This window comes from Peromyscus californicus, unplaced genomic scaffold, assembly GCF_007827085.1.
Source record: "Peromyscus californicus insignis strain IS unplaced genomic scaffold, ASM782708v3 Scaffold_8__1_contigs__length_139910024, whole genome shotgun sequence".
In the NCBI taxonomy this organism is placed as follows: Eukaryota; Metazoa; Chordata; class Mammalia; order Rodentia; family Cricetidae; genus Peromyscus; species Peromyscus californicus.
In genome coordinates, this window is record NW_026294606.1 from 37,276,978 (window position 1) to 37,349,066 (window position 72,089).

At 38.7% G+C, this 72,089-nt stretch overlaps 1 long non-coding RNA gene across 2 annotated transcripts; it reads left to right on the forward strand.

Annotated features, from left to right (window-relative positions):
- Positions 1-2,160: 2,160 nt before the first annotated feature.
- LOC128104390 (uncharacterized) lies at positions 2,161-48,299 on the forward strand. 2 transcript variants are annotated; one of them, XR_008215982.1, is made up of 6 exons: positions 2,161-2,346; positions 10,552-10,627; positions 31,657-33,918; positions 39,891-39,954; positions 41,525-41,715; positions 47,588-48,299. It is a non-coding gene; the product is annotated as an uncharacterized LOC128104390 (long non-coding RNA). The 2 variants fall into 2 exon arrangements; XR_008215983.1 differs by lacking the exon at positions 39,891-39,954.
- Positions 48,300-72,089: the final 23,790 nt, after the last annotated feature.

The following is a 72,089-nucleotide window of genomic DNA, read 5'->3' on the forward strand; positions in this document are numbered from 1 at the left end:
TGGGTGAACAACTTTTCAGAGTGAAGTTGGTTTTTGAATATTTACCATGGTTTTTACTAACTCTCATTCGTATGGATGTTCTAATGATTAGAACATACAGAATATAAAATTTTTGAAACACAGAGTTTATATGCTATGTGTTAGCTCTCACTTTCTTGTCTTCATTCCAAAAGTTTAACAATGTGTTGGTTGATAAGTGCTAAGGCAAGTTTTTCACCAACTGACTGTTTTGGCAGCTCTATGAAACGGCTTCTAAATAACAAATATTGATCTTTGGTAAAATTACTTTAGATTTGTCCTCTGTCCCCTTGGCCTTAATAACTGCTTATGTCATGGAAAGCTAGTCATTATATAATATTCAAAAAACCAAATTCTGTCCATAAAGACAAATTCTGAAAGGGAGAAATATGATGGTACTCTAAAAGAATGTATAGCTAAAATAGGGACATCTGTAACTTCATTTCCCATTTATGTGACCAAATCCCTGAGAAAAAGCAGTTTTAGGAAGGAAAGATTTCTTTGGGCCTATCATTTCGGAGTTAGGGCTCGGCTCTGTCCTGGAAGAGATGCCCAGGTAAGGAAAGCAGGTCAGAGCTGTGGTAGAAGAGTGTGAGTCTGCCTGTTCATGTCTCTACAGAGTAAGAAGAGACAGCTAGTCAGCTAGGCTGTAAAGCTCAAGGCTTATCCACCAGGTCTATGCTGCCTCCCCTTCTTCTTCTAGTTAGACCAACTGTCTGAAGGCTCGATGACCTCTCTAAGCCACACCATCATCAGAGGACCAGGGATGAAACCTGTGAGTCTGTATAGGACACTTACATCTAAATCGTAATAGAAATTTTCAGACTTGAAAAAGAATGGGTGAACTAGAGAAACACAAAGATAGAGAAAAAGTGGCCAAAAGGCAGTTGTGGCTTGGAGTGAAGAAAAGCAGTCATTGCCAGCCAGTATTGGAGTAAGGAGAGAACTTGGGGCATAAATACCCTGGCTTCACTCTGTTCCTGCCAGAGGCTCCCAAAGCCTCAGATCAATAAGTGACTAGCATGTTTCACACAGAGAAATAATCTGGAGGTGGAAGTAGGCATCACTAGTAAGAGTGAGGTGTACATGTGTTATTTTATGCATGAGTGTATGGGGGGGTTGCCTATGCCATGACACACATGTTGAAGTCAGAGTATAATGGAAATCAGTGGAAGAGTACATTTTGTATGAATCAGTTATCTTTTATGAAGCATGAATCTATTTAGTCTTAACAATAAAAATCTGGACTCAGATATCAGGGTTAAAGATGAAAGATCAGAGAAGCAGAGTAGCCAGCCACAAGAGACTTCTTACCTCTATGAAATCTCAGACCGAACGGGCCAGATCCTGTCTCTATGAATCCTCAGACTGAATGCGGGAGATCCTATGTCTACCTCCTGGTGCTGGAATTAAAGGTAGGGGCCTCCCATGTGCTGGGATCAAAGGTGTCAGCCTTCTACGTGCTGGGGTTAAAGGCTTGCACCACCACCACCACCAGGCTCTGTTTCTCCTTTAGACTGGTTCAGTCTCCTGTAGACCAGGGTGACCTTGAACTCCTGATCTTCCTGCTTCCTCCTCCCACATGCTGGAATTAAAGGTGTATGCTACCACTGCCTAGCCTCTATGGTTAACTAGTGGCTAGCTCCACCCTCTGAACTCCAGGCAAGCTTTATTTGTCAGAACACAAACAAAATATCATACAACACTTTTACTATTTGTGTTCTGGGTTAGAGCTCAGGTCATCATGCTTAGCAGTAGCTGAGCCATCCCATCTTGCTAACCATTAAGTGATAATTCTATAAGAATATAGGGTCAGAAGAGTGGTATTATCATACAATTATCATACAATTTTCAACGTCTTTTTGTACACTGATAGGATATCTGAGAAATTATTTAATTGGCCTAATATTCAGGCTCAGTTCTTTGGAGGGAAGGAAAGATGACTTTAAGCTGAAATCAGATGTGAGTGGGTTAAAAATTTCAGCTGCCTTTTGGTGAATTCTCAGTGAACAAGCCATCTATTATTCACCTTAATCCAGCTCTCCTGGCACTGGGAGTTACCATGGGAACTCTAGTTTAGCCTTTTGAACAATAAGGGCCTTGGAATGGATCTATTTTGCTGTGAGGGCAGGGAGTGGGTGTTCCACCAGATAAAAGCTATCAGAAATTAATGAAATTGGTTTAGTTCTTACCTGTCTGCAGATCTGTAGTGTTTTGCCCATGGTGGACTTGGGAGATAGCCAATTTGGAAGTAGTGGCCTGAGCATGTTTCTGTCTTTTGTTTCACAGGAGAAGCTAAGTGCCTTGGATTCCATGCCTAACGAGATGGTAAGAAGCAGTTCATGTTTTCAAATGAATGGAGAGAAAAATCTGAAATCTGTAATGAGTGAGCTGACAGTGTAGGAAGGCTCATTTGCAGGATGTAACCTGGATGAACAGAGAAAATAAATTCTCTATGAGTCTCAAGAGGAAGAAAGATAGTAATTCAGCAAAACCTATACAGCATATCCCAGATGTCCCTTCTCTGTCAGCTAGAAATATGTGGAGTCCTAATGGGAGGAAACCACTAACACTCATTTTGATAAAGATTGGTAATTTTTGGCAAATGCAAGAATTTTGTATCATTTATAGGTAATATTAAATTAAATGCTATTTCTTTATAATTAAATTTATCTTCAGAGAACCTTAAGAGAACAAAGCCTTAGATTTTTACTAATGTAATTACTATACTATCACTCCTAAACTGTCAAGAAATTAACTGTCATAGAAAGGGGAAGGACATTATTATTCTAGGATATATACTCCTTGGGTATCTCACATTAAAAACTTCCAAGTGGAAGGTCACTTGTCCAAATATGCCAGCATGGTCTTGATAGGTTATACTTAGCAGAAAGAAAGGAAATGAAAGTTGTAGCCTGGCACTCCCTAGGCACCATTTATGACACATGTCTTCTCTACTAGCTTCCTATGGTACAATGACATAACCCATTGTCAATAATATCCTTTCTGATGTAGACAGTAAAGGGACATATTTTTATCAATGTATTAGTATGCTTTGACACAAACAGCATTGCTGATGGTCAGTTACCTCCTTTGTAAATGGCCTGTTCAGTTGTTGATAATACTGTTGTGGCAAACAGCAGGCACTTTCCTTGCACACATAAAGGCTGGAGACCTGCCAATAAGGAGCAAATCCATTTTAAAACCTTAAGAGATGAGCCTTGAGCCAGTAGGTGGAAACCCAATACACCTGTAGATTTGATGAGATGATGGGAAGAGTAGCTATTTTGTTAATGAGTTGTGTTCTTATGCCACAGTAGCTCCTCCCTTCAAGGCTTCACTGCTAAGCCTGTCCTCCCTCTAAGTTCTAACTGAAAGCACATTAGGTTTTCTCTTTCTCCTCCTATCTCCCTTTTCTAGGCATCAGCTAAGATCATAAGCACACCAGCCATGTTCTCTAGGTACTCTCTTCCTCTCTGGAGACCCTCAAACCATGCAGCTGCTCATAGACTTCCATTGCTCAATTTGTTTCTTATCACACAGAAAGTGTTACCTATTCTCGCCATCATTTCCCTTCTGCTAACTCCAATAAAATTGTTCCAGAGTTTTCTTCTGGGTTTGCTTTTAAATTCTTCTATGTTCAAGACCAAGAACCCACGAAAGGGGACTTGAGTCCCCTGATGATGGTATTTTAAAAATGTAAGAGTTTTCTTCATTTTGTCTAAAAGTCAACCAATGTTTTTTAGTTCTGTTTAAATAAACTCAAAGCCAACCACAATGGCTGAGCAGGCCCAGATGACCTCTGCCTCCATTTGTTAATGTATGTGTTCATAGCCTGGATGTCCTTCCTGTAGTCAGTTGAAGGGCAAACTTCTTTGGGAAGTGGCTTTATTCTCAGCACTAAAGCAGCACAAGGAAATACAGGCAAAAAAGTAAAAGGAAAGAAAGCAATGAAACCACCAAAAAATAAAAATTAAAAATCAAATTCCATTCCTCACTAACCCTAGGAGGAGATCTGTACCTCTGAATCCAAGCTTGCTTCCTGACTTTTTTTTTAGTTTTCTCTATAACCCCAAGACAAACACGACTGGGGTTTTTAGATTACTGTGCTTAAAATACTGGAAATTTCTCTGATTCCCATCATCCATGAGATATGTATGTTCAAATGACTTTAGACATAAGATGGAATCTGCATCCATCAGACAGACACACTGTGAAGTGGACAAATACTTGCATGATTTACCACTCAGCCAGTCAATACCAATGACTGTTACTAAAGGGCTTCTTGAATTAACACATTTTCTCTTCCTGCCAAGCATGGTCATTTCTGTGCTTTGTGAAGTGAAAGAACAATAAGAAGTATTTATTTTCATACATTTGTATAGTATTGCTTTTCATGATGTTTATTTACATGGAGTAATTGTGTCAAACATATCGGCACATGCATGGCCTATGAAACAGTGGTGTATTGTAATTTAAACTAATGAGTTGTTCTGTTTTCCTGCATGACTGCCATCTGTGGGTGATACAAATCAGTTGCTAAATATGAATTACTGTTTGTGATCTAAACTATTATGACTTTTTTTTTTAAAAAATACTATGGCATTCTAGGTCATCTTTAAGAGTAATCAGAGTAGGCAAGCAGTCAAACAGGAAAGAGTCCTCCATTTACCAAGACCTCAAGATCTTTACAAGCCTTCTACTACTTAAGTCATCACCATAACCTTTAGGTTAAACTCTGCCTTGATGGTCCAATGCAGCATGTGTAGGTGGTCAATGATTTAATACTTTATATTCCAATAAGAATCAGAATATAGATGTAAAAAGTATGTTTTAAGAAAGCACCTAAGAAATGTATGTTGATCAAAGTGAAGTAGGACTCTGATAATATTTTGAAGTAGGTCTAAGAGTGACCTCTGATAGGAGTATATCTCAACAGAGAAGAACCTGGCTCTGAGAGTATATACTGGGTGCGATTTTAAAGCATTTTAAGTCACATAGAGTGTAGACACTCTCTGAATTGCATAGTTGTCAAACATTAATTGAATGTATCAGCTCAACAAACCAAAGTGCTAGGCACAACATGGAGACAACAGGTACTTCAGACAAAAATTATGTATATACATGCAAAAACAATACACTCTGAATAAACACTTTCTGTGTTTGTCACTTCACTTATTGAGAGCAAATACCTGACAAGCAGCAACTTGACAGAGGGGAGATGGAAGTTGGTTCATGGTTTGAGGCAGTCATGGCTGAGAAAAAAGGATGTCAGGAGTGTCTACCCAATGTGGCTAGCAGCTTTTGCATGTATGGGCCAATTGAGAAGCAAAGAGGAATGCTAGCATTTGGTTCACTTTCTTATTTGCCCATTTGATGGTGCCACCAACATTCATAGTAGGTCTTCCTACCTCAGTTAAGTCTCTCTGGGAAGCCCTCCCAGATATGTGTAAACAGATGTGTCCTAAGTGATTTCAAAACCTTCATGATCATATTGCCCCTGAAGCCGAACCATTACACTTTCTTTCATAGTTTTTCTTATTCCTGTGTTCTAAGAGTTGAAAATAAATATTCCATTTTAACTGACATCACCAACTCTCTGTGTAATGATATACAAATAGGTTTTCCAGTATGCAAACTTACTTATATCTTTAAAAGTGTTAATAACATATTGTTCATGTTATCTAATTTACTGCACATAATATAGTTTCATATTTTAAAATCAATAAGGCCATTCATTAACAAGAATTTCTAAGATAGTTAAAAGAATATTCATAAAATGCTTCATATTCTTTTTAATTTCATAAATAAGAGATGTTAAACATATGTAAATATTTCCATTGGATGAATATTTAAATTGAGAGCCATTTTTAAGTTATTGTTTACTGAGAACAAAAATTATAATCAGACTTAGAAAACTTCATCTCACTGAAATTAAAAATACCTCCTAATATATGTATTATATTTCATGACTCTTATTGAATAACATGATTTGATACATGGAAGCTTGTGGCATCTATATTATTTTCATAAGATATACTATAAAATACTATTTAAAAAATTTACATGCAAAATATAAACCACAGTCATATTTTTAAAACCTGCTGAAATAAAAATCAGTTCTTATTGTTGAGAGAGGACTCTCATGACCTTCAGATTTCCTATTTCATTTGATTGTATTTTCAGTGCATTTCACAATCTTCCTGACATGCAGTTATTTTAGAGAGAATTAATTCTTAAGTTTCATCTTCATTGCGGGGGGCCTGGGTCCTTATTCCTTTCATCTCATGCACAGCATTTCCCCATAGTCACTTGGGTGATAATGAACTATTTAAGCAATTCTGAATGTAGAGAATAGGCACCAGTTGGATGGTCATTTATTTGGAGTGAGGAAAATGATCTTATAATGTTAGTGATTATGTTAATTACTTCAAAGGGATGGATTGAACATACGGGTAGACAAAATGGGATGTGATAAGTGTATTGTGTTGCTAAGACACACCAGTGGCAGCCATGAATGGTTTAGAAAAATAAGCACTAGAAAAATCAGCTAATTGAAGATATATAGGGCATTTCAGATTAAAATTTGATTTATTTATATCATGTCTTTATCTTTATTATTTTCTGAGATTGTCCTGATAACAACAGCTTATGTGCAATTATGTTAGCTCTTCCGCATCAAGACTTAAATAAATTGTTGCCCTTAATATTACCTAGATGAGGCAAGCATCTCCATCCCTGGGAGAAAACCTGAGCATCTCTAGGTCATCTCGTGTCTATAATAGTTTTGGGAAGCCCAAAGGCTGCATATAAATAAGCATATTTGAAAGCCTGTGGCAGGACGGTGCATAATGTTTAGGTAATGACTAAAATGTAGTGAACAGAATTCTCAATTCAATCTGGCTGACAAATGAGAAAAATGAACATAGCTAATTTAAACATGGTCTGGTAAAGGAGAAAAAAATCACTTACTGCTACCCTTCTTAAAATGGATTGTGGTATTTAATTATTATTACCCTTACTCTGAATTAATTAAGTGACTATGACTTTTCTAGATACTCTGAAATAATGACAGTGATGTCGCACAGTGCCAGAGGTTGACAATCTAGTTAAACTGCCAGGAAATCAAACACATGTCAAGTACTCCCAGCAAGAGCAAGGCAGTTGGCTTGCAAAAGAAAGAAGGAAATTACAGGAGACCCTCTATGGCCAATAGCAGGGGACAGAATATTGGGGGACTTCTCCCTCATTATATTTGATGGCTATGTATATGGAGTTATTTTCAAATATCAAGCAAACTTTCATTGTTTATTTTCTTTCCTCCTTAACTGGAGAAGGATCTTATAATACAAGATGTTTTCTTCAGCCCCCATTCCCCAAATGCTAATATGTTTTCTTCATGAGTAGGAAAAAATGTGAATATTATCTTTAATAAATGGTTTTAGTGAAAAAAATATTAAAAGTGCTTAACAGGACTGGAGTGACGAATTAGTAGGAAAGTGCTTGCCACACAAATGAAGGCCTGAGTATAGATCTCCAGAACCCACATGTTCTAGGCATTGGAGCACGTAACCAGTGCTCCTATTGTCAGATGGAGGGTGGGGACTGAAGAATCCTCTGGAGCTTAAGGGTCAGCTAGCATTGTGTAAACTTTAGTGAACAAAAATACTCTGTCTCCAACATGAGTGAAGGCTAGCAACACTTGAGGACACTGAGGTTGCCTGTAACATCCAAAGTTTACATGCAAGGGCACACGCACACGTGCGCGCGCGCACACACACACACACACAATTTTTAACATAAGTGCTTATACTATTTAAAAAAACTTAATTTAACTTGAAATCCAACCAATACTATTTTTCTGTATTTTAAATAAATGTCACATAAATGGTAGTCATTCATTCCATAAAAATCAGTTGATATGCTGACTGCCCTGATTTAGTTATTATACATTCTGTACTTATATCAAAATACCATGTTGTGCTATATAAATAAATATAATTTTTGTGTGTAAATTAAAATAAGGCAGTTGAATGTTGTGTTAGTCAAGGTTATTTAAAGGAAGAGAACTAATACTATGAATACATTATATATATACATATATACATACATACATATATATACATACATACATACATACATATATATATATACATATATACATATATACATATATACATATACATATATATATATATATATATATATATATATATATATGGAGAGAGGTGGGAGTTTATTGGATTGGATGGCTAACAAGATGCAATCACAGTATAAAAATTGAAAAGACCAAGAATCTGGTAATTGTCCAGTCTATGAGGCTGGATATCTCAGCACCCCAAATCTGGCACTGGAGACCCAGAGGATACTTGGAGAGCTACTGGTCTTCAGTTTATGTTGGAGTCCTGAAGAATTGGAAGTTAATACAGGCCACAGCCACAGGATAGACTTACTAGTGAGAATGAGGGCAAGCAGGCAGAAAGAAGGTTCTTCCTTCCATGTCATTTTATTTGGGCTGCCACCAGAAGGTATGGCCCACATTTGGAGTGGGTCTTCCTTCTTTAAAAAAAGTAAGATAATCTCCCAGGAAAGCCTTTCATCTTGGTTTCTGGTGATTATAGATGCACTCAAATTGACAACTAAGATAAGCTATCACAGATGTCAAGTGGCATAAAGTGCTGGCTGTCTATCTCCCAATTTCCTTCTATTCATACTTAAGGAAATTTCTTAGTTTTCCCAAATGTCTAACGACAAAGACAGGAACTACATATGTTTTCTGCCTTGCCCTATAACTTAGGGTGCCATGTGAGTAGGTTCTTGTCATGGTCAGAAGAACTGAATACCTCTGGAGAGGTCTGAGACCTTGACTTGCCTTCCCATTTACTCTGTGGTAAAGCTTTCAGTTTAGATCCATTTACCTCTAGTCAGTGTGTCAGAGAGAAATAAGCCTCAATCCTATTAAAGCCTTGCATTAGAGATCTCAGTTATAGCAACTTAGCCTGTTCATTAAACAATATAGCCTCTCTTGACAGGTATAACACTAATAGCAAAATTGCATTTTTAAAAGTTTTTATAACCTTCATTTTTCTTATGGGAACATATTAGAGCCTATAAATTCCAAGTACCTGCACATCCATCCTCCTGGGGAACTGTTTTTAGGAAGACATTGAATCTCAATCATACTGGTATTATTTAGACAGCATCGTTCCTTCAAGTTACGGATGCTGCCTTTGCATGCCAACACCCCCCACCTCCCTATTCTCTGCTGCATTGCTGGTGAAACCCTCTTTCCACTAATATTTGTGCTTTATAGTCCTCACACCTCACCTGTGAGAAACTATAGGCAAACAGTTCACATGAACTCTTAGTTTGCTGAGAATTTCATAGCTGCTTATGATGATATCTGCCTTTAATGGGAGGAAAAAGAATTCAGAAAATCTCAGAGCATAAAGGCACTTGCTGCCAAGCCTGACAACTGAGTTCAGTCTCCGGACCAACTGCGAAAGGAGAGAAGAGCCTCTTGAAAACAATACTCTGACCTCCACATATGCAGCTTAACAAGCTCTCCTGACAAAAATTAATAAATACATTCAGTAAGACATAAGTTTTTAAAATAATGGTGGTATCAGTATTCTGCACTAGAATAGCAGAGTTTTTTTTCTGTTTAGGAAATCTTATATATGTTCTAAAAATGATGACTTTTACAAGATTCCTCGAATCTAAATAATTTTTCGGCATATCTGTCTTTTACTGTTGACATCCCTTAATTAGCTACCACTCTTTTCCCCAAACTAAGTGATCTGTGTAATTGTAATACTATATGCATGCTTACACTACTACAATATAAATTGCAATTAGAACCCTTTTAATTTCTATCACTGTAGGATTTACTTTAATGTTAAAGGGGTTCCTTTAAGTAAAATAATTCAAAAGAAGATGTAGCTTTTCTTTTTTCTTATTTCTTTCAAAGAAATATTTTTGTAAGTTTGACACTTAAGAGTCATAAAGGACACTTTGTATTGATAGAATTCTCCTTCTTCAAATGTTCACCCAGCCAGTCTGAACAGTCAAGTAAGAATGCCCCAAGTCAGTACTTTCCAGGTACGGAAACTCTATTCTTCAAAGGAATCAGACTATCTCCTTGTTCCCACACTTCCACTCTTTAAATTTTTACCATTTTCTTTTACCCCACTCACGCAAGGTTTAGAAGAATGGAATCTTTGGTATGCATGCCCCCTCTTTTTTTTGGTTTTTTGAGACAGGGTTTCTCTGTGTAGTTTTGGTGCCTGTCCTGGATCTCGCTCTGTAGACTAGGCTGGCCTTGAACTCACAGAGATCCACTTGGCTCTGCCTTCCGAGTGCTGGGATTAAAGGCATGTGCAACTGCTGTCCAGCCCACATGACTTTAAAATTTTTTTTTCATTTATTTTATGTGCTGACCACAGTTTCCCCTCCCTCTTCTCCTCTCATTCTCCCCCTCCTAAATATCCCCCTTGCCATCCACTTATCCAGTCCTCCTCTGTCTCCACTCAGAAAGAAGAATGACTCCCATGGGTGTCAACAAAGCATGTCACATCAATTTGAGGCAGTACCAAGCTTTTCCACCTGGGTATGTATGTCTTTATCTTATTCAGAATATAAATGAACAGAATAGGTTTTCTGTTTCGGCACACTGCACTCCTGTACACAGATATGAGGGTTTCTGGGTGGTGTATATTCCAGTAGAGTTATTCTTTGCTATTCCTTGTAGGAAACATTACATGTAACAGCATTTTTGCTTGTCCATAACTGTTTCATTCTCTGTAGCTGTTTCATTCAGCAAAGAAATCACATACCTTACTCTGAGTTCATTGCATTACATGCTATGGTTGATCATGTTACTGCCTTGTCACTTTTAATAGTTCATAAGCAAGATTCTGTGCTTCACATAATCAGCACGTGTCTGTGCTCACAAACTCCACAGTAATTTTTTGATGCTGAATTCACTTTGTGCCCAGTTTTCTGATTCTGCTTCCTTTTCCTGTTTCCCTTGTCTACCTCATCAACTGTAACCCAGTGATCACATATTTTCTAAAAGGGAGAAACTATAGAGAAGCATGCTTCATCATGTCAGATCCAAGCACCTAAGAATATTGCTAAGGAAAAAAAAAACATGTAAAACAAAAAAAATAAAATGAAGTCCTTTTGTTTCTGATTCTTTTTACATATATTTAAAGAAAAACAAAAACAAAACCAAAAACAACAACAAAACTCTAACAACCTGGAACTGGTGGTTTGTTTGACTTGGTGGTTAAGGTACTTGTTGCTCTTCTAGAGGACTAGTGTTCAGTTTCCAGCATCCATGTGAGGTAACTCATAACCACTTGTAATTCCAGCTCTTGGGATCTAAATTCTTATCTGGAATCTACAGTCTTCTCCACACATATGACCTATTCACATACACAAACAGACATACACATGCACATAAATAAAGATAAATCTTAAAATTATCTGACAGGCATATTCTGTCTTGTGGGAAAAAGTAACTAAGGGATACATTTTATAACTTCCAGGAAATGAAGACCAATCAAATGAGAGAAGAGCATCACCACCAGTTTCACAATACTGAAAGATTAGAGGGCCTCCAGCCTCTGTTCAGGTGGCCTAAATCTATAGTAATGGACAGCCATTTGCTTTCTCATTGCTTCCTGAGGTGTCTTTTAAATATCTTCTTGTACTCCTTCAGTCCATATCACGGTTGCTTGTTAAATAAAAGGACTAAGGATTTTTACTTTATATTTGCCTTAATGGATCAATGGTTGTGTGACTGAAAATTGTCAATCTACTTTTGACATGTTTAAATGAAAATGGTTGACCAGAAGTCTCATCTCAGTCTTAAAGTCCATTAACTTGGAATGTGTAATTTCATTTACATATAGAATAAAGTCTAGATAGATTAATTACATGGTCTGTGCCTAGCCTGCTTGGCAACTGACATAAGGCTTGGTGTGCAGTATCTGAGCTTGATATGTAATACTTCTATATCTCTACCCAAGATTTAAACTGTGTAAAATTTGAAATTCATGATGTATTCCTTAATGCTACTCCATACACACATGCTTAAACCCTGGAGATAAATTAAAAGCTTGCTGCTAGGATTGGTGAAATAGCTCAGTTAGTAAAGTACTTGCCTTACATACACAACAACCTGTTTAATTCCTGGAACCCACATAAAAAGCGATGTAGGGTAGTATACACTTATAATCACAGTGCTAATGAAAAAGAGTCCACGGGATCTCTAGGACTCCCTAGCCAGCATACATAGCCTTCTCTTCTAAGTAAGCTCTAGGCCAGTGAGAGACCCGGTCTCTCAAGAAACAATACAAAACAAAAATGCTAATGACAGATTTCTTTTGGGCCATCAACCAGCTCCCAAATCATGACACTGAGATTTATTATAAGTTTTGAATGCTTGGCCTAGATTAGGCTCATTTCTGGCTTCCTCTTTGAATTTAAATTAACCTCTTTCTCCTTATCTACCTTTTGCTTTGGGGCTTTTTTACTTGTTTTTACTTCTGTACATCTTACTTTCACTACTTCTCATGTCTGGCTATCTGGTGACTGCCTGGCTTCTTGCCCCAGGTATGTCCTTTGTTTTCTCCTATTTTTTCTCTCCTTCCTCTTCTCTCAAGCTTAGATTTCTCCTCCTATTTATTCTCTCTGCCCAGCAGCCCTGCCTATCCTTTCTCTGAATAACTATTGGCCATTCAGCTCTTTATTAGACCAGTCAGGTGCATTAGGCAGGCAAAGTGAAGCAAATGTCTTTACATAATTAAACACACATCATTATATCATTAAACAAATGCAGCATAAACAAATGTAAAGCACTTTTATACAGTTAAAGTAATATTCTGCATCATAGACAAATGTAACAAATCTTTGGCCAGTTAAAATAATTTCTACGATATTTTCCCCTTTTTGTTTAAATGAAAAGAAAAGGTTTTAACTTTAAGATAGTAAAACCATATACATCAAGAACAATTATCAATTAAGGATTGCATTTACAATGTCCAATATACTTGTATTTGGAAAATTCAGAGAAAATACTCCATTATTAATCCTATCTTGATGACGCTCAAGTCTTATACCTAATATACATTCTATCATAACTAAAGAAACTATAACTATCTAGCCTTCAACTTCCTCAAAACCCTGGAAGGATATGTTACCTGAGTAAACAAAGTGCAGTGCAAGCCACTTCTAAAATTATAGAAATGACAGACATCTGGCTTCCTGAAGAGTCACCCAAGATTCCTCTGCAATGGTGGAGCATCCATCTTCACCTACAGGCCCGGAATATCTGGCAGACTCTTCTATGAAGCAGGAATTTTGAAGGACTAGACTACCTTGTCTTGGCAAATTTGGCAGTCACTTTTCTCTGTGTCTTGCTTGTCCAGTTTGTACAGCTTACTGTCAGCAGTCAAGGCAAGAACAGTTTCTTGCCTAAATGACTAGTTTTGCCACAGTGAAAGCAAACTCCACATGGAGTTTTTTCAGTACTCATCATCTTCTCTAAAGTAAGTTGGTGCTGCCAGAAGCAGGTGTGTCTCACTGTTATGAAAAGCCACCAGTTGTTAAACATCTTGAAGGCCATATTCTGTAGGTCTCTGAAGAATTTGAAGACCATCAATCTATCTAAATATATCTGTTTAACCTTGAAAATATACCTATTATGACTACAAGTTTGATTATTATAGATAACTATTAATCTGCATTTCTTATTTATACATTAATTTTTTAAATGAGCTACATGAACACAATACCCCAGACAAGAGTAGAAACCTACATTCTTTATAATAAAAATAATTTTAAATTTGTGTTGATATATCAAAATCCATACCAATGTAAAATATTTGAGGATAATAGTTGTCTTTTCATCCTATATTTTATATCCCACTTAAACTATTACAAACATCCATAACCTACCAATGGCCAAAAACCTCCCACCCTTGGGAATATGGGCATTGTGTTGTCTAGACTACTTCCTGTTGCCTGTGGACAAAGGCATCTTTTTAGGGAACCTGAGGAATTTTAAATAATGGTCAATTCCTGGGAAAACCAGTTATAACATTTTTTTTGTCCAGTCTTTGTACAATGGGAAAGTGCAAGGCTTATCTGCAGTTCCGGCGAAAATAGTTTGTGAGGCTGGACCATCCCAGCCAGCTGCCTTGAAGATATTCTAGATGCAGAACTCTGAGGAAACTGCCCTAGAGGTACTCTGAGAGGCTGAATCACCCAGGCTACCTATTTTCATTGGTGTCTGGTCTCCTTGCCCTGAAAGCACACAAACTTTCAAAGGTAACATACATTTCTTCATTATCATGAGTATGGACTACGTATTGTACACAAGCCAGTCAATAATTACCTTTCATTTTATGTTTGAGTGGGTAAAATATGTCACCTGTTTTGTAGTTTTTCTAAGTTTATTTCTTTATATCTGTAGCCAAGATTTTCAGGAGGTCTTCCCCCTGAAACCTGGTATCTATCAATCTTGAATGAATCCACAGCCTTTCAATGCCTGTGGAAACAAAAGCATAACCTCATCCCCAAAGCAATATATGTTTTTTACTTCCATTTTAAAGTTAAGGCAGTCCTAAAGTATATAGGTTGTTTTAATTTAATGGTCTCATTCACAGTCCCATGTCTCCCAGGAGCTGCCATTTGCTTATCAGCAATCAAAAAATTCAAAGACAACACCATACCATACAGGATCTAGACTCCCTGTGTATTTCCCATCTTCATGTGGCTTAGTCTTTTTTTTATTATTTATATACTGTTTACTTTTTTCTATAACTGTCTGTATCTATTTTCTTTTGTTTCTTAAGCCTATGCACACTTTTAAACACATTGTAACCTGTTTAAAAGGTTGTTTTTCCTATCTGAACCTACTTTACTATATATCTCTAGCCTTTTCTGTCTATATGGGCAAATTCTTAAACTGCTAAGCTACCACTGGGTCCTCCTCCTCGGCTTTGCTGTTGCCTGCATTCTCTCCTCAGGTCTATGAGAGCTGAGACTTAAGCTCACAGTCCTATTTGGGAGGTGCATTTGACCAGGGACTTCATTCAACCACACCAGCTCTAGAAGTTGGTGCCCTGAATGGTGGCAGACTTTTTTAGCTTTTTGTTTCTACTTAACACACCAGCTGCTCAAAGGACTCACTGTAAGTTATTTTTCTTCTCTCTTTCTTCCTCTCTCTCTCTCTCTCTCTCTCTCTCTCTCTCTCTCTCTCTCTCTCCCTCTCTCCCTCTCTCCCTCTCTCCCTTTCTCCCCCCTCTTTCTCTTTCTCTCTTTCTCTCTTAGGCCCTATGTAGAAATTCAGTCACCACATAGGAATGCCAAAATGTACCAAGCTTTTTCTTTTGGGCCCACCAACCAGCTTCCAAATAATGACACTGAGACTTATTATTAGTTCTGAAAACTCAGCCTTGCTTAGACTTCTTTCTGACTAACTTTTTAAAGTTAAACTAACTTGTTTTTTTACCTATATTTTGCCTTAGGGCTTTTTACTTTTCTTTCTGTCTGTATGTTTCACTTTCACTGCTTCTCATGTCTGTCTGTCTGTCTGTCTGGTATCTGTCTGTCTGTCCGGTATCTGCCAGGCTTCTTGCCCCAGGCATGCCCCTTATTTTCTCCTATCTTCTCTCATTCTCTTCTCTCAAGTCTGGATTTCTCCTATTTATTCTCTGTGCCCATCAGCCCTGTCTAGCCTTTCTCTGCCTAGCTATTGGACATTCAGCTCTTTATTGGACCAATCAACATGAAACAAATGCAACACATCTTTACATAATTAAACACACATCCTTACATCATTAAACAAATGCTGCATAAACAAATGTAACATATCTTTACATAGTTAAAGTAATATTCCACAGCAGTGGATGGTGCCTGAGAAGAAATAGCACCTGAAATTCTCCTCTGCTTTTTACAGGAATGCACACATACACATGTATACACACACACACACACACACACACACACACACAGAGTTTAATTAAGACTAGTTTAAAGCAACTAGATTTTGACAAAAATAACAGAGAATAGGATATGTATCCCAAAGCAACAACCATTGATTTAACAACATTTTTATTTGTCATTTCCTTTTCTGCCATTGATAGATGATTCCCATAAAATAACTTCTACACAGAATTTGGAATTTGGACAACTCATAATCACTCAGTTATCTCTGAGAACTATCACAAGCATCAGAGATAATACTTAAGCGGTTTATTTGTCATCACAGTGGATATTTATATAGCAAATTTTCTTATGGGGTCAAGGAACATATCTTTTTGAGATGATGGGGGAAAATATTATATCCACACATGGACCAAAGTACTTAATATGATTTTGAAGATAACTTGTTTATTGCCTGGAACAGTATAGTTAGAGCTAGGTGGCTGAGAAAGATATTTTTAGTCCTGAGAATTAACTTGAGGAGGGACAGAAAGTGCAATGACTAGAATATGATCTTTACTTGCTGTCTGTTAAATAAAAGCTAAGTGAATAAAAGTGTAGTTATGCTTCAAATTAACTAGACTACATCTCAAGTTTGAGACATTTAAAATGTACCCACAAGTCTTTGAGAGTATGCAGTTGTAGCTGTACATATTTTCCTTGTGGCACAATATGGGCCACAAGAACTAATAATCTTTCATTTCTAAAATAGAAATATATTGATGCATAAATATATCACTGGTACTAAAGCAGTCTGCAGGGTATCATTTTTCTCATAATAGGAAATGGCAGACGTAGGCAATGATATTTTCCCAGTATGAAACGGAACGGAATGATCTTTTGCAATTACAATGCATAGACTCTACTGGTCCTGGTGCAGGAAGCATAACAATTTACATATTTTAATTTAGAGGTTAGAGACCCCTGTCAAAGCAACAGCTTGGACCAGGTCAGCAAGAAGAAATCGAGAAGAGAGAAATAATTGAAAAGGCAGTTCCCAACAAAATGAAATTTGTCTCGTTGTCACTTAAGGTTGTCTTCTTGTCTTTCTGTGGGAGCAAGGTCATCTTAAGAATGAAGGGAGGGTAGAGCATGGTAGATCGCTAAGGACCAAAGGATAATTTTTCTTTAATAACAGTGGCAATTGCAATATATATTTATGAGGGGGAGAGGAAAAAAATGCATATAGCTTCCCAGTTAAGAGCTGGCAGGTGACCTTTGAGGGGAAAGCTTGCAGGCATATTCAGGCAGATCTAAAGTTTGTCTTCAAAGACAAACAGGTTACATAGGCGATGAAGTACTTAATGAAATAATTCAGTGTGACATATTGATATTGAAGGCTGCAAGGCAGAAAAGGATTTGTGACAAAATTAAGAAATGTCTCTCTTGAATCAGTTCCCCCAATTCCTTTCTCTGGGGTCTGAAATAAGGCTGGCACAAGCAATGGGCCCTGTTTTGTTTCTCTTCCTGAGTCTTTTCCAAAGTGTAGATGCTAATGTGAAGTTCAACACCCGTAGTCAAAGGAAAATCTCACTAGAATATAGTCCAGAGAGAATTGAGGTATGAAATGTTTACTTGACTATGTTTGGAAAGGGTTTAATCTCTCCAATGTCATGTGTTTTCACTTAGAATATATACTAGTGAAAAATCCCCAGTACAATAGGGAAGCTGGGAATTAGGTCTGCTCAATGTTGGTCTGAGATAGAGACTTTGGAGGACAGCTCCAACTATTATCATGGCATAAGCAGGGCAGCCAAACTTTAACTCTGAGGATAAAGTTTGTCACAGTATCTGGGACTATAAAAAAGCCTTTCCTTGAGAAAATGAAGATAAGTATTTCCTGTTCATGAAAATGATGTCATCTTCTACAGGAGAAGGAAAGAAAAATAACCCCAAAACAGCTCTATTCAGTGGTTAGAAATTTAATTTCTGTCCTAACACATTTCTGGAGGAATCCACTTTCTGTGTCAGTGATTCTCAGCTGGTGGGAAGTCAGCCAAGTTTCCAGAAAGTCATATAGGGAAAATGAAATGTGTACAAGTGACTCTCATCCTCCAACATTTTGGACCAAGGTGACATCTTAAATCACCAGGTCCATTGGATATGTTTGGATGTGATGTGTTCTTCAAAGTTCATGTACTTACGGTTTGGTCAGCAGGGTAGCAATGTGACAAGTGACAGAATCTGTAAGAGTTGAGGCAAGAGACTTGATTGACAACAGTAACAGTCCTCAACTCTCACAAGTTTGGTCACTTGATACTGAAGTTTCTGGGCAGGCTGAGGTAATAGGATCCTCAGCTCTTAAAGCCTTCATGGCATTCTGCAACTCTTCCAGCTACCAGGGCTGAGAATTCTGGCTCTTTGCAGCTTCTGTCCATCTTCAGCCCCAGCTCTCCATCCACTCGAAGTCCACTGACCACTTTTGTTCTTACCCTGACTGCTCTCTTAAATGAGTCAGCTGCTTTTTCCTTCAGCTGGCCACCTTGCTGCTTTTGCAGCATGGCCTGGTGACTGCTCAGTCGCGGCTGCTGTGCCTACACTGCCTTTGCATTTTTTGCTTCTTTCTTCTTGTTAGCAGCTCAGCCTATTCTGCTAAAATTAGGCAAAAGAAATCACTCAAGAGAAACCATTTAAAAAATACTTTCATTAATTCTTTGAGAATTAATTACATGAACATATTCACCCCTCTCCAATTCCACCCAAATTCAGCCTCAAGTGGATACCCACCCAACTCTGAGTCCTCTCATTTCTTTTTCCCGTGGAGGTCAATTTGTGTTGCATTGCACTACTCTTAGTCTTGGACTGTGGTTGAAGGTGAAGTTTTTTGCATACATCCCTTCCTGCATAGTGGGCTTTTGTCTGGCTTGAGTTGAATGGGTGTGTCCATGCTCCCTTGGTTGCTGCAAGTTTTTATGCACAACTGCCCTGTTGTGTCTAGTAAACACTGTTTCCTTGAAATCATCTTTCACTTATGTTCTTGCAATATTCTTACTCTTCTTCCACAAAGATGTCTGAACCTTTAGTGAAGGAGTGTGATATGTGCATCCTACTTAGGACTGATAATGCCCCAGTATTTAATACTCAACATAGTGGCCAGTTAAGAGTCTGTGTATTAATTGCCATCTACTGTAAGAAGAAGCTTTCTCACTAGAGTTTTAAGAGATGCACTGATTTATCAGTAGGGCAATAATTGTCCAATTAGCAGAATAATGTAGTAGTAATACATTTCTCCCCCTAGGGCTTATGACCAATTTAGCAATATGTTCTTTGCCCTGTTAACAGTGTCAGGTACAGGTTCCGTCTCATGGAGCAGGCCTTAGATCCACTCAGAAAGTGGTTTCTTGTTTTCATAACATTCATGCCACTGTGGAAACAGTGACATAACTTACCAGGCCAGTCATTATTGTAGCTCACAGGGTTCACAAATGGATGAGTATAATATTTTCTCTTCCAGTATTGTGCACAGCATTATAAATCTAGCTAGTAGGAATGAAGCTTTCAGGTGAGTGTCAGTTTAATTTGAGATGTTATTAGGCCTAATGTTGCAACACCAGGAAAGACAAGTACAAGAGGGGTTCTTGTAACAGACATCTTACTCCTAGCCAGAGGAGAGATGCTTGGTCACAGCACACGTTACATTCACAGAAGATTGTGTCTGTGCCAATCACACCACTACTTCACCACCAGAGGAGGTAACCCCTCTCCAGCTCAGATGGGAATAGCTTCTAGATCATCTAGAATTCAATCCAGGCTTATGATCTCAAAAGATACAGTACAAACTGCTTGAAAGTCCTGGCTGAGAACATGAATTCAGCAGAGGTAATCAGAAGAGAACTTTGGGTAGTTTTTTTTTTTCTTTTTTTGTTCAGGCGGGGAGACATCTGTAGCCTGAATATTAATTGGTCTTAATAATAAAAACCTGGAGCTCAATATCAGGTAAATGCTGAAAGATCAGAGAGACAAAGGAGCAAGCCACAGCCACCTCTTACCTCTCCAACTCCTCAGCCTGAAAAGGGGGGCTGAACTCCTGTCTCTGCCTGCTTTATATTCCACACTCTGATCTCCAGGCAAGCTTTATTTGTTAGAGCACAAACAAAATAACACCACATCTCCCCCTTTTTGTCTAAAATAAAAAAGGTTATATAAAAAATATACAATAAGAATAATAACTATATACACTGTATACAGATAATAAATGCATCAACAATGTCTAATCAATTAAAAATGGACAAATTCAGAGAAAATACTCCATATCTATCCTTTCTTGGTGAGTCCAAAAGGTTGTAACTAATTCACTTTCTATTCTAATTTGCATTGCAAAAGTTATCTTTTAATGTCTCTCAACCTTATACTCTTTACATTTCTTTAATGAATTTCTTTTCTGAAGCTGGTAACAAGGAACACTATAACTATAAAGTCTTCTACTCCATCAAAGACCCCAGAAGGATATAATATTACCTGAGTAAACAGAAAGTGCATTGTAAGCAACTTCCAAAATTCTAGAAATGACAGAGACAGGTGTCTATATTAGTTACTTTTCTGCAGCTGTGATGAAATACCAAGATCAAAAACAGCTGAAGGAAGAAAGGGTTTCTTTAGACTTATAGTTCCAAAGAGATAGACATGACTGGGAAGGTGTGGCAGAATCAAGAATCTGGCTGGTTACATTCCATCTGCACACAGGAACCAGAGACGGTGCACCAGAAGTGAGGAAGGCTATGAACTCAAAGCCCACCTCTATTGACTGCTTCCTCCAGCAAGGTTCCATAATCTTCCCAAACAGTCCCTCCAACTGAGGACCTAGTGTTTGTATACATGAGCCAATGGGGGACATTTCTCATTCAAACCACCACAATGTTCATATAGTGTTTAAAATGGCCAGTGTTGGCACAGAGATAGTTCAGGTGGCTGTTTAATTGGCAGCCTATTTGTTCAAGGCAGCCAGGGCAGCAAGCTGCTAATTAGGAAATTAATTACTCTTCCAGCCCACAATGGTTTGCTTATTTACAGGAAAACCAGCATCAGAATGACTTCTTACATTAATCACTTAAAGAAATAGTTATTAACAGTAATACTGACCAAGCAGCTTTTAACAATGCTTAACACTTGCCCATGGGCAGGTAGGTCTTCTTTATCTGCCTCAGTGGGAGGTATTGCTGTTGAGTGAGAAGATTTTTCCTGGGGAGATGCAAAACAGGTCTACTTGCCCCCTATAGGGATTCCATGACAGACTAAAGTGCAGATATCACCGAAGTCCAACTGGTGAACTAATGAGTTTTATTAGGCTTACTTAGAGAAATATGGGTGAGGGGGTTACTTGTACAAGCAGAATCACTCAAAGACAGCTGTAGTTGTCTGGAGCACACTGTATGGCCTATACACAGCTCAACAGGTTGGAGAGTGTCCTTTTCAAGTGATTCAATTGTGCACACCTTTTCCAGACAGCTCAGATGGTTTGCTTCTTCCAGGCAGCTGGTTTTAGATTCTTCTTTGCAGCTTGGCTTTTCTGAGAGAACTCATAGCAGTCTTTATTGTTTACTGTATGGAAAGAGGGTCCTCAGATTTAGGAACTTCATGAAGTTATTTTGAGTTGTTTTACCTTCTGTCTTAAAGAGCTTCCCATTGGATGGAGTGTTTCAGTCTTGGAGGAAACTGCTACACAGCAGCTGCTCTCTTCTGCTCTCTTTAGCTCTTTATTTGGCAGTGCCATCTTCCACTCCCAAATATATATGCTTTTGTCATGATGCCTGATGCTGGAAAGTCCTCACCAGAACCAAGTTCAATCCTTGTTCTCAGCTCTATGACCTTGAACCTCCAGAACTCTGTAAACAACAAACCTCTTTTCTTTATAAAGTTAGCCTCCCTCAGATATTTAAGTATAGTAATAAAAACAACAGTAGAGAAACAAAATATTACTATTAGAATACCAGTTCCTTCAACAATTGAGCAAGTCAGTTAGTAATGTGAAATGAAGATTTCTTATTTAGAAATCTTCTCATTACATTGTTTTGCATAGCTTCGTGTGAATTATCATGTGTATACATTATTTTGCAGTGTAAAGTGTGTTTTGAATTTGTACTTTTTAAATTAATTCACATGTTAATTAATAGAGATGGTTTCTAGATCTCACAAATCTAGTCTTTTGATTTTTTTTTTTTTTTTGGTCTTTCCAGACAGGGTTTCTTTTCTCTGTGTAGCTTTGCGCCTCTCCTGGAACTCACTTAGTAGCCCAGGCTGGCCTTGAACTCACAGAGATCCGCCTGGCTCTGTCTCCCGAGTGCTGGGATTAAAGGCATGCGCCATAAGAGCAAAGCTTCAAACACCTACATGCATCTTCTTGGCTAGCCTAATCATGCTACCATCACTTCTCTACACTCTCCTCCTCACACTCTCCCAGGTGACCCTCCAATGGAACAGGCTTGCCTTCAAATACATGTTCTTTAATTTTATTATTTTTTTTGAAATTAATATATAATTACACTATCTTCCTGTTTTCCCTTTCCTCCCCCAACATTTCCCACGCACTCCCTTGCCCTCACTCAAACTCATGATTTCTATTTCTTTGCTTTTGAAGCCCCAAACTGGTTGTCCAATACCAACTGGTGAGACCTGAAATCATATACATACAAGTAACTTTATACATCCTGAGCAGTTTGTATGTATATATTTATGAATAGATACACATACACAGTTTTGATAGTAAGCATGAGTATTGCTCCAGCAATTGTTAAAAATTTATGTCCGCCCATGACTCCTAAACTCCTCATGGCTTTCCCCTTTGAAAAATTACTTGAGGTCATGAGAAGGTCATGTAGCTTCTGGTGAGAAGTTGCAAAGGAGTAATTGTGGAAAGTTTCTAGAACATACTTTTTGATACTGAGCCTGTCCATGAAAAGGAAAGGACCACACAACACTTGTAGAATAATATATTTTATGCAGAGAAGAAACACTCCCTCCTTTACTCTGGGGGCTATCCAAAATCTCTAAAGCATTTTTGCAGGTTGCTTAACCTAACATTATACTGAGACTCAAAAAACATCCATGAAGTAATAAAATGGAAACTGTTAGTATTCTAATCAGACACACATAGGCGTTGTGGTCTTGGGAAAATAGAACTGTCTGACAGCTCCTAAAGCAACTCTGATGGATCCAAGAAGAGAAGCCATGCTCTGACTCTGAGCATCCTGAGAGCAGCCTGTGGCTGAGAGTTGTTCCTATTAACAGGCCCTGAACATAAACCACAGTCTGCTTCAGCAGGAGGATGAGATCATGATAGCAAGGCCACTATTTCCACAGGAAATATGGCAATAAAGGCTAATGAGCTAATTCATAAGCTAGACAAGTATTATATCACCAAGTTACATCCCTCACTACTTCTTTTTAGTTTTTCAATATTGAGATAGAGTCTTCCTAATTTGCTTAGGGTGGGCTGAAACTCACTCTATAACCCAGGCTAGTTTTAACTTTGTAATTTTCCTGCCTCATCTTCCCAAATTGCTGGGAATTATAGGCCAATACCAGCAGGCCTGGCTAGAAGTAAAGGTGTGTGTGTGTGTGTGTGTGTGTGTGTGTGTGTGTGTGTGTGTGTGTGTGTGTTTTGGTGTATGCTTATGTGTTTATGTCTATTTGCATGAAGGATAGAGGGCAGTCTTGCATGTCATGTCTCAGGAACCTTCTACCTTTTTTGAGAGAGGGTCTCTTGATCTGGTCAGCAAGCCTTGGACTGCCTGTATCCCTCTACCTCTACTGAATTACACCTGGCTTTTTTCCCCTAATGTATGTTCTTGGTGTCAGGATTGAACTCAAGTCCTCATGTTCGCCAGACAACACATCACTGACAGAGTTATCACCCCAACCCTACAAAAGATGTTGTCATGAAAGACATTTTTGCCCATAGCATTTTATTATAATGTAGACCAAGTATATAAAGTACAGATACTTTCCCTTCTACAAAACTTCTATAAAAAGACAGAAGAGATGAGAGTGTTAGTAAACAGAACTGTCTCTTCAAAAACTGGCCACAGCTGCTCAGAAGACCAAATTTCCATGGCACATACACTGGCTCAGGAGGGAAGCAACCTTCTCTGGCCTCATCTTTATAAGAGAGGATTTTATGTCTACATTGTTGGCACTCAGCCTGACTCAGCCTCTGCAGCTTCTTGGTTACAATAGGCCAAAAAAAAAAAAAAAAAAAAATCAGAAAATGGGTGCGCTTTCAACAACAGTGAAAAGCAGTTGGTCAAAAAATGTCAGACAAAAGCTGAAAGAGAGAGTCCACTAAGGAAAACAATATGGGGACAGAGTGGGCACACCACAGGCATCAGTGAGATGGTGGATTTCCATCTACACAGACTCAAAGAGATGCACCAGTCTGCCCTCTGTCCCTTCCTTCCTTCCTTTCTCCCTCCCTCCTTCCTTCCCTCCATCCATCCCTCCCTCCCTTCTTTCCTTTTTCCCCACCCCTTTCCCTCCTCTCTTCTCTGTTCTTTGGAGATACAGTCTTACTGTATAGCATGATTGGCTTGGAACTGGCTGTGTAGATCAAACAGGCCTTGAACTTACAGAGATCTGTCTTAGTTCGTGAATTAGAAGGAGTGACACAGCATTCTCTGTTGCTTTTTCATCCCCCCCCCCCACTCCAGACTTTGTCTTCTTTATAAATTTGTACTTTAAACTTCTTTTTTTTTTTTTTTTGGTTTTTCGAGACAGGGTTTCTCTGTATAGCTTTGCGCCTCTCCTAGAACTCACTTGGTAGCCCAGGCTGGCCTCGAACTCACAGAGATCCGCCTGGCTCTGCCTCCCGAGTGCTGGGATTAAAGGCGTGCGCCACCACCGCCCAGCTGTACTTTAAATTTTTAAAGAAAATTCCTTACTTCCATCCAGGCAATGAATCAATGGGGAGACAAAAGCCCAATAGTTAACGGAAAAAAAGTTGTTTCATGATTTTCTTTAATGGACAGAATTTAAAACACGGTTGAACAATATGGAGTCCCACAACTCATATTGCCACCAGCAGTAAGTGGCACATGAGAAATGACATGTGGTAAATTTTATGCTAAACTGGGGAATCGCATGTCTAGTTACAGACAGAAGTCACACCTGGACTCTGGTCATGAACTGTTATGTGAAAGTGTGGTTCAGGTGTAGCCAACTGCACATCATTTCAGGGAAGCGAGAACTATGGATTTTGTGTAAAATCTTCAGACTTTTAAATGGCATGAATACACTGACATTTTCTGCTAATACTCTATTGGCCAATAAAACACATTAGCAGTCAATGTGGTTTACCAAGAATGCCCTGATCAACAGTTTATATTCAACACAACTGTAACCTAAATTAAAGATAGCCACATCTCACCAAATTTTTGTTCATTCATGTGTAAAAAAAAATATATATATATATGTATATATATATGCATTTAGAACTCAGTATGAATTTTGCCTATAAAACCTGTTTTCCGCAACAAAAAATCTGTAGTATATGTAAAAAGTAAATTAATCTTCTCCTTAAACATCCCAAGATTTCTCATTAAATTCACACAACTATACCAAAATCTGAAAGAAAAAAATCCCAAAATGTAAATATTTCTGGTCTCAAATGTTTTCAATAAGAAATATTCAGTCTATAATGCAATACTTTTCTCCCAACAGGAAGAACTGTTTCTATGGTTTACAGTTGTTTGTTTGATTTATATTGACTCTAAGAATACTTATGTCCCCTAAGAGCTCCATGCCAAAATATGGTGTCCATTTCAGTAAAAATGTTATGAGCTTTAAATTGTGGGTTAAAAATAATTATTACAAGTACTTCTATTTTGTTTCTATGTATGCACACTGGCCTATGAAAATCCACCATGGTGCACATGTGAAAGTCAAAGCACAATTTGTCAAGACTTTCTTCTCCCATTCTACTTTGGTGCTACTGGGGAATGAACTTGGCTGTCAGTCTTGGTGGCATCTCAGTCAAGGCTAAATCATCTCATTGTCCTTCCTTCCTTCCTCCCTCCTCTCCTTCCTTCCTTCCTCCCTCCCCTCCTTCCTTCCTTCCTTGTGCTTCCTTCCTTGTTTCCACTTCATTCTTTCTTCTCAGTATGTAGCTCAGATTCCACTAAAACTTATGTCAGTCCTTCTGCCTCAGCCTCACAAATACTAAGATTATAGGCATGACCCGGAGCACATTCCCTGCCTTAAATATGTGTTTTTAAAGATGAAAGCAAATAGAGTTTGATCTGAGAGGTTTTATGCTTCTGGATTTCTAGTTTGCTAGAGTACTCTGCTGGTAGTTCAAACTGGCACTAGCAAATCAGTGTGAGGTACGTTTTGCCTTGTTCCACCTGCAACTTAGTAAAATTTCAAAATTAAGTTTCAAAGTGCAAAACCACATTAAAATGCAGAAATTGTTTCTATCATGAAGCCTGTTCAATTTTAATTCTATAAACACTCCTAAAATCTCTTTAATATATACATATATCTACATGTTTATATATATGTATATATTTTGAAGGGAGGTGGAATGGAATGGATAATTTTGATTAAAATAATGCCTTGATAACACCTCTAACACACACACACACACACACACACACACACACACACACACACACACATCAATTTACCTAAGAATAAAAAAGATTCACACTGAGAAAATGGGACTAAAGAATATTTGATAAATTACTACAGACTACTTGAATATTCCATTAGCAAAATAATACCTCGTTATGAATCTCAGAAGAATGTGCTATAATTACAATGGCACTATCCTCCCTTGGGGGCTGGGAAGAATGCAATTTTTTTTAAAAAATGATAGCTATTTATACAATGTGAGGAAAAATGCCTCACAACAAACTGAGAGATTATGATTTCTGGATTCCAATGAGATTTTTTTTTTTGTAGTTTCCACCAGCCTTAATTAGCTTGATGTGTTTATACAAAGTGAGGGCTAGTCACATTCTTGGACTCACATAGGAATAAACTTCCCATCAAATTGAGATGAGGAAATTGCCCTAGCCTCTGTTAAAATTTTCCACAAAGAGGGGTATATGGGAGAGCCTGAAGGAAGGAAAGGGAGGGGTAAATTATGTAATTAGATTACAACTTCAAAAAATAATAAAGAGAAAAAAATAAATGCATTTATCCTGGAAACAAATTTCTAAGACATATACCTAGAATTATCTGAGAAGCAAGTATACTTATATTCACACTGGGTGAATCTTCTGAGAAACTGAACGTGTGGGCTAAGGTATATTAAAAGAGGGATATGGTAAAAAGGAGGAAGAGAAAGGTATTAAACAATGGAAGAAAAACAGACTAATAAAACAAGCCTATTACATTTGCTCAAGCCTGTAAACCACACCTAAAATACGGTGCAGTAACAATAGGATTGGATTGAGTTTGGAACCAGCCAGGGCGTCATAGTGAGTTCTAGGCAAGCTGGAGCTAGAATGAGAAGCCTAGAATATTAGCTACTTTTCTTGTTGCTATGGCAAAGCATCTGCAGGAATCAACTTAAGGGAGGATAGGTTTGTTTTCAGTTGTACGTTGAGGCTACAATCCAAAGAGCTAGAAAGATGGTCCTTCAAGAATATGAGCATGAAGCAGCTAGTCAGGTTGCTTTCTCCTTCTCACCTACGTAAGGATGGTGCCACCCAAATGGGTGGGTCTTCCAACCTTAGTTACAATTTTCTGGAAGTACTTTTATAGATACATTCTGAAGTATGCTTCCATGATGGTTCTAAATCCAGTCCAGGTGGATGAAGATGAATCAGTATTAACTAGATACTAACTGCACCCACCATCACAGAGCAGGAGTAAATTGTACCCTCACAAATGAACTGAAAACTACGTGGTCCAAAGAGACCAAAATGATATATAAATGGATAAATAAAATGAATTTCTCTTTAACAACCAAGTTTTATTTTTCAGATATGATGTTAATTGTTGCATTCAAAAAACCACCTGGGAAAAGCCAAACTCTGCTAATCATGCGATTCAAGCTCCTAAAGTTAAAACGTTGCTTTAGAAGATAAAAGGTATAATTATTAACTTCAAACAGCAGAATCCAAATCAGCATTAAAAAGAAGACTGCATTTATCATGTTGCTTTCAGCCTTTTTGTAAATCTGGCATCATTGCTCATACTTGGGAAATCTGCAAAATGTTTCTAAGCAAAACATTCACAGTGAGCATCATGCTCAATTAGCTAGGGTTTTCATATTTAATCCATATTGCTGTGTTAAAGTCACTTAGTTGATGTCTTAGTTAGGATTTCTATTGCTGTGATAAAACACCAAGCAACTTGGAGCAAGAAAGAAAACTTGGAGAGCTTGGAGAGGAAAGGAGTTCTTTCACCTTATATGGTATTAATCCATTGTCCCAGGGAGTCAGGACAGGAACGTGGATGCATAAAATGAAGCAAAGGCCAAGGAAGAGCACTGCTTACTTGCTTGCTTCTCATGGCTTGCTCAGTCTGCTCTCTTATGCCATCAAAGAACACCCACCCAGGGGCTATACCATCCCCAGTGGGATGAGCCTACCCTATCAGTCACTACAGGCTTGCCCACAGGCCAGTCTGAAATGAGAATTTTTCTCAATGGAGGTTTCCTTTTCCAAAATGACTCTAGCTTATGACAAGTTGATTTAAAAACTAACAAGTATGAAAGCAAAAATCCTAGAGCATGAAGTTTGCAATGGCACTGAACTTTCCCTTATGTTGTTCCTGTCCTTTGGTAAAGATTTGTGATAGCAAGATACATTCATAGAATAATTAAGGGACATAGTAATATAGATCTGTTATGCTTTTTGTGTTGCTCATATTACTCAAATATTCAAATAGGGTAACAGAAGCTTTACCTAACTTCTGGGCTGCCATATTTTCAAAGGTAGATCCTGAGAAACAGAAAATAAACCTTTACCAAACTAATAGATAAAATAATCACAGTGAGATATATTTGTAATATGAAACTTCATTTCCATCATAAGGGTCACTGATATCATGATTCTTCAAAATCATGACTAAATCTGGAATATATATATATATATATATATATATATATATATATATATATATACTTAGGGACACTTCCTTTTTTTTTCTTTCCTCCTTTTCTTTTCATTAAGTAGGATTTCATATATTCTAGGTTGGCCCCAGTCTAACTATGTAGACTAGGGTGATCCCCAATGATTTGAAATTTCAGATCCTTCTACCTCCAGAGCATAGGGATTACTGTCATGGGACACATCACTGCATCTGCTTTATGTGGTTTGAGAATGGAATGCAGAGCATTAAGTTCGCTAGGCAAGCCCTGTACCAACTGAGCTACATCCCTAGTCCCAAATTCATTGAGTTCCTAAATGTGGATAATGGTGATTATCTTGGATGCAAGTAAAATTCCTTCTGGTTTTTCTATACACATAGTCAATGAGAGGAGTAAGAGTGAGTAGCAAAATAATTAAACAAGAATTCTTTGAATAACCTGTAAACACAAAACAATGACTTATTATTTCAGTCATCTATGGTGATGTTTAAAAATGCAAAAGAAACTTTTAGTATTTTACGATTATTTTTCAAACATATATATTGTCTTAAATGTGATTGCACGAAGGTTACTCTTAGAAAATGAAGATCCAGTTTGGGTGATGTGGAGTAAGGACTCATTCCTCCCTCATTGGAAGCCATTATAAAGTGTGAGCAGAGAGGATAAATCATCAAGGGGCTGTAGACAAAAAAACCATATTCTGAAACTCATTAAAGCTCCAAAAAGCTTCCATTTTGTGCCTTTTGGTAAAAATTGTCTTGGACTTAATATGGCCAGAAATATGAAAGTGAATACTACAGGAAAGGTCTAAGAGAAACCTGAATTGAGACATTTATGAAGTAAGAAGTCCAGCCTCTCAGATTTTATGCTGTACTACTAAGCTTAGGCTATCACATGGTGGCCATAGCAGGTATAGTTATGGAAAAACACAGGAGAAAAAAAATAAATGAAAGCAGCTTCTCTCTGTATTCCCAGAAACTGTAATTTTAACATTGGTAAGACAATATCTGTGGCTTGTTTTCTGTTTTATCATCTGGCCCCTTCTCCTGGAATTTAGGCTAAATCTTCTGCAGAGAAGCCTACACCAAATTTGAGAAGTTTAAAGCTAATTTTGTAAATATTTTTTTTTGGCACTACACATTCTTCTGCCATTCTGAAAATACATGTAGACCTCTTGGTGTTGCTCTTCTGGTCAGTTCCTGATGGTAATTGCTATGGGAAATGAGTAGAATTTATTCTTGTGTTTCCAACTTTCTGACTATTCCTTTGGCCCCAGTCAGTCTGCTATTAACCGTAATGCTATACTGAGCTACATTATCTTACTAATTTCCATTTACTCCTTTCTATCTTCTATTGCTGTCATTCCATTCTCATCATTAAATAATTTCAAAATCTACATCATCGTCATCTCAGTAGCAGCAATTATTCCTTCTCTTTTCCATTTTCAAATGAGTACATCCCAAGGTCTATGGAAGCAGAATTGCTTGTGCTCACATGTAAAGATTTTGATTGTTCCATTTGGTCTCCAAGTGTTCTAAAATCCTATAAAGAATGTTACTTGTGCTTTAGTGGTAATTGGCTGAATTGTTTCGGGTCACATATTTCCATCACACTCCTGTGGTTAAGTTGGCTTTCAAACACTTTGCAGTTTGGTTCCAATTTGTCTCACATGAGCCATATGCAGCCATGTGGGACTGGGTTATGTATGCTCTGTCCCCTAGTTCAGTTGTCAGAGTCTGCACTCGCCACCCAGGTTGAAGGTGTCAGCAAGGCAGGGGGTATGCACAGCTCAAATGCAAAGAAACAAATTGTTCTTCCATCTCCTGCATCTTCACCTTCTCAATATTTGGCCCTTCTTTCAGTCTCCCTCCCTCTCCTCTTCTTATTTTTTTCCTGTAGCCTTTTGGCCAGAATTCTGAGGCTTGATATGATATATTCCGCTCTGCTTCAGAATTTTCTTGACCATATTCACACAACAAGAAGGGTACAGTGAGGGAAAGAGGAAAAATAATGCTACCACAGCCCTAGGATTGGTAGGATGAGGAGACATCAAATTGTAGAGGAAAGATGAAGTCAGTGGATCTGTAGACTTTGAACATTCAGAAACCTGTTCAGCATTCCTTGAGCCAGAATTAAACTATTTCTCGACTCCTGTGTTCCAGTAATCCTTTCTGAGGCCATCTGGAGTTCTAGAAATGGAATTTGAATGGAAATAATGGTGAACTTACCTTCAATTGGTGAGATGTTGAATCCTGGTCTTTGTCTTTCTACCCTACCTTCTTCCTAGAGTCAAGTCACTGCTCCGTGTGTTTTAATTTATGGCTACATTCACAGGGAGGTGTAGCAAGAATCTTAAAAAGTTCTTATTAATAAAATCAAACCTATGGCCAGTTATTGGGGTGAATGCTGGAAGGTCAGCGAAGCAGAACAAGCCTCAGCTACCTCACCTTGCCAATTCCTCAGCTGATCCTGTTTCCTCAGACTGGATGCCTCTGAGTCCTCATCCAGAATGAATCTCAGCTGAACTGCTGCTCGAAAACCTGAAAGCTTAACCAGCCAATTGCTTCTAGTTTCTGGCCCTCATGACTTATATATCTTTCTGCTTTCAGCCATCACTCCCTGGGATTAAACGCTCGCTTTCTGGAATTAAAGGCATGAGTCACCATGCTTGGCTGTATCCTTGAACAGATGGATTTCTGCCTCTGGAATGCTAGGATTAAAGGCATGTGCTACCACTGCCTATCCTAAGTATCTAGTGACTTTTCTGTTCTCTGACCCCAGATAAGTTTATTAGGGTACACAATATTTTGGGGAACACAATACCACCACAGGGTGAATAGTCTGTATTCTTATTAGACGGAATGTTCTCACCCCACCATTGGTACTCTTTGTCTATCTCTCTATCTCTATTTCTCTCCCTCTCTCTCTCTATGTCTGTCTCCCTTTCCTTATTTTGGGTATAAATCTATCTATATATCGTTGGTCATTACTTTATTTTGGCAGTCCTATTGACTGTGAAAGCTACTTTCAAGATTTCATAGTATAAGCTATGAGAGATACGATGAGTTGCTTTGGGAAATTAAGCTAATCAAATACAATGCATTAGTGTCTAGTTGATTTTTTTTCTAATCTTGCAACAAAGACTTACATCATGAGGAAGTTATATTCAAAGTGAATTTTCTCTGTAAGATACATGATAAATAATTGCCTATTCACTTTAGTCCCACTGATAGTATCTATATTGAGTGTCCATCATTCCAGATACATCTAGAGATAGTTTCTAAAGGAAGTAGCCATGATTCTAGATAAATCTAGAGATGGTGTGTTTTATTAAGGTGATCTGATTGATGATCATGAAGTTCTCTTTTAAGTCCCAATCAACATTTCTATATTTCCAATTCATTTTCTTTCCACTACTTTGCATCTCATAGAAGGATTTATAAAACCTGTCCAGTGTCTTTCTTCCAAACAAGAAATTCCTCACAGAAACATTACTGATTTCTCTGAAAGCAGTTCCTGACATGGTTAATGGTCATGCTTTACTGGAATGTCTGCAGGCCAGGTGTGGAATTATTTTGCGGTTCCTGTTATAAAGCACTCATTGTCATATTTCACCTTGGGTAATGAATCAGAATCTCAGACTGAAGGGTGGATCTGTGCTCTGTGCTCTTAGTGTTGGTCCATAGCTGGGCTCCTTGAAGGATTACTAGGTCCTCTTCTAAACAATGCTTTCTGTTCCCCAAATTGAACCCGAGTAAGAGTACACTCTTGCGATCTATGAAGTACTTACAATGTTTCCGAAAATTGGTAAGAGAGCAGGCCTGGCTGTTCCTGTGTTCTCTGCTGGCTAATGCAATGTTTAGTGGACAAGAGAGTGAGAGCCAGGGTGGTGAGAATCTAAAACACTCATGTTGCAAATGGGAGGAATCAATCCTTCCATGTAAGTATTTATTCCTAGGAAGGGAGGAGAATGGGTTGAATTCCAGGAAGAGGTGAAGCCTTTGCTATTATTTCTATTGTATTCCACCTGGGCTCTGGGCTTCTCCTTCTACCATGTGAACCACAGAGATGGGACTCCACTCTTAGGCTTGAGATTAAGAGTCTTTACCTGCTGAGCATATTACAGGACTGCAGTTCTTTATGCCAACAAATAAATAAGAAGAAAAAGCCTAGACAGAAAGATCCTACCCTTTACTTTAAAAATGGTAGACTATTAAAATTAAAATAAAAACAGATTTTGCTTCCCAAGGTGATTTTGTTTCACTAACCTGTTAACATTAGGGGTCTCCCACCTCCATTATTCAGGCCATGAGAGAGAAGAAATATAAAAGCAATACATTTTTTTTCAGATAAAAACTAAATTGCAGCCTAGAGCGTTGAAAAATGAACAATTACATTCACTATCCCCAGAGCATGTAATAATTGGGATTGTAGACCCAGTGTCCTTTCCTTGAAATACAGCTAATACATTTTTCATATTTTTCACTTTTTGTATATTTATACTTGGTGGTCGTTCACTTTTGTGAAAACAAAACTATGCTATAACCAGTCCTGACCTATTTTTCTTCTTTCTTCTTCTTCTCCTGCAAGCATGTCCCTTCACAGGTGCTCTGAGCTGCAGACCAAATCAAAGCTGAGAAATGCTTTAAAGTTCCTGAAAACTTCTCTCCAGAAAACAATGAAAAGTCTTGGGATGTCTGAGCCACTGCCAGCCTGGAACAGATCTTGCAAGCCCTGCCTTTTCTCTCATCCAAGAACTCAGCTGACTGAAGAATATCACCTGCTCCCTGTCACCTTGCAGCCAAGAAGACAGAAACAAAAACAAAACACCCGTTTAGAAGAGAAACACAAAGGCCTCTTCATCAGTTCTGGTAAGTAACCTAGACATTTGCAGGGCAATAAAACACTAGTCAATTCTGTTGCAGAGGCGAGGCATGCAGTGGCCAGTGTCATCTTTCTTTGGCTATAGCACATGTGTCTTTATTTTACTGCCCTGTTTTATGTTGCTATGTGTAAAAGTCATGGGTAGGCACACCCTACTATGGGGCTGAACACTCAGGTGAGTGTCCCATCAGTCTTCGCAACCCCTCTTTCTGTAATAGAATGCCAACACTTCACAGGCTGGCTCGTGATGGACTCTCACATGTAGGCACTACTGATCCCATAAAGATTGTATGACAACAGTCATACAAACAGGAAGAAAACTGAAGATGTGTACCCAGATCTAAAGGAAAGTGACCAGTGCCCATTAGTGTTGGTTGGTTTTTCTGTGGCAGAAGTGACCTCCTACCTGAACATTTTATTCAAAGGCAATTATCTTGTTTTTTTATTTCTTTTTTATTATTATTAAGAAATTTTCACCGGGCAGTGGTGGTGAACACCTTTAATCCCAGTACTCAGGAGGCAGAGCCAGGCGGATCTCTGCGAGTTCGAGGCCAACCTGGTCCAGTACTCAAGGCCAGAGCGAGATCAAGGACAAGCACCAAAACTACACAGAAAAACCCTGTCTCAAAAAACCAAAAAAAAAAAGAAAATAAATAAATAAATTTTCTATTCATTTTACATACCAACCTCAGATCTCCCTCTCCTCCCTCCTTCCACCCCACAGCCTTCCCCTCCCCAATCCACCCCCCATTCCCATCTCCTCCAAGGCAAAGAATCCCATGGGGAGTCAGCAGAGCCTGGTACATTCAGTTGAGGCAGGTCCAAGGCCCTCCCCACTGCACCAAGGTGTCTCACCATAGGCACTGGGCTCCAAAAAGCTGACTCATGCACCAGGGATGGATCCTGATTCCACTGTCAGGGGGCTCCCTAAACAATTCAAGCTAAACAATTGTCTTGCCTATCCAGGGGGCGTAGTCCAGTCCCATAGAGGCTCCAAAGCTATTGGTCCACAATTCATGAGTTTCCACTAGTTTGGGCTGGCCATCTCTGCACATTTCCCCATCATGATCTCGATGTCCCTTGCTCATAGAACCCTTCCTCTCTCTCATTGATTGGATTACTGGAGCTCGGCCTGGTGTCTGGCCGTAGATCTCTGCATCTGGTTCCCTAAGGAGAAATAGATGAGATCTAGATGAGTAAACAGGGCATAAGGGGGGCAATGGAGGGTAGGGGATAGGTGATGAAAACATAAGGAAATGGGAGGTTTGAGCTGGAAAAGGGACAGAGTAGGAGAGCAAGGAAAGAGATAACATGATAAATGGAGACATCAGGGGAATAGGGAGAAACAGGGTGCTAGGGAAGTTTCCAGGACTACTAGCAATAGTTGAGAGGGTGCCTCAACTGGCCTACTCCAGTAATCAGATTGGTAAATACCCTAACTGTCATCATAGAGCCTTTATCCAGTTTCTTTTTATTTCTATGAAGTTCTTATTATTAGTCCATTTTCTACATCTGATTCTTCATCCTTCTGTAGAGTCTACAAGCCTAATTACTTTTCCAGTAAATATTTTTCTATTAAAATGAGCCAGAGGCACTTTCAGTTGCCCACAAGTAGTGATCCTACTTCATATATATGAGCTGAGAATGTTATGATCATTGGAATAGAAGGCAATCATTCTAATTCCAAACCCAGAAATACTCTTGGGGAAATTTCTTCAGTTTTGCTGTTGGTGAGATAACAATCTGGGCAGTAAACACAAAACTGGGGATAAAGTTCCAAAAATTTCCACTACAGAGGACTACAAAAAAAAATGATAGGGTTGGGAATTTTGAGAATGAATATACTTCTTGAACTTTATCAAAATTAAGTAAATGCTCATTTTTTTAATAAAATAATGTAGAGGCAATACTGCTTTTAGGGCAGACTTATTGCAATCTGCTCTCTTGTGTAATGTGTGTTAGAGGCTCTCTGCTATGAGAGTCAACATGAGAAATGCTTCCATTTTTTTTGTTGTTTTGTTTTGTTTTAGTATCAGGTTGACAATCTTACCTTCCCACGAGTTGAATCTGGGTCAGACACTCTGCACTGTTGTCATGTTGAGGAAAAGGAGCAATAGCCACTCTATCTTTGGAATGTTTCTGCCCCTTTATCAATCACTTAGGTGACCCAGTTACAAAGGATTCCTTTCTGGGACACTTCTACTTTGAGGAACCCCAAAGGGAAGAAAATAAAAGCATCGAGGCAAGCTTTTTGCTGTGTGCTGTAGCGAGTGAAGGGAGGGAGTCTTAGGCAGTTGTCTGGTTAGGTAGAGCTAGTTAAATAAGGAGAGCCCCTGGGAATCTAACCATTCTTTCTATAGTTTTTCTTTGTAAAGGATGAAGATAGGGTTGAGTGAACTCAGAAGCTTTTTCCTGTCAGTAGGGAATTAGAACAAAGATTTCCTTTAGAAACAGTGTGCTTAGTACTGTCTGGTGACAGGCAAATCCCCAAAGACTTAGTTGTGATAAAGCCCCAATGTGTAGCTTTGGGGTGGAAGCATTGAGTAACTTCTCTGAACTTTTCTCTACTTGGCCCTTTGTTCCTCTGACATCCAATTTCCTGTTTGCTCTGTTCTCTCATTCAAATCCCATCTGGCCCTTTCCTTGGAAGAATTTGTATGAAAAAAAATCCAAGTTGTCCCCTTTCTAAAAAGATACACTTCTGTATGACATGAACATCCATCCATCTTTTCAACCATAAAATAAGTAGCACTGAGTTGAAATAGCTAAGAGTCAAAAATTGCAGCTAGCATGAGGCTTTCTGATTGGCTGTAACCTAAATTCACTCTTTTAAGATAGTGATATTTAATTCATTAAAAGAATTGTTCTAGATATTGAATTTGTGATGTTTGCTTAAAAAGGTTAGTAAGCTGTTAAAAACACCCACTGCTCCCAAAACAGTGAACATAATGGACATCTGTACACTTGAAGAGAAGTCTCTCCTGTCCTCCCGTGACTTCAGCTTCTCTGCATCAGCTTCTCTGCAGCTGGGTGTGTTGCTCCCTGTGGTGGTATCATTGCACCTGTTGGCCTCCACATTAAGGAAGCTTGGTGGCTTCTCATGTGACTCATGTTAGATGGGAAATTTTACTCCTTGAGAATAAATTGTTATTACCTTACCTATTCCTCTGACACAGTACTCTATAGAGTATATTATATTCACCTGATAGTTTTGATAATGTGGGCATTGCAAAAATAAAATCTCTGAAAAAAAAATCGATGATGATGGTGGACTGATTTGATGAGCCCAGAGGAGCTGCATAGTCCTCTTTTTTACCATGTTGATTCTATTCTGTTCTTTCCATTTCTCCTTAGAAAATGTCTTCCAAGTATGTAGGAAAGTGAACTTTGAGAAACCTTTTCCCAGCATGTATCCCAAGGATGGCTGTGTGTTGTTCACTCCCCAAATTTAAGAAGGACTAGTCTCATTGTAGTCATGCCTCTCTCACTGTATTTGCCAGAATTGTTCCTTCTGTTGAACTAAGGCATTGCACCTGGAAAAACCTCTCTTTGGCCCCTCTCTCCACTTTACTCAGCCTCAGAGAACCCTTAGTCCCACTCTCAATTTCAATGAGGTACACTCTTTCAGATTCCATTTGTGAGTAATATCATATGGAGTTTGTCTTTTCATACATGGCTTATTTCACTTAGCACAACATCCCCTAGATCTACCCATGTCACCACAAATGAGATTTCATTTCCTACACTGAAGAACAATAATTAGAAAGCTAATAAATTACAGATAAATAACTTCTTTAGTCAAATAGCAAGGGTACCCCAGAAATAATAGGTAGAATTTCAGGAGCTTCTTGGATATGTTGGTTGAAAATACCATATGTTCCTTTGAGAAATCAAATGACACATTCCAGGTGGGTAAATGGAGAGCCTCCCTGTCTGTGATGGCCATACTTCAGCCACTGTTCTGTGCCAACAGTTCATGTAAGCTATTCTGGTGGTGTGGATCTTCTCTTTCTTCTATCAACCTTACTCCTTAATTGCTTCAAATTTATTTGGTGGAACCTTACAGTTTAAGGCTGAGAGAAACTGGTGATTTATTCTTCAGCCTCCATTGTGATTATTTCCACAGATACCCTCTCATCAGCTTTACACTTTGTTTCACTATTGCATACATTGATGTTATTAGAACATTAACAACTATTTGATGTTTCTTCATTAAGTAATGAGTAACATTTAAAGACATGCTATTGAAGCTTCTGACAAGAAAGCAAACCCTGAGGCCCCAGACCATTAGTCATCTCATTTTCCCGGATATGTCTGATTATGAATAGGCCTTAGAAGTTTAGAAGTGAAAAGCTGCTTAATGTATTGAACAACGTTAAATAGCCTTGTAGTAACATACTTTATAGGAAAAGTTCCTAAGTTAAGACAAATGGGATTCTGTCATACCATAAATCAAGAGGGTGAAAAGCTTGATCCTCTCTAACTTGCCCTCTCTCTCAGCTGAGAGATGGCTCTTTTTATTTTTCTACACAGTGATAACAAGTGATCACTAAACATACTTATAGCACATTGAGATGTTGTCTATTCAATTTTGAAATCCTATCTTGTAGCTTGAGTTTTCCTGCCTGGCCCACAGTCAGGGCAAATCTCTCTCACCTGCTAGTCCCACAGCCACTCAGACCTGACCAAGTAAACACAGAGACTTATATTGCTTACAAACTGTATGGCCATGGCAGGCTTCTTGCTAACTGTTCTTACAGCTTAAATTAATCCATCTCTATAAATCTATACTTTGCCACATGGCTCGTGGCTTACCAGCATCTTCACATGCTGTTTCTCATCGTGGCGGCTGACAGTGTCTCTCTGACTCAGCCTTCCACTTCCCAGCTTTATTCTCCTCCTTGTCCCGCCTACACTTCCTGCCTAGCCAATGGCCAATCAGTGTTTTATTTAATGACTAATCAGAGCAACACATTTGCCATACAGAACATCTCACAGCACTATCTCAAGCTGTAAATTACATGATGATGAAAGTTTCAGCCAGTTGTCACCTTTGAATAATAAGATGGTGGGCAAGACTAGACCAGGTGACTGCTGGAAGACATCAAATATATATGTCCAATTCCCACAGTAATATGAGTACTTAATGACTATTAAGTATTCAGAAAAGGAGACTGATAAGTTGTTTCTCTTTTTACTCTAAAAATTATTTTTATGGTTTCTTCCATGATGGCTCATACACTGGAAAAGGTCTACAAAATGAAAAAAAAATGGATTAGATGGAGGGAGGATGGAGGAAGAGAGTACTAGAAGAGACAACTGGGATCTGGGGACATGTCTGGGAGGAGCTAGAAACCTAGTGCAACAGAAACTCCCAGCAATCTATGAGGGTGACTCTAGCTAAGATTCCTAGCACTGGGGGATACAGAACCTGAACCGACCATTTCCTGTAACCAGGCAAGACTTCCAGTGGAGGGATTGAGACACCAACCCAGTCACAAAATTGTCCACCTACAATTTGTCCTGCCTACAAGATGTGCTGGGGTAGATGTGACACAGAAATGTGGGAGTGGCCAACTAATGACTAGTTCACCTGAGACCCATACCATGAGAGGGAGCTCACCCCTGTCACTGCCTAGAGGGCCAAGACCCAGAGGCAGGATATCCTAGAGACCTAAGATAGAACCAAACACAACTGGCAAAAAAAAAAGTCAATGAAATGACTCCCAATGATATTTTGCTATACTCATAGACTGGTGCCTAGCTCAACTGTCTTAAGAGAAGCTTCACACAGCAACTGATAGAAACAGATGCAGAAACCCACAGCCAAACATTAGGCAGAGCTTAGGGAATCCTGTGGAAGAGTGGTGGGGGTGGGGAGTGGGAAAAGATTGTAGAAGCCAGTGGGGTCAAGGACACCATCAGAAAGTTCACAGAACTTACTAATCTGTGCTCATAGGGGCTCAAAGAGATTGAATGAACAACCAGAGAGCCTGCATGGGACTGACCTAGGCCTTCTGCATGTAAGTTAACCATTGTGTACTGTGGTCTACTTCTGGGATTGCCTTCTTTTGGGACTCTTCCTCCTACCAGATTGCCTCATCCACTCTTAATAGAAGAGGAGGTAGGTGCCTAGTCTCACTGCAACATCATCTACCATGGATAGCTGATATTCCCTTTTCTGAAGAGAAATGGAGGAGGAGGAGTGGACAGGTGGTGGGAAAGGGAGGGGAAGGAGAGAGACTAGGGGGAGAGGAGGGAGGGGAACTTTACTTAGATTGTAAAAACAAACAAAAAGTAAATAATTAAACAAACAAAAGGAAATGATTCAAAATGAAATGCAAGAAAAATATTTCTAAAAAGGAAATGAAGAAAAATGCAATTTGTTTATTAGTCACGTACAATACTGTGACCTGTAGTGGGTAGCCATTCCAGCTTTGATCTGGAAGTTCCAACCCCCATTGAGACTTCGGCAACTGTCATGCCTACAAGGCGGGGCCAAGGGAGGCACCTGGAGACCCGAGATCTGGATAGGCCAGCGCTCTCTCTCTGTTCCGGGACCCTGGATGGTGGAGGTGGGCCAAGTAGCCCGGCTAGCTCAGTCAGTAGAGCATGAGACTCTTAATCTCAGGGTCGTGGGTTTGTGCCCCATGTTGGGCACCAGATATTGGTGAAATTATTAAGGCCACTCCACGTAGTTAAAAGGAGATTTATTTAATGGCATAACTTACAAATTAAGGGATAGGTAGGTCATGGGGTCTGGGGAAGGTGTATCGCAGTCCAGCGGTGTTCTCTGGAGCTCTGCTTGGCCCACCTCCACCGTCCAGGGTCCCAGAACAGAGAGAGAGTGCTGGCCCATCCAGATCTCGGGTCTCCAGGCGCTTCCCTTGGCCCCGCCTTGTAGGCGTGACAGTTGCCGAAGTCTCAATGGGGGTTGGAACTTCCAGATCAAAGCTGGAATGGCTACCCACTACAGTGACCAAAGAACAAGGTCCACATATTATCTAGTGTGCTTTATGGCTAGCTGCTGACACGGCAGCAGATTCAATGTGGGATTACTTCATACATTACTCTCAAATTATTCTATACATATACATAACTATGTATGTGTTCCAAATAGGTTCCCAAATCTATAGTGGGGAGAAGAAATAGTTAACTTATTGTCCTTTAACAATATGGTACATGTAGGCAGAGGGAAATCATTCACTTAGCATGCCTTTGTCACATATCTATGTCTCTTTCACCTGTCTGAAAGACAAGCTGATTGGTTTGAATTTAACATATCTGGGCTTTGTTTTGTCTCTTTTATAAAATCATTGTATCATTATACAAAATGGTTGTTGAGTAAAACATGGTGGATAACCAACCCACTTATATTTGAGGGGATGTTTCTCCCACAAAGCCATCCTTTATTCCCCTCTCAGTGGGCACACCAGGAAGTACTTAGATCCTTTCCTAAACTCAGTCCAGGACCACTATGTCATAAGAAGATAAATCTGCCCCCAAGTGACATACATGAATGCAATGGTATCACCTTTGCTCTGTGCTTCTCCATAGTAACATGACCCAGTTGCCTGCTTTTCTTTCTCTCAGCTCTTATACTTCAGAACACACGGAGTTGGCTCTTCACTTTTGGGAGACGACAAGTATCCTGACCTCATACAAGTGCTTTCACACATTGAATTCAGCATGACAGACTCACCAGCTCACCTAACGTGAAGTGAGCACTTCAATCTAAGGCTATCCAAGGACTGCTTCTTTCCTGTAAGCTAAGAGCTACTCAGGTGTGTTGAAGTTGTTCATTGAGAGTTACCAGCAGTTGGACAGTTGTGACAATGTGAAAGACTTGAAGGTTTTAACTCTCTTGTGTGCACAGCTCCCTTTGGAATATAAATGTAAGCATTATATTTTGGAACTGTTCTCCTTCTTAGGGTCATGAGTTTAACAAAGAACCTCAAACCTGATTCTCAAGTTCTTGATCATTATCTGTTTTTCAATGGAATTAATTTAATTTTACCCTTCAGATCTCTATAAAGATAAAGTAAGCATACCATTCTTTCCCATTTCTGGCTCTATAGACAACAAGAGATATTGTGTTAATTGATGCTATTTTAATTTGGGGTCTTATGAGTATTTGTGTTTCTCCAGCAGAACTATAAGCCTCTTGAAAAGAAAAATGACTTATTTATAATGGTCATACCCTAACACAGTGAGTTTTGTGTAGTTAGTGCTCCAACATGTTTTCAGAATTTATTTAAAGACTGTGTGATATAGTAAATAGGGGCTACTTTTTTAATATAAGTTTTTGATGTCTTCTTCATTTTGATTAGTACATAAAAATAGTATTAAAAGTTATTTATAGACCTTGTCTTGATCATGCCGTATGAATTGAAAATAAGCATACATAGTTGGTATCATTAGTTTAGAAATTATGATTATATTACCCATTGAGAGAAGGGTTATAACATTTAATTTCATTATAAACTGTCAATCAGCTAGTATAATTTGTTAATAGTATCAATTATATTATTGAATGATGACATAAATGTAAAACTGAATTTTTTAATTGGAGAGCCATTTTATATTTTTATTTTGATTCATTGAGAATCACAGTTTTCTATGGATTCCTGTGCCACCATCTCAAGATTTCTGAATTTCAGGACTCATACAGTTCTTGATGTGTGATTTACTTGCTAAAGCATTTCAGTATCCTCAAAGATAAAGGATGAGTTGCCCTCTACAAAGAAGCAAAAATTCCCAAATTGATGTTCAAGTGGTATCCCTCACTACAAACTCTATTACACAAAGAATCACTCCCTTTTACTTTAGATAGGATATTGATGTGTTATTTTTGTGAATACTTCTAGTTTGGTGTGTGTCTTAGTTACTCTTATAATCCACTTGTGTCTGACTTAGTAGAAAGTAATATGAAGATTGTTAAGCATTAAGTAGTTCCAATGATAAAGTTGGCATGGACAACTGTAGCCAAAAAGACATTTAGAAATATTATTTAGCCTTTATCTCTTTTGTTGATTCAAAATAAAAATAGGTTTGAAAGAAACAGGAGAAAGATTAACATTCTGAAGAGAAACACATATATAACTTTTCTCATTCTACAGAAATTTCAGAAAACATTATATTCAGGACTAAGCAGTTGTTCATAGTATGTTATGAAATTAAAGCATGGTGTTGATGGATACAATAGCATTTGACCACATATTCAGATCCAGATTTCAGATAGACATGCCATATGAGAAGTCTGGATTTGAGTCATTGGAAGTGTGGGCATGCTATCTCACCAAGATGCTGTAGACTTATTAGTCGAAAAGCTTCTGATGGAGATCTATTTAGGATGAGAGCTGATGTGCTCAGTGTGTCAGTTAATATCTCGAAAGCGTCAAAATGGGATAGGCACACTTGATCTGCAGCTGTCAACACAGACAAGCTTCAAAAAAGTAAAGTCAGTCTGTGATACTGAAGTACACTGGTATTTTAAGATTCAAATGGTTTTCATATTTTTACTTTGTAACACTGAGGAATAGCAAAATGCACATGACTTTCTACCCCAGGTAGGTATATTCCCTAGGTAGGTACATACTCACATATTAAAATTTCTTTTATTCACATTTATATGTACACTTTATTTTTTTCTATTTTTCTTTGATGTGGTAGTTTTTTATTATTTTATTTTGTTATTATCCCCTAGAAGCCTGTTTGTTTTCAAATGAGAGACAGATAAAGAGTGAATCCAGATGGCAACAGAGGTGAAGGAGAAACTGAGAGAAGAGGGAGGGGAAACCATAATCAGGATATATTATGTGAGAAAAAATCTATTTTAAATAAAAGGAAAATATTTTTCATACAATATTAAAGACTATGCATTGTTATATAGGAAGAAGAAGATAATGGAGTCCATGATAATTTTTCATATACTCTTTATGATATGTGATTTAAAAATATCTTTAAATTTAACTTAGGATGCAACACTTCAATGTTTGTGTAGCAGTATCTCCTAATCAGTTCGTGTTTCAGTAACAAATTACCTGAGAAAACCAACTTAGAATGAGGAACTGGATTTATTTTTGTTCACCTGTTCAGACCTTTCATTCTATAGTCACTAGGTCCTCCTGAACTGGGCCTGTGCTGCTGTGGTACTCAATGAAGAAGCCTGCACTGAGGTGGCCTGTAGGGAGAGAAGAGGGGAGGAGGAGGGAGAAATGAAAAAGGAGAGGGAGATGGAAGGGGATGTGGAGAGGGACTGGAAGAGAGGGGTGAGATGAAGAGAGAGAGGGAGAGGGAGAGATAGAAGGAGAGAGTCAGTCTTCTACTAGACTCCAATTCCCAAAAGTTCTACCACCTCCCAGTGGCACCAACCTGGGCCTAAGTGACACATGAGCCCTTTTGGCATTTAAGATCCAAGTCAGAACACAAACTGAATGAAAGTGACCCAAAGGTAACTCTTAAACTTACAACTTACTACTCCTGCCATCTAGAACAAATATCATTCTTGATCCTTTTTAAAATGAACTAATAAAAAACAATTTTTGATGTATTTTGGCATAGTCATGAATGTAATGAAGCATAACATGTGGACATTATTGTAAAAATATACCATTTTCATTAATCAAATTGAGCATTAAAAGTTCAATAACAAATCTTAGTTTTATAAATTACTATTTTATTAGTACTAATGTATATAAACCAATTAAACTCCTTGTACATCCATATACATTTGGCATTACCTTCCAAAAAATACAATTCTTAAAAAATTATGTCACCCATGTATCACCATATTTTATGATTTCCTTTTCCTTTATAACTTAATAGTATCCCATTGTATATATTTATCACATCTTCGTCATCTATTTGTCAGCTAAAGAACATTTAGGTTGTTTCCATTTAGTAGCTAATGTGAATAAAATGGAATGAATATGCCTGAGCAAGTGTCTGTGGAGTGGATGTTAAGTCCTATAGGTACATACCAAGGAGTGATATAGTTTTAGCTTTTTAAGAGGCTTCTACACTAATTTCCAGAGTTGTTGAACCAGTTTGACTACCAAAAGTACAGGAAGATTTCCTTTTCCCTACATCCTCCCCAGCATTTGCTGTCGTTTGTTTTCTTTTCTTTCTTTCTTTTTTTTTTTTTTTGAGTTCACTTTTTTTTTATTTTGCAATACAATTCAGTTCTACATATCAGTCACTGATTCCCTTGTTCTCCCCCCTCCCGCCCCCTTCACCTTCCCCCAGCCCACCCCCCATTCCCACCTCCTCCAGGGCAAAGCCTCCCCTGCAGACTGAGATCAACCTGGTAGACTCAGTCCAGGCAGGTCCAGTCCCCTCCTCCCAGGCTGAGCTAAGTGTCCCTGCATAGGCCCCAGGTTTCAAACAGCCAACTCATGCACTGAGCACAGGACCCGGTCCCACTGCCTGGATGCCTCCCAAACAGATCAAGGCAATCAACTGTCTCACCCATTCAGAGGGCCTGATCCAGTTGGGGACCCCTCAGCCATTGGTTCGTGTTTGTTTTCTTGATCTTAGTCATTCTGACTAGGGTTAGAAGAAATATCAAAGTAGCTCTAATTTGCATTTCCCTAGTTGTTAAAAACGATGAATGCCCTTTGAGATATTTCTAGCTATTTTTGTTTCTTCCTTTAAGAACTCTCTGTTTGGATCCATAGCCCATTTTTAAAATTGGGATGTTTCTTTTTTTCCCTCTTTGATTTTTGAGTTCTATGTGTATTCTGGACATTTCCTCTTTTATCCACTAGACAGTTGGCCAAGGTTCTTTGTGGGCTTCCTCCTCACATGTTTGATTGTTTCCTTGGCTGTACAGAAGCATTGTAGTTTTATCAATTCTCACTTGTCAATCACTGTCCTTAATACTTAAGAATCCTATTCAGAAAGCCCTTTCTTATATCTTTGATTTGTAGGGTACTGCCTTTGTTTTCTCCTAGTGGTTTTAATATTTCAGCTTTTACATGAAAGTCTTTGATCCATCTGGAGTTGATTTTGTACAGGAATGTTTTTATTCTTCTACATGTGACATACAGTTTTTCCAGGATCACTTGTTGAAGATGCTATTTTATCTCTAGTTTGTAGTTTTTGGCATTTCTGTTAAATACAAAATGGCTGCAGTCATATGTATCCGTGTTTGGATGTTCTATTTTGATCCATTGATTTACATGTCTATTTTTGTACCAGTAACATGCTGTTTTTACTCAATATAGCTTGTATCTGGTATTATAATCCCACCAACATTGCTATTTTTACACGGGATTGGTTTGGCTATTCAGGGTGTTTTGTGGTTCCATATGAAATTTAGGACATTTTTTTTCTATTTCTGTGAATAATATCATGGGATTTTGATTGGGGTTGTGTTGGATCTGTAGCTCCTTTTAGTAGGATGACCATTTACTGAGTGAGATAACTCAGAACCAAAAACATAAGCACCACATGTTCTTTCTTGTTTGTAGATGCTGGTTCTGAATCTTTAGGTGTGAGTGTATAACCTGGAGTAACTGCAGAAACCTTAAAAGTAAAAAGGGATCGAGGCAGGGAGGAAGAGCTTTAGAGGGTAATATTAGGACACAGGTGCTACGAAGAAGAAAATGAGAAAAACACAGGGGTGGGCTTTATCTGAGGAGGGGGAGGGTCATAGAAAGGGAGAGGAAAGGAGGAAGAATAAAGAACACTAAGAATGATTGAAAAGGAGAAATGGCCGGGCGGTGGTGGTACATGCCTTTAATCCCAGCACTCGGGAGGCAGAGCCAGGTGGATCTCTGTGAGTTCAAGGTCAGCCTGGGCTACCAAGTGAGCTCCAGGAAAGACACAAAGCTACACAGAGAAACCCTGTCTCAAAAAAAAAAAAAAAAAAAAAAACCCAAAAAAAGAAAAGGAGAAATGTATTGTCTTATGTTATTGAAAAAATACATATTATATGCATGTGAGTGTCTGTGTGTATAGTTGGAGATATATATGTATATATATATATATATACATATATATGTATATATTGAATAAAATTAAAATACTTGGTGTGATAATGCTCTCCAAAATTATCATAGATGATCTAACAGAAAACCCAGTTTCAAGAGCATGGGCAACCTCTCTTTGAACTGTTAATCAATGGAGTCTAAGAGATTCCCTAAACAATATAGCCTTTTGCTGTTACCCTTAGTTGCCTTCCAGAATTGGAAGATAAAGCTCTATTGAAAAGTCAACATATGATTCAAACATAGAACTTGGAAGAATCAAGGTGACTTGGAAGCCTCCTCCCTGAGGACTAGCTATCATAGTATGTGAAAGTGCTATGCAAGCTACCAAGGGAAAAGGCAATAGTCCAAATATGGTGTAAAATAGAAACCACAACAATGCCTGTCATGGCAAGACATAAAAATTGGTATAATACTGATACTTGTTTTTTGGTGTAACCAAAAATCATCTAATAAAGTATATGACCAACTCAGTAGGAGAGACATTTTTGCCTGGTAGTGTAAGTTTAGCCGACTCCCATGAATGGTAAGGCAATGGTCCCCAGAGAAGTACCTATTACTGCCGCTTTCCTAAACCAGTATAATTTCTAACTGTATTCTAAATACGTATTCATATATTCATAGAGAAGTATAGTTATCAAATATCCTTTCTGTTGTTTTTCAGTGTCCAGTGGAGACTATCACTGAAATTCACAACTGCTCAAAATGGAGAAGAAACTGACTGTAGGGTTCTCAGCCCCAGCTGATACACCTACAACACAACCTTTTCACCTAAGGTGAACATCAAGGAAAGGGATGGAAAGATCGTAAGAGTCAAAAGACCAGGATGTCTGCTGTGAGATAGTATCTTCTACATACTACAGGGAAATTGTACTCATGAAATCCCAATGACACAATCATCTAAACAAGACCTGAACAATGACAACTCCAACTGGCATGCCAAAATAGGTGAGGGAAATCTTGCAAGGCTGCACCACGAAATCAAGAACTATAGGAAATTAATGGTGGCCATAAGAAAAAAAATTAGTCCTCCTCTGTAAATAAGATCCCTGTAGGTTGTCCAACCAAGTGATCAACCTTACACATACATACTTACATACAAGTTGTACCACATAGACTCAACAGGCTTCTCTCTCTCTCTCTCTCTCTCTCTCTCTCTCTCTCTCTCTCTCTCTGTTTCTCTCTGTCTCTGACTCTCTCTCTCTGTCTCTGTGTGTGTGTGTGTGTGTGTGTGTATACAAATAATTAAAAAAGAAAATTCCATGAATTTGAGAGGGAGTAGGGAGCAAAATGAGAGGACTTGAAAGAGGAGGAATTAAAATTATATAAATAGAATACTCATGTATGAAATGTTCAAAAATAAATGTAGAAAACAAGTATGTCTCCACTATGAGTGCTTGACAGTAGTCACAAATCCTTTACTTTGGAACTATTATAAGTATTGTAACAAAATCCAAAGATGTTAACTATGATGAGTTTATGAAGCATTTAAGGAGTTGAAATAACTTGTAGTTATTTGGGAACCTTTTGCTGTTTCTTCAGAACAATAATAGTAATTAGTGAAATTTTCCTTCTGAGGTGGCAGAAATGGAGACAGGTTTGAGGAACATCTTTTCATGGGCATGATCTTCACTGCTCTTTTTCTTCTGTGCCAAGCATTTGAAGGGCTGAGCACTTGGAACTGTTTCTTGAGTCTCTCCAGGGTGTCATAGTGTGATTTCATCATGATATACACTAAAAGAGCATTTCCAATGAGCCCAGACATCTCTGTCCCAGTGCAGAGGACACAGATTGCTGACTTTAAGGAGCATCTTCCTTTTCCTCAACCGGCTCAGTCTGGAAACGATTGCCTGTAGTGACTTGTTTTTCCACATTTGATTCACAAGCCCAGAGTTGCAAATGCTTCTTTATCAGAGGAATTCCACTCTGGTTTTAAAATGAGAGAAAATTCTGCATCTTTTCCACATTTTCTGGGTTAATCCACGCCTATGTTCTTACCATCAATTGCTTTGCCATTTATTACAATGTTTTTGTTATAAATTCTTTTATATCCGGATACCTTTTCCTTTAATTTTCTCATTGCTGGTAGCTTAGACAGCTGCATCCTTCTCATAAATTGCTTTCTTTCCATTCTTGCTCATTTTTGATCAAGCCTCTTTTCTAATCTGTTGGTAAATGAAAAGAAAATGTAGACAACATACAGGTTATTTTGATCTGTCTTTTTTATTTTGGTCTGTCTTTAAGGTTAAGGGTAATGGAGAATTCTTCACTTCGAGATCTCATTTTGAAATGACTTTTCCTATCCTAACAGTAGGATCTCCTTCCCTGTAGATTGTAGCAAAACACATTATTGACACTGCTTAAATTCTGTGGTTATAAAGCCATATCAGAAAATTATTTCAGTTGGGTAAATGGGCTAGGGATAAGACAAAACAGAGGCCATGCTGGCCACATACAAAAACCATGGGTTGAGCTGCTTCTCCTTACAACACCCTTTTGTCACAACATAAACGACTGTGTGCTCTCTTATCCTATATATCACAGCTGATCACTCTGTAACCTCAAACTGAGTACTCTGGTCTAATATGATTTGAGTGTAAAATAGCTACAGAATCAAGTCTTTGAATACTAGGTTCTCAGCTAGTACTAATACTAGTAATTTTTGGAGGTTATGGAACTTTTAGAAGGTTGGGACATGCTGGAAGAAAGAGGTCACCATTGAGTTTTGCAGCCTGACATCACTTCCTACTCAGTCTCTACTTCTTGTTCCTTTAAGATGTGAGCCAGCAGTCATTACAGCTATAGCCATTTCTGTCACTTCCGTGTTTTCTCATCAGGATTCATTTTGTCTCCTTAGACATTGAGTCAGAATAAATTTATGCTCCTTTACATTGCTTCTTATTAGATATTTGGTCACAGCAATGTGAAAAGTAGCTAACATGGACCCTCTGCTCATGGGGTAAATGAACATAAGAGAGTTTCTTTATTTGGAACCCATTTGCTTCGTATCCATGGGGAAAGAACACATGAGGGGGTTAAGAAGCCATGTCAAGGAACTGGAGACATGGCATGTGGGCTGGCTCACAATAGCCTGAAACACCACAACTAGAGATTTGGTGCCTGCCGTCTTATGGTCTCCGAGTGTGCATGTGCTCACATGCCCATACCCACACACCGACACATGCACATAATTAAAAAATAAAACATTAATTTTATAAAAGAGAATTAATTTAAAGTGCTTTGGATTCTGAATCACAAGGCTTGCATATATATATATATATATATATATATATATATATATATATATATATATATATATATATATATATATATATATAATGAATATGTGTGTATATGTATGCAGGATAGGTTCACTTGTGGACCTCAAAGACAGGTCTGCGTGTACTTGCCCAACTCAGCTGCTATCTGGGCCCAGATCCAGCACTTTGGGTCATTTCACCATGACATCTACTCCAAGAGCTGCTGGAGTAAGTGGAGGAACCAGTCCTGCAAAACCAGATGTCATTACTGAATAGGGTCAGTCCTAGGCCACCAGCTGGCCTCCAGCATGGAGCTGCTATGGCTGCCCTGCTGAGAGACAGAGAATATGGGGCAGTGGTGCTGCCTGCAATCTACAAGCACAAAAGTCAAGCCTGGTTAGCCTCAAAGTTATCGACATAGAGGGCAGGGAGGTGTGTGGCAGCCTTGAGCTCGCACGGAACCTGCCCCAAGATGCCCTGCCAAACCACAAGATCACAAGAGCAGGATATCTGAGATGAGTCTCTTCGATGGTCCAGTGTTTATGGTGTGTCAGAAACCAGAAACCTTGAATGGACCAACTATTGCGTCCGCCTCGACCAGCAAGGAAGACGCAACACCAGGCTCTTCTCCAAGCAGTTTATTCAGGAACCTTGAGACAATCTTCTGACCCTGGGGAAAGCCATCTTCTCACTCTCACTCTCTCTCACTCTCACTCTGATCTCTCACTATCACTCTCTCTCACTCTCACTCTGATCTTCTATCTCCTCCTGGGGAAAGCCAGTCCACGCCCTTTATAGCCACTGGGCAATCAACCCCGTAGTGCCACGTGGACAACGCTGATAGGGTCAGACATACACAAGCAAGCCAGATTAGGTCCAGGTGTGCGGAAGCAAGTCAGATCCTAGCCTTAGCCAAATAAGGAGCACCTGCCATCGGGAAGGCAGAAGCCGGACGCCGGCGCCATCTTTGAGGCACGGCCGTGCACGACTCTCTACAACCAACAACTCCTTGCAGTGAATATTTGCGTGAAAAACTGTTTGGACAAAAAAATATACTATGTGACACACTGCAGTTTCCAATGCCACTATGATGAATGACTATGATACTGAGGTGGGAAAGATGGAGGAACGGGGCAGTGAGTGAGCGGTGGATCTGGAGACGCTATGGCAGTGACAGGTGTGAGAAAGGGCTGCAGTGGATGTAAGAGCATGTCATTGCCAAGTGGGCGTGACAGGATGGTATGCAGCAGCCAGCCCCCCAAAACACGGCCAGTCCTACAACCATCCTGATTCAGAGAAATGACAGGATTCCCAAGATGAAGAATGCTTCATTTTCTGAATTAGACCTCCTTGAAAGGCTTCTATGATGTGTGCTGCTGCTGGAGGCCACTCTAGTATCTGTGGTCCACTGCTGTAGGTTGGGTTGAAGTCAGGAGCTCATGTAGATATCCATGGTCCTACAGCAGCCAGGAGCCATGTGATGTCCCTGGCTAAGCTACCACCAAAGGCCATACAGATGTCTTTGGTCTGGGCTGCCACATGAGGCCATAATAATAACCATGGGCCATACTTCTAGGACCATGTTGATATGAGAGGTTTGTGCCGCCACCAATGGCCATGTCTGGGTCCATGTTCCCACTGCAGACAAGGTCAATATTGATGTCCCTGGGCCATTCTGCCACTAAGGGCTATATTGATGTCTTTGGTCTGCACTGCCACCTGAGGCCATGGTGATGTCCAGGTCCTTGCTGCCACCCGAGGGCCATGTCTGGGTTCATGGTCCTACTGCAGCAGGGAGTCTATTGATGTCTTTGGCCAGTTTTACCACCTAAGGCAATGTGATGTGCACAGTCTGTTCTGCAGCCTGAAGCCATGTTGATGTCTGGGCAGTGCTACCACCAGGGGCCGTATTGATGTGACTGGCCTTGGCTGTCACCTGAGGCCATGCCGATGTCCAGATCCATGCTGTCACTGACAGTAAAGGACAAGGAAGCTGCTTTTGTCATGGTATCGATAACTGTAGACTCATAGTTGAGAAAGAGGGATGTAGAAGGCTTGAGCTCTTCACTGTTGATGGCTTCTGACTGGGGTGCAGATGGGGAAGGACTCAATTTTCTTTAAGGGACTGGTTTCCTGGAGTTCCACCATGCTTCAGTCAGTATATGAACAAATTAGACCTTTTTTTTCCTTTTCTTTTTCTTCATCATTTTTTGGGGGATAGGGGAGGTCCCAAAGGTGGGAGGCCTGACCTGGGAGGACTAGGAATTGAGAGTGCTCAGGGATCATCATGTAAAATTCCCAAACAATCAGTAAAAATATTATGGAAAAATATGTACTTCAAAATTTGAATTTCTCTTTTCTTCAGTTTAACTTTTACTATTCTACAGAACTGCTCGATAAGAGTGATTCATTCTCACCAACAACCTTGAATGAACAGTCATTGAGTTACAAAGGCTGCTCTTGCTTGAGTCTTCTGTGACATGAGCTGTATCTTTCCTTTCACTATAGACAAGAGGCCTGTCCATTTCATCACAGAGTGTGCTTTTGGGAAAATCTGCCAACCATAGCTCTGCCATCCATTTCAAGAGAAACTCACCCTTTCTGGTATTTTCAATTACACCCATTTGTTTTGCTTGCTTGTGTGCTTGCTAGCTTACAACCTGCTGGTCTTATTTCTCATGGGTCAAATATAAACAGATGAGCAATTGGAGCTTGGTTTTCTCTTAATACACCATTTCATCTAATTGTTGGAATTCAGGTAAGTTTCAAGCAAAAGTACAAAACAAAATGAATTGGAAGTTATGTGGTGCTCTTTGTCCCAAAAAAGCTTTGGGGCTGCCATATCTGGTTTCTTGACAAGCCCAGACTGTCCTTTCTGTATTGCATCCTCATTTTGGAATTTGGTGCCTGGCAAGTAGAGTGGGAACTTTATCTCTTTGGAAAATACAAGTCAAAAAATTAAGCCATGTGAAATTTCAGAAAAGGATGGGGAAAAGGTTTTCCTTAACTTTTGGCTAGATAAGCTTGCACAATACTGCTTTGACTCTTTGAAGACACTTTTATAGAGTTGCTAGTGTTGTAGGAAAACGACAATATTAATAATAATTCAAACTTTATGTTTGCTTTTTTATGACTTAAAAATAAACTCAGGTTACTTGTAGGGCTTGACTCAACTTCCTGCCTTTGGAAATGTTAGCTATTGTCTTTATAAGAGCTGCATGTGTTCAAGTTTCTCTATAGTATTCTCAAGCTTTGGGGTCGTCATTCTGAGCTGAGTGTTATAGACTTTCTCTTATGTTTGTGTCTATGTTTTTAATTGCTAATCTTAACATAAGCAGTGGGAATAAAGACAGAATTGGAGTTCAGGGTTCCAGATATGGCTATTACAGATAGGGGCACCATAGCACAACTCTGTAAAACTGAATTGAATTACACCTATCAATGGCCTTGTTTGGAACAGGAGCTGATAAACAGGTTATTTTATATAATTTCCCCCCAAGACATGGTTTCCATGAGTAGCCCCAGCTGTCCTGGAACTCACTCTGTAGACCAGACTGTACTTAACCTCACAGAGATCCACCTGCCTCTGCCTCCTGAGTGTTGGGATTAAAGGTATGTACCACCTTCACAAAGCATGATTTTTTTATATAGCATTTATGACAAACTTGTCTAAGTTTTCGGTTTTGGGAAGTAACAGAAAGATGGTTCAGTAAATGTTTATCACACAAACATTAGCATTTGAGTTCAGATGCCGACACCATACAACCATCTGGTACAGAGATACACATCTAAAATCCCAGCACTGGTGAGCAGGAGATAGGGAGATCCCTGCAGGTCAGTAAATAGCTAGCCAATCCATCTGATTTTGTGAACTCCAAGTTCAGTGAAACACCTTGTTTGAAGAGAGAGAAAGTTAAGAGAGGGAGAAATATATATAGTCAATGACTTCTGGCCTCCACATGCACCTGTATACACACCCAGGCACAACAGAATTCACATGTGCACACACACATTCACACAAGATTTTTTTCACAAGTATTAACCTATTTAATCTGCATGACAACAAGGTCAAAGATGCTATTTTGTTTCTAGTTTTGAACTAAATACATCTTAATTTGCAGAGAGTTAAAGAACTTGAACATGTTTTCACACAGGAAAAAATCACAGGGCCATAAATCTCTGTTGGTGTGGCTCTAGAGGGTGACACACTGACCACTTAAATGGTACCAACCAGAAATATTATAATCACAAGAAAGGAAAAAAGGAAAAAATTAATAGTAAACAAACTCCAGTGAGGGAATAGTCTTACTTCAAATTGAGTCATAAAACATTTTTTGAATTTAGAATACATACTAATCAACTTGTCTCCTAATTGGATGAAATATTACATGCTGTGGATATCACTCTGTATAAATAAAAGGCTGATTGGCCAGTAGCCAGGCAGGAAGTATAGGCAGGACAAGCAGAGGAGAGAATTCTGGGAACAGGAAGGCTGAGTGGGGAGATGCTGCCAGCCGCCGCCATGAATACCAACATGTAAGATACTGGTAAGCCATGAGCCATGTGGCAAGGTATAGATTTATAGAAGTGGGTTAATTTAAGATATAAGAACAGTTAGCAAGAGGTCTGCCACAGCCATACAGTTTATAAGTAATATAAGTCTCTGTGTGTTTACTTGGTTGGCTCTGAGCTGCTACAGGACTGGCAGGTGAGAGAGATTTGTTTTGCCCATGGGCCAGGCAGAAAAACTCTAGCTACAGTTACATCCTTGGTAAAGATGATCATACAGGAATGAAATAACTAAAATTATAATTCAAAGAACTATAGCTAAAGTTGTTTTTTAATTATATTTTGCTGATTAATGACAAGTTCAACAAATATGGATGTTGGCAGCCAATGTGGTGACACACACCTGTAATGCCAGCTCTTGGGAGTTGATGACAGAAGGTTCTGGAATTCAAAGTCATCCTGGGCTACAAAAGGAGAATCTATTTTGAATTACAGTACAAGCTGTATCAAACAACATAGAACAAATTGAAAAAGAAAAGAGAAACAAGCAAACAAACAAACAAACAGAAACATGGATCCAATTTTCCCAAACAACCAAAGAGTAATTTGGGAGACTATATTCCAACAACTGCGCGTCTAACTTTAATTTGAGAATCTTTAGAAATCAAAGCTTGAGAAATGAATGGAGATTTCAGTGCTCTGAAACAGAATTATCAAATATTTGTGTCTCAGAACTGCCTAATGAACTTTAACGGTTTTGGAACCACCCTAAACTTGTATTGATATAGGTTCTGTCAATATTTATATTAGAAATACAATGGAGACATTTAAAAATATTTATCTACTAGTCCATTTAAATATAGCAATTCTATGTCTGATGTGATGGCATAAGTATTTAATTACAACACTCAGGTGGCAGAGGCAGGTGGATCTCTGTAAGTTTGAAGCCAGCTTGATCAATGCAGTAAGTTCCAGGCCAACCACGACTATGACAGAGTCAGTCCCCCTCTAACAATAAAAACAAAATAACATCCTGTTAACAGCCAGAAAGATGGTTAACTGGGTTAAGACACTTGCTGCCAAGACTAAGGACCTATGTTTGATTAATTTTGGGACCCACATAAGAGAAAGAGGGAGCCAACTACCAAAAATTGTTCTCCTACCACCAAAAGGGCATACACACACACACACACACACACACACACACACACACACGCTCACACAAAGAAATGTAATAAAAATAAAATAGTAATTACATGTCGACATAAATAGCATACTTTAGAAAGATTATTTTTCAAAAGAGAAATCAAATGTCATTGTTGCAAAGTTTTACAAATTTCTAATTGTCTATTATAATACAAGACAGCTAGATTGTTTGACTTTTCTTCTTTATTCAGTCTATTATGACCTCACACATCATAAATCTCCTGTGAAACTGTATTGGAAATTTATGGAGAAAATTAGCATCTTGTTTCATTATAAGGATTCCTTTGATCAAATTGACACTTTTAAAAGTCTAAAAAACTGAAGTTTCCCAGACCACATTTTCAGAACCATTGCTGCAGAATGAATCTAGGGCCAAGTTGATATTTTGTTATGCAATGTGTGTTAGCCTGTTTCTATTTGACATTATCTGTATTTGTATTTTAGAAATTAAATATATCCCTTAACTATGATTTCAAAATACTGTATTGAAATTAATTTCTGTTGCTCATGACTTCCTCCACAATGTTGGTTTACAAATGTTATCTTCCTCTTCAGAACTGATTACTTTTCTTTAAATTAAATTAAAATATTTACTGAAAATGGACTGTATTTGGAAGACTGGGGCACTATAAAGCAAAGGGAATTACTTCAAAGCATTGGCTTTCTTTGAGTATTAAAAGTAAGATTAAGTATATGAATTTGAGAGGGGAAAGAGAAGGGATAATGAAGAAATTGGCGTAGAGGAAATGGGGAGTGGATTTGATCACAACGTATTATACACGTGTATTAACACTGAATCACATATTTTAAAATATACTAAATGTTTGTAAATGGAAAACATTCTTTAAAATGAGAAATGTCAGTTTTAATTATGCATCACATAAGAAGCTACCCTACTGTGTGTAGTATACCCAAGGATATAGGAACACCAGATAAACTGACACACACAGATGAACAGACAGACTGAGAAAATTAATATATGTAGCACTATCTTTTGGTGTCTATGCAAAATAATAGCTTAGTAATGTTGTGCTATTTACGTTATCTATCCAGACTTCTTAATGTACAGGCATGAAGTTACTGATTAAATCTGTGGCTATAATACTACTCCTGTACAATTGAATATAAAGAAATGTAGGTTGAAATAGCTAGTATAATATTAGATATTTGTAATTCTTGCAATATTTTTAAATTCATTAGGTAGTTACTAGTAAATTGTCTGATGTGATGGTTAATACAGGTTGTCAATTTGATAGGTTTAGGAAATACTAGGGGCATTAGTGAGATGCATGTCAGTTCTATAATGGAGCATGTTTCCAGAGAGGATTAATTGAAATGGAGGGAGTAATTTCATGAATGTAGGCAAAAACATTCTATGGGCTGCCATCCTGGAAGTAAGCTGAGCACCAAAGTATACTTCTCTCTGATTCCAGGTATGCAAAGCTGTGAGTAAGCAGCTGCTCCACATTCCCCACCAGTCCCAGCCCCATGTGATGAATTGCATGCCCTCAAGCCAAAATACACCTCTTCTAAGTTGCTTCTTGTCTACATTCTATATTAAGTCCTATGTGTTTCATCCCCAGATATGGACAACATAGAATATAGTTTGGAAAAAGTTTTTGTACTGAAATTTGTGAGTTAGACTTCTAACTAAACCAATGGTTCTCAACATGTGGGTTTCAACCCCTTTGGGGGAGTTGAACAACCCTTTCACAGGGGTCACATATCAGATATCCTGCATATCATATGTTTACATTATGATTCATTACAGTAGCAAAATTGCAGTTATAAAGTAAAATGAAAGTAATTTTATGGATCACTGAAACATGAGGAACCATGTTAAAGGGTCACAACATTAGAAAGGTTGAGAACCACTGCTCTAAACATTTCATCACAGAAGGTATCTCTGAAAGCTAATAGATGAAACACCTTCTCTCTGAGATCCAGAACTAGTAAGAAGTAGTAAAGTAACATTTTGTTATGTTATGTTATGTTATGTCTCAGATATGCGCAGATAAAATGTTTAAAAACAATTAAAGCAAACACTCAATGTGACTATTACCCACTCTCAGCAGCACAATGACAAAGCCTTCAAAGACCATCGAAGTGCACAGTTCACACTGAAGCAAAACTGAGCTGTTTAGTGTTCAGAAGGCAGCAGGCTGACCAATAAAAGAGGTGTCTGTCCAAAAATGTCCATTTCTTTCATCACTACTTGCTCCACTACTTCCTTTATCTTGTCACTTGTTATCAGTTCATTGCTGTCAGGTAAGATTTCAAGAATTCACTCTCAAGCATTTCAGGTCCCTCAAATAAATTATGCCAAGATCTAGAACATGTTGTTTTGTTTTGAATATTTAGGATTCATTTTCTTTTCAGTTAAAGGGGAAGAGTTCCAGGAAAGAGTAATTCATCAAAAACAGGGACCAGAAGCTTAAAGTATGGCAACTTTGAGTGTGGCTCAAAAGGACTCTGGCTTCAGGGACTGGAGAACTTCAAGGACTGGAGAAAAACTCCAAGTCCTGCACAACTCTTGGGAAGAATAAAACATTCAGATGTCATATCTGAAAAGGAGCCATTGTTTCCCAGATGCATAGGTGCAGCACTGGCATCCATGACCAGTAGAGAACAAGTGGAACGAGACTTTATGTTGTCACACATATGCAAATGCATGGCTAGAATTCCTAAAATACCAGATAAACCTTCATCATGCACTAAAACTTCCATCTTCTTGTGCTGTGGGGTGTTCTGTATGTCAAATGTGTTGCTGATTAGTCAATAATTAAAACACTGATTGGCCATTGGCTAGGCAGGAAGTGTAGGCAGGACAAGGAGGAGAATAAAGCTGGGAAGTGGAAGGCTGAGTCAGAGAGACACTGCCAGCCGCCACAATGAGAAACAGCATGTGAAGATGCCGGTAAGCCACGAGCCATGTGGCAAGGTATAGATTTATAAAAATGGATTAATTTAAGCTGAAAGAACAGTTAGCAAGAAGCCTGCCATGGCCATACAGTTTGAAACCAATACAAGTCTCTGTGTTTACTTGGTCGGGTCTGACGGCTGTGGGACTGGCAGGTGAGAGAGATTTGCCCTGACTGTGGGCCAGGCAGGAAAACTCTAGCTACATTCTTGAACTAGCACTGTGTACAGAGTCCTGTGAGAAAGGACTTCACTAAAACATCCCATAGAGTAATCCCTTGCTGTGAGAGAAAGGGAACGTGTTTATCCACTTTGAATACATTCTTTGTGTTATTAACTGTAAGGACGGGACTAGCTCGAACAATTGGTTCTTTCTTCTAACAAAATCGTTTTTGCTTTCGTTGGTTCTATTGTTTGAGCGAATTAAAAACCCATTTCCATGTTTCTTAACATTCTTGGTGTTTTATGTAATGCAGTGAAGTAACTTGCTGAAGTCCTCCAGGGTGGCCTTGCTCTGTTCCTTACTTGCCCTCCTAAGTTACAAATGGGATGACTTGACTCCTTAATAAACAATTTTTCTTTAATGTCAAGTTTTCCTGTTGCAGTAAACCATATTTCTGAAACCTGACTCTGAAGAGAAAGGGCTTGGAGATGAAAGCCAATAGAGATGTCCATTTTAGCCCTGTGATATTTTAGCCTACTTAACTTGAGTGTTTGTAAGTACAGAATATGAGAAGAGCTTTGTTCATGGCTTTCTCTACACAGATTTCTAATGGGCATTAACCCCTAGAAATCACCTCAAATCTGAGAAACTGTTTTTTGAGCTAGGTGCACAAGGATATTTGCTGGCATGGTTCAGCTGGCTGGCAGCCAGCAATGTGTTGAATGTGGATCCATGGATTAGAGAGACTTGAGCTCAAAGCTTCCTGTTCTACTTAACAACAGCTGATGTTAGCTTTATATATTCTCCGAGTCCCTGACACTTAACTCTAACATTTAGCATAATAATGTCTACTTCATAGAACTGCTAAGAATACTAATTAAGATAAAATTTGTAAAGTACATGACACAAAGTATTCAATAAATATTAATATATGTAATTAGACAAAGAACCCTGCTAGGTCTTTAGACTTGCTGTTTATTTATTAATTTTTCCTCCTCTGATTGCATCTGTTTTATAATTATGCATATTTTTCTTTTTGTTTAACATTTTATTAATATTTATTAAAATTTTTCTTAAATGGAAAACATTTTTTTCTTTTCTCTAAACATTTTTTATTACTTTTGAGAATTTTGCACAGTATACTTTGATCATATTTGGCCCGTAAGCCTCCCCCGACTCCTCCCAGATAAACTACTACCTGTTCTACTAGCTACCCAGCCTGGACAACTCTGTGTTCTTGTTGGTGTATGTATGTGTGTGTATATGTGTTTATGGATGAGTGTGTATACATACGTATTCATGTATATATATATATATATATATATATATATATATATATATATGTGTGTGTGTGTGTGTGTGTGTGTGTGTGTGTGTGTGTGTATGCACACATGGATGTATGTATTATATATGTGTCTATATGTGTATGTATATATTATATATTATGTGCATATATATATATGGAGAGAGAGAGAAGAGAGAGAGAGAGAGAGAGAGAGAGTCCAATTTGTGCTGACCATATACTCCTGGGTGTGGGGCCAGTCACTGGAGCACAATGAACATACTAAGGACCACACCCTTAAAGAAAGTGTTCTTTCCCTTCCCCCCAAACCATCAACTATCCATAGTTTCTCAGTTAAGGATGGTGGGTCTTTAGGCCTCTGTCCATTCCATGCATGTTGGCTGACTTGATCCTATACAGACACCCATAGCTACTATAAGTTCATGAAGATAGGGGTCCTTCCATGTCCAGAAGATACTATTTTGCTCTGGTCCTCCCTGACTTCTGGCTCGTAACAATCTTTCTGTCCCTTTTCTCACAGTGGTCCCCAAACTTTGGAGATATGTTGTAGAATATTATTTTAAGATGTGTTACATTTGTTTGTGCTGTGGAACATTTGTTTTAAAGATGCAAAGGTATGTTGCATTCTTTTATGTTGCATTTGTTTAACTCTGTGAAGTTGTATTACTGTGCCTGTCTAAAACACCTGATGGTCTAATAAAGAGCTGAGCAGCCAATAGCAAGGCAAGAGAAAGGACAGGCAAGGCTGGCAGGCAGAGAGAATAAATAAAAGGGGAAATCTGGGAGAAGCAAGAGGGAAGAAGAGAAAGAGCAAGAGAATAAGGAGAAGAGGATGCTAGGGGCCAGCCACCCCGCCACACAGTCAGACACTGTGTCAGAATGAAAGTAAGATATACAAAAATAAGAAAAGGAAAAAGCCCAGGGGCAAAAGGTAGATGGGACAATTTAAAGTTAAAGAAAGCTGGCAAGAAGCAAACCAAGCTAAAGCTATGCATTTAAAATTAAGAATAAGCCACTATGTGTGATTTATTTGGGAGTTGGGTGGCAGGCCCCCAAAAGAGCAAAAACCACCAACAACATTTTGGTGTTCTAACATGGGGCTAGAGTAAAAGAAAATTGAGCAATAGGGATGATATATACATCCCATTTGTGGATTAGTCCCCCATTGACACTTATTCTCTTAACTTTGATCAGTTGTGACAAGTTTTTATATAAAGTAGAATATACTAGAGGGAAGTATTAAATAACCAAACAATATGAACTGGATTTTTTGCATGTTATTCTCTAATTTTTTTCTCCTTCACCACCTCCCTGCCCTTTTTATTCCTTCCTCTCCATTTTTGTCATTGTTATTGCTTACTTTCAGTGCTGGAATTGCACGTAGGATAGTATTATGAGAAAGTGGTCTACCACTAAGTTACACCCCAGCCTTCCTGAAATATTTTCATTCAGAAGCAGATGGCTTCTTTGATCTTCCAAAGCCAATGGTCTTTTAGCTTTGGCAGAAGTAAATTCATGCAAATCTCATGATGACATAAATCCAGCATTTCCATATAATCAAAATTTAAATATTCAACACATGAAGTATTTCAGCTCATGCAAAGAAGGAACTTCATGTAATACTATGCCTAAGAGTCCACCTATTCTAATTCTTCAGAATTTAACAATAAAACCTGTCTTAAAGGCCCTGGAAGGAGGCAGAAAAGAATCTTTTAACCAACTGGAAGTTTTATTTTTATTAATCCACATTGGATGATAGGCCTGAGATCGCATGCCAGCTACAGGTCAGTGGGATGCATACATTAGTTGCTGTAGTACAATACCTGACTTCTGTTGTCTGAGACCATGAACACATATTCCACAGCGAGACATGGTGACACCCACCTCTCATCTCAGAAGATAAAAGGCTGATGCAAGATGATTGCTTTGAGATTCAGGCTAGCTTCAGAAAAGTAGTGAGCCCCTACTTCAAGAGATACCTAAATAAATTAAATAAAATTGCCCTTGTCCAAGAAGGCAAGTCTGTTCTTCATCCTTAGTTATCCCTTCCCCATCATATCATACTAAGGAAGCTGAAATAGAGTTAAAAGGTTTAGATTGCCATTGGCAAAGTCCTAGGATTAAGACCATATATTCATCTTAATTTATCTATTTTTAAAACAACCAAACCATATTCTTACTGGTTTGAGACCTAAAGATATGGCTTAGTTGATAATAGGATTGCTATGCAAGCATGAAACCACCAGTTTGGATCTCCAGCATGAAAACAAAAAGCCAAGAATGATGGTATATTCCTGTCATTCCAGCACTGGGGAGTCAGGGAAGGGAGATTTGCTGGCTAGCTAATCCAGGAGAATTGCTATCTGGATTCAGTGAAGCTGTCCCCTTCTGCATAAAACATGGTGGAGAGGGATGAAGAAGATGCTTGATGTCACCCTCTGGTCTATAGGAAGAAGAAAAGACAACACACACACAATCATGCAATCCTGGTTTGCATTAATCCATATTTCTCATTTTGTAACTTACTTTGAACATAGTAATCCATAGCCTTCCATAACAGAGATTCTCAACAGACATTTAACAGAAAAGACCATTGGCCCTTGTTCTCTGGAAACACAGATCAAGCTTAAGTCAATTTCTCAGCATGAAGATGATTATTGAACTATGAGGGCTCCTTAAGAAAAATAAAAATTGTCACAATTCATTAATCATGCCCTTAGGTACGTATAAACAGACAACAAAGTGCTTCTGGCTCATTTCATGGTTCAGGCATTAAAAGAAAAAGTCCAAAATTTCCTTGCAGTAAAACAAAGTCATATTTATGGAAGGCTTGTATCTATTAGTTTCCTCATAAATTGAAAAAATGTTACTAGTTCTTTAATCAGATATGTAAGAGAATCATTGAAGAATAGATAAGAAATAATGAGGAATGGATGGATGTGTTTCATGTTTCCCATTTTCTATGCTAAGCCAGAGAAAAATGACATTGATCATTAAAAATGTTCAATCTGTTTCTGATAATATTTATGATCTGTTGTACACAGTAAAAGCTTTGTTAATAATCTACCAAAGATATGTGATGTCAGCTATTTAGTTCTTTGGTCTAAAACCTGACCAAGATTATGTTTTTGCTTGTTTTATTGGATACTTGGAAATTATCATGTTAAAAGCACTGACAAAGATGATTTGTTGCTCTAAATATGTGAGTTGAATGGGAATTTTCTGGGCTTTGTGATCATAAACCTTGCACACAGAGAAGCCAGTGAGTCCTGCCAAAATGTCAGTGGGGTGGAGTGGGGTGCCAACACCAAGGGCAGAGAGCCCACTTGGGTACACTAGGAATATATTATGTGCATGGCTTTATCTTTTCCTGGAAACCAGACAGCTCTGGTAGTGTGCTCTTCTGCATAAAACAGTAAATTAGTCACCCAGTGCTACCAAGGTGCTTCATTAACTCTAAGTGACAGCCTCTCTGTACTTTCACATGGCTGAGAATCAAGTAGTTGCACATCAAATTGTGACTTTTTCCCTTGTTTCTCATTTGGCACAGGCCCTTTATCTGTCATTATTTATGTCCTCAAAGGCCTCAGCAAAGCTGCCATCCTTGAGGAACAAAAGGTGCTGCTCAGAGTAACTCAGACCCCGGCTTGTTGGGGCAGATGCTGCTTTATGTTTTGCCAGAGAATGGCCCCTTTTATTTCTGTCTTCAGTGCAGCTTTCTTTCCATTCCTAAAGGTTTTCAAGCATTAAGCCTAATCCTTATCTATCCCCTATGGATGATAGCCCGTGGCTCTCCCATCAGAACCTGTAGAACCTTCACTGTGCAGATAGAGATATGCAAATAAGTGAAGCTCTGTGGTCTTTACCTCACTGCTCCTGCTCACTTTACTTACTTCTTGTGATGAGAGCAAAGACTGCAGTCTCTGCCTGTGAGAATAACTGATTAGAAGAGGGAGTTGGCAGAGAAAAGGACTAAAATAAACAAAGCAAACTCAGAACAATTCACCCCCAGGTTTGCTATTGGAAACATAACCAGGGAAAGTGGGCAGAAGTCAGAATCAATTGTTTGGAAAAAAAATTGGCTTTCCTTCAAGAAGATGAGATTGTCTGTCCATAGGTCAGAGGAGTGTCCTAAAATGCAGGGTATGCCAGGGCAAAAGTGACAGCTGGGGCCATATGTCTCTATGGTTCCTCCTCAAAGAAAGCTTCTTATAAGAGTTGTCCATGGGAATTGCTTTGATGCTATTTGGAGAGTAGTTCTTAACACAAGTTGGATTGTTTGAATGCATTGCCCTAGTGACTTGATTTTCCTCAATATTGTTGGTAATTTCTTACATTGGAATAGGCAAAGGACAAGGCAAGAAATATGAACTAGGCCAGCAAGACGTGTCTGCAGGTAAAAGCAGCTGCCACACAGGCATAAGAACCTAAGTATGATCCATAGAACACACAAAAAGTTGGATGTGACAGTACACATCTGTAACTCTAGTACTTCTAGGGCAAGATGTGGGGTGGGAACATGAGACTTTCCTGGAAACTCATAGCCAATCTAGCCTAGACAATGTAGCATAGCAGAAACAATAGACTCTCTTCAACAAGGTGGAAAAAGAAAGTTGACTCTTGAAATTTATCCTCTGACTTCCATGTGATCACTAGCTTTCACATGGATCATATACAACATACATACACATTAAAACAAGAATAAGAAATTCAAATGTACAGATATATGAGTCTTCCACTGTGTTCCTTCGTAGAACTTGAAGTTTGTTGACTTGCTGGTCTATTGTTCCATGGGAACTACTACTCACCTTGTCAATATTCCTCTTTTTTAAGAGCAAAGACACTGTTCTGAGTGTCTAGGAGGCTTTATCAAGAGTCAAAGATGCTTAGGAAATTTCAGAGATGGAGTGGATGCTCTACCAGAGGAATAACAGCAAGGGAAAGGAGGATGTGGTAAGAGGTCTAAGAGACAAGTATTATAGAGATGATTAATATTCATTGTATTCAACTTCCTTCTTTCCAGTTCCCATGGATTATTAAGAGCCATCATCTCTGTGTATATTCTGCAAGGAAGAGGGAATTTATGGAGAAACTGCAGAGCCACCAGCCTGTATGGAAAGAAATGCTTTCAACCCATGCTGTGTTACTATTTTTGACCCATGATTAGAAATAATCATCTGGGCAATCAAAGTCCTGCATTAACATGTGTTCCTGGCCAAGTCCACAGGCAGCTGCTCAGTACCATTTAATTTGGGTGCTGAGATAGAAGTAGGCACTGACAGGCAGTAGTTACTAACATTCATCCATTGCATCCATGTCAGTGATAATAATACTGTAATTGTATCCAAAATATGGTCCTTTCCTGTGTTTTGACAGGTATGTTGTTACTCCAACAGTTTGTATTATTGGAAATACACAGACTAGACATGAACATACATACATGCATAAATTTGTACTTTGATGTAGATGAATTTCTAAATTGTCTTATTAAATAAAAATCATGGAGCCAAATATAGGGGTGAAAGCCTTAAATTAGGGAAACAGGGAAAGTCACCAGCTAACTTTACATCACCATCTCTGCAGCTTCCAAATTAGTTACTTCTTGTCTACCCATGCCTTTATTGCCTTTCTGTTCTGCCCTCTCATTGGCTATCTTAGCACAGCTACCTCACTTCCTCTTCCTACACAGCTCTGTCACTTTCAGTCTATCTGTACAGACCTCCAGGTCTCTAAGGTTGGTACTGGGATTAAAGGCATGTGTCACCACACGTGGCTCTGTTCCCTAGTGTTCCCTAGTGTGACCCTGCCTGCTAAGTGATAGGATTAAGGGCATGTGCTATCACTGCCTGACTTCTTTGTTTACTTAAAATGACTTGCTATTTTCTCATATCTCCAGGCAAACTTCATTAAAGCACAAATAAAATATCACCACACTTTAACGGTTATATGTATTTGTAGAAGAATTCAGCAGAGTCAGTTATCCATATTTGCTAACTGTGTACACTAAGGAAAGTAGTAATATAGAAAAGAATAAAAAAGTTGGAAGAGCACTCTAAGTGAGATTCTTGTGTTTTCAACAGCCTGATTTTGTGTTTATTTTGGATGACTATATAAGGGCCAGAAAATGTCTAACATAAATTCTAGATCCTTAATCTAGCATTCCAATATTCTCATTAAATAAGTGTACTGTTACAGACACATGGCCTGGATTAAGGCTTACAAACAAAACTCTGGAGTAAAGTTTACTTTGAATACAACTAAAGCTTCTGCTATTTAAATATTCTACAGCCTAGAAGAGTTGTTAAATCACTTTGGGCTCCATTATCCTGATCACAAAATTGAAATAGTGATTTATTTTATAGGGTTACTAAGGCACATAAGGTATTTGATAAAAACCACGATAAAAAGAATTATTGTAATGTTGACTGCTATGGCTATGGTTATGGGAGTAGTAAAACCTGAGAAGAATAAGTTGGTAAAGCCTGACTCCTTTGTCCTGACTGTTTAATGTGAGAGTTGGCAGCTCGATAGGTTTCTCCCATCCTGAGAAAAAGTAATGATGTACATTGCTTTGTTCAGTTATAAAGGTTTTTTTTACATGTAGTAATTTAAATGTAATTGGCTCCCATAAGCTTATAGGGAGTATCACTTATTAGGAGATGTGACTCTGCTGGAATGGGTATGGCCTTATTGGAAGAAATGTGTCACTGTGAGGGCAGGCTTTGAGGGTTCCTATGCTCAAGATACTGCCCAGTGCCAGAATCTACTTCCTATTGGCTTCTGACCAAGATGTATACATCTCTATGTCTGCCTGGATGCTGCCATGATTCCCACCATGATGATAATGGATTGAACCTCTAAAACTGTAAGTCAGTTTACTGTTTTCCTTATAAGAGTTACCATGGTCATGGTGTATCTTCACAGCAATATAAACCCTAATTAAGACAGAAGTTGGTACTAGGAACTGGGGTGTTGTTGTGATGGGCCTGAGCATTCTTTTGTTTGAAGGAGTATGAACCATGGGCCTGTGGATTAAAAAAGCAGTTGAATGCTTTAAGAATTGGTTAATGAGCCATACTAGTCACAGAATGGAAGACAGTGGTGCCAAGTGTGATTTGATGAACTGTGGGGACTGCCTCAAGAGGTTTCAGAGGAGAAGAATTTTAGAATGTTACCTAGAGATCATTCTTACGATATTTTGGTGAAGAATATGGCTGGTTTTTACCCTTCTCTGAAGAGTCTGCCTGAGGCTAAAGTGGAGAGTTTCAGATTAATTCTGCTGACAGAGGAAATCTCAAAACAGCATAGTATGGACTCTGTTGTGTGGTTATTAGTGTTAACTCTGATGAAGATTTATAATGAAAAGGAGCAAGCTGAGCAAATAAAAATACATAATATACAGATTGAAAAAAGGGGCACCAGGAAGTGGAATAGAGATAAATCCCATGTTCAAGGAGATAAACAGACTAAGAAATTGAATAAAGGGAGTGGTGAACTCAGGGCAAGATCTCACCCAGGTAAATTTCCAACTTATGAAAAGGAATAAAAGAAAAACTTAGAGCCTGGCGTGGTGGTATACATGTTTAATCTTAGCACCCAGTCAGAGGCTGGAAGATCTCTGAGTTTGAGGCCATCCTGGTCTACAGAGTAAGTTTCCAGACAGCCAAGTTTAGGCAGTGAAAAGCATAAGATGAAGGTGGTGAAGATATAATTGAATGAGTGGTCTATGTTCCAGCCCCAGAAAGCAGCAGAACTCGTTGGCTTCAGCCATATGATTCTGGCCTTTAAGTATAGAAAAAAGCAGGTTATTGAATAGGCCTCTGTGCCTAAGGAAAGCCCCTGAAGCCAGGCATATGTCAGGGATGTTCATGAATGGAGGCCCAGAGAGGCCATTGTGTGAAGCTGTAAAGTTGAAACTTGGATTGCCTTGGAGACCCCAAGATGTTAGAGATATCAGAGTCATGGAATATCTGCAGGGGAAAGTTGCTAACAGGGAGTGGAACCAACCCAAGAGAAAAAAGTGTGTTACAGTCAGCAGAACTGAATGGAGTTGGAAATCTAAGAGCATTTTGACATCAGATGCAGAGTTTGGAGTTTGCCGTGCTGGTTTTTGGTCTTGCTTTGGTCCAGTATATCATTACTAGGCTGCCTTACCTATGTTTTAGAATGGTAATGTCTATCTTGTATCATTATATGTTGGAAGTATGTGGTCTTTTTTATTTTTGTTTTTACAGGGGATTACAGTTAAGAGATTGCATGATACTCAGAAGAGACTTTGCAATCTCGACTTTTAAATATTGTTGAGACTGTGATAAACTATGGGGACTTTTAAAGTTGGACTGAATGCATTTTTGCATTATGATATTGTTAAAAGCTTATTTGGTCAAGGCAATGAGATGCAATAGTTTAAAGGTCATTTGCCCCCATAAGTCCATAGGGAGTGTCACTATTAGGAAGTTTGACTTTGTTGGAATAAGTATGGTCTTGTTGGAGGAAGTGTTTCACTGTGCTGATGGGCTTTGAGGTTTCCTATGTTTAAGATACTGCCCAGTATAGAAGTCTTCCTATTGCCTTCTGATCAAGATGTAGCCAGCACCATGTCTGCCTGTATGCTTCTATGATCCCCACCATGATAATAATTGACTATACCTCTGAAACTATAAGTGATCTACCCCAATTAAATGTTTTCCTTATAAGAGTTGCTTTGGTCATGGTATCTCTTCAGAGCAATAGAAACCCTAACTAAGACAGTGCTAAATTACTGAATTTCTATTATTTATTTGTTATGCATATGTGTGCCAGTGTGTGTTTGTGTGTATCATGTGCATGCAGGTATGTATGGAAGCCAGAAAGGGACACTGGAGTTACAGGTATCCATCACTATCTGTGCATATGTTATGAACCAAACCCTGGTCTTTTGCAATAGCAGCAAATGCTTATAACCACTGTTCAACCTCCCTAGCTCTAGAATTTCTATTGGTTTTGAAATTTTTAACAGATGGATACAGGATTTTGATGATGTAAACACATGCATTTATTGAATCAGATTGTTAAAGAAGAAGTTATGTTGTGTGTATGCATGTGTGTGTATGTGTGATTGTGTGTGTGTGTGTGTGTGTGTGTGTGTGTGTGTGAGAGAGAGAGAGAGAGAGAGAGAGAGAGAGAGAGAGAGAGAGAGAGAGAGAGAGAGAGAGAGAGAGATTTCTTGGTATTCCTGTGTCCACATGAAAGATCCAGGCTCTAATAATAACTTTCAGTCTCATTATAGTTGAGTTACTTAATATGTATTGACTTACTTTGTAAAATTAAGTGTTTAACTGCTAAACTGTGTTGCTTTTGACACTATCCTTTGTCAAAAATGATTCAATGAAGACTAAGGAGGTAAATCAGTGGATAAAAGCTCTTCCCATGCCAGCACAGAGACTTGAATTTGAATCTCCAGAACTTACTGAGCAAGACTCAATAGAACCCACAATCATGGTAAGCCTAAGAAGATAAGGTGAGAAGAACCAGGAGAACTTTTGGAAGCTTGAAGGCCAACTAGCTTGACCCATGAAGCACCTAACAACATTGAATGTTGAAGTGATTTAATAGAGAAATGTCCCATGGGCACATGTATTTGAAAACTTTGTCCATTGTTGGTAGCCCTATTTGGGGAAGAGGTAGGCTTTGTTGGGAAAAATATATCAATGGCGTTGGGCTTTGAGAGTCCATAGCCTTGACCCATTACCAGTTTGTTCTCTGTGATTCATTTTTTGTGGTTAAAGATATGATCTCCCAGCTTCCTTCTATTGCCTCCATGCCTACCACTTGCCATCATGCCTGCAACATGTAACGATGGATTCCTAACCCCCTGGAGCTATAAGTAGATGAAATTCATCCATCTATGATTTGTCTTGGTCATAGTGTTATTTTCCTAGCAGCAGAAAAGTAATTACTATAGACCTTGGTACCCGAGAGAAGCCTGTTGCTTTGAATAAACTGACTATAATATGTGTGTGTGTGTGTGTGTGTGTGTGTGTGTGTGTGTGTGTGTGTGTGTGTGTGTGTATAAAATACTTGGGTATTTCAGGCTAGAAAAACAATTGAACGCTATTAGGCAAAAGATAAAGAGTGGTTCTAATATAAGACTGGAAGACAATAAATCTGAGAGCAATGCATAATGTGGAGGCACAGCTCAAGAGGTTTTATGGGGAACGATATTTGCATTTGTTCTATAGGCTGTTTATGCAATACTTTGTCAAAGAATCTGGCTGTCTTCTCCTCTTGCCCTAAGACCCTGACTGAGAATAAATTAAAAAGTAATGGACAAATTAGTTTGAAGAAAGAAATTTTAAGACAGAATAACCTTGAATCTGTAGCATGTTTACTTACTTATGCACATCTACAATGAAAAAGAGCAAGTTGGGCAGAAAGAAACACAAAATGTACAGTTTAGAGAGAAAAGGGGCACTAGGAAGCTTGATGTTGCAACTAAGTCACATGCTAAAAGAGACTGTAATAATTAATAGATTAATGTCATTGAGGAGTGGTGGCCTGATGTACACTAGAATAATGAGGAAGGTGCCTGCAAGGCAATATTCTGCCCAGATAAGCCTCTGGGCAGAATAACTTGTGAAAGAGAGCCCAAGTAGTTTTCTGCTCTTGGAGAACAACTACATAAAATCTCTGCTGTTAATGCGATTCAAGGAGGACAGGGTCCATCTAAGTATTCCAAACTGGCAGTTGAACTTGGCAGTGTTATGTATATGGTACTGGCTTTAGAGGCATGAAGGATATAAGAGTGAAAGAATCATGGATATTATTTTCCTCTAAGGAACTCCTTCATAAAGGCCCTTAGAGGGCAAAAGACTTTGAGAGGCTATATTGTCAAGCTATGCAAGCAAAGCCTTCATTGCAGTAGAGAACACAAGATGTTTGTAATGCCAGAATGTTGGGATATCTGCCACAGAGAGTTATATACAGAGTGGAAACAAACTGAGAGAGACAGATATGTTGCAGGCAGCAAAGCTGGAGGGCAGAACCATCTAAGCCCTTTGAAATGAAAGTCACAGACACCAGACATTGAATTACAGAATTTGGTACTTGTTCCATGGGGTTTCAGTGGTGCCTTGATCCACTATTTCCTTACTATGCTCCCATTCACTTCATATGGAGTGGGAATGCATACCCCTTAACATTGTCTGTTAGAAATATGAAATTTACTTGTTGATTTTATAAAGGATTATAGTTAAGAGACTGCCTTGAATCTCAGAATAGACATTGGACTTTAAAACAATTTTGAGACTCTAAAAGACTATGGGGACTTTTAAAGTCTAAGTAAACACATTTTACATTATGACATGGCCATGTACCAATGAGGGCCATGAAATAGAATGTAGTGTTTTAAATGAGAATTGTTCTCATAGGTTCAAGTGTTCAAACGTTTAGTTCTTAATTGGTGGTACTGTGTGAGATGCTAGTACAGCTTTGATGAAAGAAGTATATCACTAGGGGATGTCTTTGAGTGTTCTTTCCACTCAAAAACATAGATTTTTCCCCCTTTCCAGTCTGCTGTCTGTGCTTATTGTTTGCAGATAGAGATGTGATTTCTCAGCTTCCTTCTTCTGATACCATTCCTGCCACTCATTGCCCTATCTCCCTGCCATGATGAATACTTTCTTCTGGTACCATATGCCAAAATGAACTCTTTCTTCAATATATTGCCTTGATTGTGGCATTTTTTTCTCAGCAACAGAAAAGTGACTAATGCAAACATGGAAGGTGAAATGAATACGTCTAGTAATCCTCTGACCTCTACATTTGC